The following is a 72,089-nucleotide window of genomic DNA, read 5'->3' as shown; positions in this document are numbered from 1 at the left end:
ATTTCAGTTGAACTAATGCGGAAGTCTGAAAGTGACTTTGGAGAAACTGAAAGTCCTTTTTAATGTGTCTAGACAGAGAAAAGGAGCACTTAACTGCTGAGAGAATGTTGTAATAGAGACAGTGGTGGAATATGAGCTATAATCACTACTTACCACCATCATGCTAGTCTCCACTAACAGAGCCTTACAGGTACAAACCACTTCTTCATATACCTCTGAATGATTTTTATGTTCAGTTTGGTTATTATAACTATATATTCATTCACACTATCTGCTGAATTAATGTGATAAAGTGCCAACCTAATACAGTGCATCCTTTTAATATAATTGAAAGTACTAACATTAAAAATTTATAACATGTGCATGTTTCATTTTCTTAAATGTTTTTCAGAACTCATTAAGATACTTTAAAATTACTGAGTCCTTATTGTAATATGCCCATAAGAAAATATTATATTTTAGCCCTAACTTCCTTCAGAAATAAAACTTCACCTTTAAGGATGAAGCTGGAAGTTGACAAATGTTAAAAAGTCTTTTCCTTGGAAAGCAAACAAAAAAGGCACATTGAAGTATAAGAGATTATAATCCTGGGTTGTTGTTTTTTCTTTTGAGCACATTTATAACTTCTTTGAGCTTCAATTTCATCATCCATAGAGTGAACAAGTGGGACAGATGATCTCTAAGGGCCATCCAAGAAATAAATTCAGTGAAGATTTCAGTCTTCTTGCATATCTGTATAGTGTAATGCTTTTTTTTTTTTTTCTAAACATTTTATTTATTTGACAGACAGAGATCACAAGCAGGCTCTTGATCCCAGGACACTGGGATCATGACCTGAGCCGAAGGCAGAGGCTTTAACCCACTGAGCCACCCAGGGGCCCCTGTAATGCTTTTTATTTACTCGCACACTATGGGGGGAAAAATCTTTCTGAATGGACGTTAACCTAAAGCTGTAGTCCTGTTGTTTTGTATCATCCCCATTATTCAAGCATTAAAATTCATGTAAATGAAGATTCTAGAGACTCCGTTTTTTTTTAATATGAAAATGATGAGTTGAGGTTTTTGTGGGTTTGGGGGGGTGTTTTTTGGGGGGTTGCTTTTAGGAGAAAACTACAATCAGCATATGGTTGTAATACATTTAATTTTTATCTGATAATATTTTTTATTACTGTTTAATGGAGGGTCTCTTGCTTTAAAATAACTTTTTAGTTTCTTGTTTCGTTCTAGTGTTTATAAGCAATATAGAGAACTTTTTTTATTGATTAACAAGTGACAGATTTACTCTGACCATGTAGGTGCTGCTGGAGAATAAAGTATATGTTTTAAAAGTAAAGGAAGCATAGCATGTGATGCCTCTTCCATTCTATCCTGTCTCTGAGCCAGCCCTGTTCCTACAAGTGGATATATATAGGACTCCAGGAGGGTGAGTTTCCAATTCTTCTCATTACATGTTTTCCTGTGCAGCAGTGTTGACTAATTAGGAGGACAAGTATGGCCATATGGATATGTAAAATCTGATTTTTCAACCGTACTAGTAGGCTGATGTCAGTGGAGAAGATCTGTGGATCCCAAAAGTCTCAAAAGCTTTTGCCTAAACTTACAAATGTGCACAAAATAGACCTTCCCCTTTTTTGTTTCCTCTTTTACTCCTACCATATATTGACTCATCTTCCTCTGGGATAGTGAAGGTTTAAATTCCACCAGCAGACCCCCACCAACTACAAAATTCTGTCCACTTGAACATTAACTTTTCACATTTTTAGGATGTTGTTTCCTGGACAGTAGGAGTAGCTTCTTAAGTTATCCTGATTCTTACCTGGATATTTCTTTTTTAGAGATAAAGCCCTAATGCTTATTGACTCTTCTCACAGCTATGCACAAAAAAAAAAAAAAAAAAAGTTTCTGTGATTAAACTTCCATAAAGAACCAGAGAATTACTTTCTTTTTATCTATTTGTTCATAACTTAGTATGAAACACTTTTACTTTTGTGTCAATATTTTTCTGAAATTTCTACTTATTAAATATTATTTGTTCTTGAACATACTTATATATTTTTGTCACTCTTCTACCCTGTAAATTGAATTGCAAAAGTATAGTTTGAAGTGAATCATAAAAGAATAAGTTTTGACTTGTTAAAACCACAGGTAGAATAACCCAGGTAGTGGAGGAAGCATGCTCAAAAGCAAAGAGGCTTGAGGAGGCTTCAAATAATTAGAAACTTCAAAGTATCATTCCAGATAAGCTCACCTTCCCCAAATGGCTGTTATTATGTAATATATGATCCAAAGTCAGAACATTAGCCAAATAATTATAATGGCATGCCCTTAAAAAGCATCTCATTTAATGAAGGACATGGAACCATGTGATATCCATTTTATAAGCATCAGTCCCAACTTGGACCAAATTCTTTCTTCTTGGCTAATATGTTAAAACCTGACCCCATCACTTCAAGTCTGAAAAAAATTCTCATCTTTGTATTTATTAGTCTACAGGAGACTTACCCTTCTTCAACAATAGAATTATACTGCCTCAGACACAGAAATATATACTCTCCTGCAAGCCACAGGACAATCAATAGAAAACTCCACTGAGTGTTTCACTGGCTCTTTGCCAGTCTCTTAGAGGAAAAAAAAATTGTAACTGATGTGCAGTGTGATATCAGTTTCCTCTCTTAAGGAATATGAGAAGCTCTCCTCCAACCAACATTGACAAAAGACTCAGATTTCCCACAATCTAACTTTATAATATACTCTCTCCTGGGATATCAGGAGACTTTATCATACAAACATTTGAGAACAGATAATTAATGGTAAATAAAAAATCAAAGTAGGAATACACTGAGTGCTGAAAGGAACAATGAAACTTAAAAAATGACAAAACAGAAGAGTTTTTCATACAAAATAACTCCAATGTAGACACACTGGTTAATATAAGTTAGAAAATGTAAAGATTGGGCAGAAACCATATATGTTTAGTTTGTTGCCAAGATACATACAAAGAGAGTAATTTATTGTTTTCCAAAAGTCCTGCAATAACACATACCAACAAATGAGGCAAATTAAGGAGGAGTATTCTGTGCATTCTGACTGTTGTTCATTTGTTTTCTTTAGTCTGGGGAATGGGATGGACAGACACATGCTAGCAGTGAAAAAACCTAATGCCATCTTGTCACTTACCTACATGTCCCATTTTATTTAATTAAGCAGATACTAGATATGTTCCTTCTTTATCACTCAGTGGTCATTTGAGAAATCATGCTCATTTAGTTTGATCTGGGCCTGACATTTTCTATATTCTGAAATAAAATATGAGTTGTTATTAAAAATTATCTCCTACAAAGTACCTTATTTTTAAGACATATTGTACTGCATGGCCTTTTAGGTGTTTATACTGAAACAAATAAAAGCAAGAGAAAGGAAAAAGAAGGGAAGAAAAGGAAGGGAGAAGGAAGGAGGAAAAGAAGGAAGAAAGGAAGGAAGGAAGGTTCTTTGAGGTGTTTAGGAAGTAGGTTTCCCACATTTTCCATACAGCTAAAAACACTCATATAATTCATTATTTGCAACTTGATTTGTTTTATGATATACCACAGGATGCCAAGACATAGAACAGTCCATTTCAATTTGTATAAATTATGTATCACCAGGAGTCTTTAAAAAAAAAAAAACCTCACTCTAAGTAAAAACTGGCTAAAACTATGGTAGGTCATGGACTCCACATTTCACAAATTTCCTAAGAGACTTAATTCCTCAAAGCCATCTTTTTGACCATAGTCCATTGGATGACAGACCCTTGGAATGATGAGAACTGAAAGGATCAATCACTATAATGACAGAGTTGGCATTTATATATGTTCATGACTTGTTTGGTCCTTTACAGGCATGCTTTTATTAATTTGTTTCAGAAACTCTATGAGACGATTACTATTATCTTCACTCAGCATGTGAGGAAATTGAAGTATTGACAATTTAGAATTCAACAATACCAGAATTTTCAACCATATTTTCTGAGTTTCCATCCCAGAGTCTAAAACATTGGGTTGTAATGCTTATTTCAACAAAGATAAGACAAAAAAGTTCTATGAAGAAGTTGAAAGAACATTGGCAGCTAGCTTTTTTGATTGTTAGCAGTAGCTTCCTAGAACAGGATGTACACGTTTACTCTGGACCTTGGAAGGTAAATAGTTACAGTGAAAAGACGGGACACATTTTATTATTTTCAACATTTTAACATCTGCCATAATGCGGCCTCATGTTAGGTCTTAAAAATAATAAATTGCTCACATTTACTTAGTACTTACTATGTACCAGGAAATTTTATAATTGTTTTACATGGTTGTTCATTAATCCTATAAGATAAATACTGTTATCCCTGATATACAGATGAAGAAATTGAGCAATAGAAGTTAAGTAATTTTGAAAAAGACACATAGCTAAGGATTTGTAGACACAATCTACTCTAGATTCTCATATGTAACTATGGATTTAAGAGAAAAAATTAACAATGTGCAAAGCACCCTGCATCTGGAAGATGCGCTATTAACTGTACTGGAAATTACAAAGAGTTAAAAAAGGCCTCATGCAACTGAAAAATACAGGAAGTAAATGTGAATTACAAAGAAACTTGTTTTTATACAAGTATTGTGTAAGTTATAGTAGTAATTTGTATGCCTTGGTGGATATGGGAATACCATAATATCTGTATACATACATGTAAAAATAAATGTTATTAATAGTCATCACATAAATTATGGGTGATAGAAATCGTTAAATTTCTTACAAAGGAAGTATTTTTGATGTGCTTTTAAATTACTATTAATATGCAGTAATATGAATAAGGTGTGTGTATGTGTGTGTGTATGTGTCTTATTACATTCTGCAAGAATATGAGAGGAAGAGAAAATAAACAGATGGTGATGAAAGTGAAAAAAGAGCTAAGTTAATTTCTCTTGCTGTCTCTCTATGAGGGTTAATTGGACATTTCTTCCAAGGTAACAAGCATAGAACTCAATTATGTCAGAGGCCATAGGACTAAGCTTGGCTTTGCAGCAGATGCGATGGAATGTACAACTATATTTGAAATAACCTGAAGGTGAGGGTCACATCATTTTTTCACTAATGTGTTCCTAAAACCTGAAACAGTGCTTAGCACTCAAATAAACACAAGAATTAATGCAATCAAGAACTAAAAGAAGTTTGAAATTCAGAAATATATTTTCAGCTACTGTGCTCTAGAATAATTACACTGGAAAACGGGTGAATCTGTGTCATTCTTTAGTCAAAATAACTGAACAGAACAATCACAAGATTCAATGCTGTTGGTATAGTCATCTGCTTCCGAGCTTTCTTCTGACATAATGTTACACAAAAGACACACACAGGTATAACATTTATATGTAATTAAATTATTTTAAAATGTGAATGCTTAAAAATATATATAATTTTGGTAGAAACATTTTGGCAGGCGAGAATTCTACCACTGAACCACCCATGTTAATAGAAACATTTTGTACAGAATAAAACATAATATAAATGAAGGGTGATTGTAATAAAACAATTCAGAGGGAATGGTGTGTAAATTAGCTTGCTTATATTATTGTATGAATAACATATCAAAAATTAAAATTCAAAGAGGAAAGGAGAAGTAATCATCGATAGAAATATAAAAGGTAATAGATTGATACTCAGCTTTTTCAATTTCTTATGTTTTCATTGTGTTATTCATTGTGACTGTTTTCCATCTATGTTTCCTTCCTACTCATTACACGTTTAAGAATAAAATATCTATTTTCACTCCTTTCTCACCCCTAATAATTGGTGAAAATTCAAAAAAAAAAAAAAGAAAAAGAAAAAACCTAATTCCCACAGTTGATAATCCTTACTGATTTCTTTTGTCTTTGCTTATGTCATGCTTCTTCCTGAGGCTGAATTGTGTAAAGAGGGATCAATTACAGAGAAAAGCTGGAATGACAGTTTTAAGTCTTCTGTGGCTTGATTATATCTAACGTTTCTTAGTTAAGTCAGTGAGACACTCCCTCCAGGCATGGATCATTGTATCATGAGCATCACTGGAAGAGAGATAAAGACAGGAGGGAGAGAGAGACAGAGGAGAAGGAGAAATAACACTTGCACTTACTGTATAATTTGGTATTTCTACAAATGATGGACACCTGATAGCTTTTAAATAGCTCACACATGTTTGTTTCTGCTTGACAGCATTGCTTAGAAAGAAAACATGTATGAAGAGATATTCAGTATGTAAACAATGTTGAAATCATGCTCCCTTTTTGAGGGTACTAACTGAGAGATAAAGAAAAATTATGTGTATAATGATGCAACCAAATATATATATTTGGTTATATATATTCCAGAGGTTTTAAATAATTTCTCTATATTCTAAATTAAGAGATAAATAATAAATAATTTGGATCTTAGATTTTACTGTTGTTTCTATTATTCAAATATTGTTTAATTTAGCTTTATTGAAGTCTACATGTTTTAAGAATTATTGAAAACATTTTATACTGTGTTATATGAAGTAACTTAGAGTCATATAAGGTCATTTTCAGCACTAAAGCATTTTATTACTGACATTTTCTAAAAATAAAATAAGTGAAGCATAAGCAAAAACACAGAAATTATCATACATGGACATTAATTTAAATGACTGAATTGATTATCGAGGGCAAAAATGAAAAAAAGAAAACTGATATCAGGAGAACCTGTTGGTTTCTATTTCTTTGCATTATAAGAAGCTTCGAGCAAAGTACCTTTCTGAACCTGCCAAAAACCTTATTGAGAAAATGGGAAACTACAGTTAGCAGCTTATGTCAGTCAGAATAAAAATAAGAGAAAGAAAAATTCCAGCTGTCATGTATATTATATTTGTAATGAGATAATTTGTTATGGCTTATTCTTTACCACAGCAGTCATCTAATTCAGACAATGGCTAATGGATGTCAGAATTCTGGTAAGAGAGTCAGACTCAAGTAACATGGAAATTGAATTCTGTTAGTTTATTAGACTCTGAAACAATAAAAAATATTTTAAAAGGCTTATGAATGATTGAGATTATCCAAACAGTGTAAGCCTATTAATGCTGCAAGTATTCTATAACAAAAACCTTTGGATCTGTAATACTGTATTTGATGCCCCTGGGATCTAAAATCTGCATAAAGAATTGTATCTAAAAATTCCAAATGCAATTGACTTTGGTGATTGAACCTAAAATGAACTTGAAATCATAGGTAACTGAATAATTTGTTCCACTTCCTTTACTCTAAAAAAATGCAGTATTTTAAAAATACATTAGGAAGTCTTTAAAGCTCAATTTAAAAACTGTTTTCCCACAACTAAGGTAACATTCTAGAGGATTCAATATGAAGTTGAGCTATTTGAGTATAACGTAACAGTCATTTTTTTTTATGTTCTTCTGTGTTGAAATAAAGTAAAAGTAATTGACCTGTGAAGCCCAATTCAATTAAGACAGAAATACCTATAAACTATAGATTTGATATAAAAAATTGATGGATGTTAATTATGAAAATAATGTTAATGTTAATAAAATAGTTTGATTAGTGTACCAACAAGAGCTTCTCTATGCTCTTAGGTTAATTTTATTGGTTAATTTTGTTGGTTTAAAAACACCAAACATACAAAAAAGTTTTTTGAAGGCAGCTATCATATTAAAATACTTTTAATAACAAAGCTTTATTCCTAGTTGTATCTGATTAATCATAGCATATGAAGGACATATGAATACTCTCTTTCAGTCATGGAGCTCTTTCCAGAGGCTTACAAAATATTGAATAAGTCTGATCTTTTGCAAGATTTTTTGTTATGTTTTCTTTTGGTTAAGGATAATGGTTTTATTACCATTTGGATATATACCCTGAAATGGAATTGCTAGATATTATAGTAGTTCTATCTTTAATTTTTTGAGGAACCTCCATAATGTTTTTCATAGTGGCTATAGCACTACATTCCCACCAACAGTACACAAACTTTCTTTTCTTCACATCTTTGCCAGCATTTGTTATCTCCTGTCTTTTTTTTTTTTTTTTTTTAGATTTTATTTATTTATTTTAGACAGAGAGAAAGAGAGATTGCGTGGACAAACAGGGTGGAGGGAGGCCAGAGGAAGAGGGAGAAGCAGACTCCACACTGAATGTGGAGCCCAATATGGGGCTCAAACCCAGGACCCTGGGATCATGACCTGAGCTGACATCAGACAGTTAATCAACTGAGCAATCCAGGGGCCCCTTCTTTTGTCTGTTTGATGATAGCCATGTTAACAGATGTGAGATATCTCATTGTGGATTTGATTTGTAATTTCCTGATTATCTAGGTCATTTACAGAGGAATTGTTGATAGATATGAATGTAATGTCATTGTAGTACCTGTAAAGTCACTGCTCCTATAAATTTTCTCTGTTCCTTTCTAGTCTTTATTGCTTTTGGTCTCTCTTTCCTGCTCAGAGGGTGCCCTTTAATATTTCTTGCAGAACTGGATTAGTGGTCACAAATTCCTATAGTTTTTGCTTGTCCTGGAAACTCTTCATCTCTCCTTCTATTCTGAATGAAAATCTTATCGGATAAAGTATTCTTGGCTGCATATTTTTCCCATTTAGCACAGTCAGTATTTCCTGTCACTCTCTTCTGGGCTGCCAATTTTCAGTGAATAGATCTGCTGCTCTCTTGACTGTCTACCATTGTAGGTTAAGGACCTTTTGTTCCTGGTTGTTTTCAGAATTCTCTTTATCTTTGTATTTTGCAAGTTTCACTATGATAGGTCATGGTGTTGACCTATTTTTGTTGAATTTGAAGGGAGTTCTCTGTGCCTCTTGGATTTGAATGCCAGTTTGCTTCCCCAGATTAATAAAGTTATCAGCTATAATTTGTTCAAATAAACCTTCTGCCACTCTTCTTCTGGGACTCCTATGATATGGAAATTATTCTACCTTATGGAATCACTGAGTTTCCTAAGTCTACCTTTGTGATCTAATAGTACTTTTTCCCTCTTCAGCTTTGTTTTTTTCCATAGTTTTATCTTCTCTGTCAATGACCAATTCATTCCTTTCCCAACAAATATACAATCAAAAAACTAAACTTGATTCCAAAGATCAAATAAATAAATAAATAATTGATTAAATAAGAATGAGAGAGAGAGAAAGGAAGGGGGGGTGGGAACGGATTAGAAAACAAAAAACAAAAAACAACCAAAGCATGGTCTTATTTTCATGGCCAACTGCAGGTGACACTTTTAAGCACTCCATGGTAAATAGACTTGGTGCATAGAGTCCCACTGCTATGCTGAATCAGAGTCAGACCTGCCCTAGTAAATACATACTTTGCCAGGTACAGGGAGGCAGCATTTGGTCTAAGGGACTCCTGCCTCCACTGGGGACCTCTGTGTTGCTTTCTGCAGTCCCACCATGTTGGTGGTGAGGGAGAAAATGGTGCCACCCCATTCTCATCCTTAGACAGGGGATCTCACACCCCTGCTGTGAGGGCCATCAGCATGCCCTGTGCCACACATCTCCTGCATCTTATCTTTGGTGTGTGCTGGGATTAAAAACTCCAAATCTTAAAGGACCCTGCACTGTGGGGAAATGCTCCCTCCTCTGGAATGGAGTTTCCCCACCAGCTGTGTCTGGTGTTCTTTGTCCCAGAAAAACAGCCCCACACCTGTACAGTGACTGTAATTTATGTTATAGCTTGGCAAAAAGCAACAATCAGATTATCCATCCTGTGCACGTGCCTCTGTCCCCTGCCAAAGAAAGGATGTTTGCAGGGTCTTTAGTCCTTGGAAAGGCAATATGCCACCTTCCAAATGTACTTCAAGAAGGGGAACATTCTCCCTTAGTGCTATCCAGGAGATCCCTACACCACTTTGTGTGCTCCTGTGTCAATACCCTCTTTCCAGGAACACTCGCCAGACCTTCTTTCTTGCAAAAGTTGCATACTTCCAGAACCTCCGAATTTGAGCTCTACATGATATCTGCATCAAAAGTTTGTGATATTCAGTACCCCTTTTTTCTCAGTCTATGGTCCAAAGATTTTTTTTTTTTTTTTCCTGCGAGCCTGCAAGTGTACTCTCTCAACCCCTAACTCTCTCTTTTTCCCTCTTCCTCTCCAAAAAGAAAGGGCTTCCTCCCCTCATGGTATCACAAATTTTTCTCTCCCCCAGTTCACTTCCATGTACCTCCCATCTTCCATGCTGTCTCCTTCCAATTATGGAGATCCTTCTCCCAGTCTTCAGATCAGTTTCCTGAATGTTCTAAGTGATCTGACCTCAATACATCTGTGTTCAGGTACAAGGAAAGCCACGGGTCCCCCTTCTTCTCTGCTATCTTAACTCCTCCCCTAAGTTTTTTTTTTTAATATCATATTCTTCTACATGCAGGAATATCCTGAAGATAAGACAAAATTAAAATTGTTCATACAAGTTCTGGTTTTGTCAGAATATTGTATGAGAGCTAATAGCCAAACATTTGTTTGTCTTAAATATTACTAGAACTTGGATATGAAGTACTATAATTGTAACTAGATACCAAGACTATATGTTTATCTATAGAAGGGAGAGATCAGGTCTTCTGAAGGCCATAGCACAGGAAACAGACCCCAGAAACCATAAACATGAGCTGAGCATGCCCCCTTTGGAAAGCCAATTGTATGAAGTAATATATTGAAATGCAACTCAATAAATATTTGTTGGATGAATGAATAAAAAAAAACCTATAATGTTGAAAGTGGAGTCACAATTACTTCTTCTCATATGTCCTCTAATGTTTGATACAGGCATTTCTGCTACAACTCAATGTACAACAAAATTACTGGAAAATTTTGTGTTCTGCAAATTTATAGTCTGAAAACATCAAGGCTAATGCCTAAAATGGTTTTTGAATAGTTCACTCAAAAACCATGTGATTATATAACCATAACATTAAGAAAAACAATAATTATCCTAAAAGAAATACTAGCATAGGTAAAACATATTAACTTTCTAGTGGATACAAAAATACTCAGTAAACATTAAATTTACACATTTAAGAAGATAAGTGGCTATCATGAAGAATGTAAGCTGCTGAGTTGTGGAAACCAAGGCAAAATATTCAAAAGAAGAGACAGATCTTCAGAATAAACATTCTGAAGTCCAAGGAGGCCAAACAGAGCTTCCAGGAAGAACATGGCATGAATGCCCTTTTTGTATGTGGTATGGTCTTCTTCATTTCTTCATTGCTACTTGATGGTGGAAATTATTAATGAATGGGGACAAACAGTATGTGAACCAAAATGAAATTTGCATTACTTTAACTTAGTTCCTTGTGAACCATTTATATACAAGGTAATCAGCATTGTGTAAATACTCATCATAGCAGTACATAATCTGCTTTGTCCTTAAAGTATATCAATGTGTATTTGTTGATTTTCTCCCTGAAAGAGAGACTAGCATATTTTTAGACATTAAATGGAGGTAACTTTGTTTCACCAAAGAAAACAATATGAATTTTATTTTGTTGATACCAATTTTATTTATTTATTTATTCATTCATTCATTCATTTACAAAGATAATATTTATTTTTTTTTTAAATTTTTTTTATTTATTTATTTGACAGACAGAGATCACAAGTAGGCAGAGAGGCAGGTAGAGAGAGAGAGAGGAGGAAGCAGGCTCTCCGCAGAGCAGACAGCCCGATGCGGGGCTCGATCCCAGGACCCTGGATTCATGACCTGAGCCGAAAGCAGAGGCTTTAACCCACTGAGCCACCCAGGCGCCCCGATAATATTTATTTATTTATTTATTTGAGAATGAGAGAGAACATGAGTGGGGAAAGGGGCAGAGTGAGAGGGAGAAGCAGACTCCGTGCTGATAGTCGAGCCCAATATAGAGCTTAATCCCAGGACCCTGAGGTCATGAGCTAAACCAAAGTCAGTAACTTAACTGACTGAGTGACCTAGGTTCCACAATACTGTGTATATATATATATATATATATATATATAATTTTTTTTAAGATTTTATTTATTTGACAGAGAGAGAGATCACAAGTAGACAGAGAGGCAGGCAGAGAGAGAGAGGGAAGCAGGCTCCCCGCTGAGCAGAGACCCCAATGTGGGGCTCAATCCCAGGACCCTGAGACCATGATCTAAGCTGAAGGCAGAGGCTTAACCCACTGAGCCACTCAGGCACCCTCCAATACTATATTAATTTCAATATTCAAATAAAACCAATTTTTTATATGTCCAGCCTTAGAAAAGACTTCCAGAAACCTGAACTGAAAGGAATGAAAATTATAATTTTTAATATATGCTTAGGCTACCATATGTTATTTTTCTATTAAAAATCACTGACAAATAAAATCGATATTTCTAGGATAATGACTTACTTTTTTTTTTTTTTTAATTTATTTTTTATTTTCAGCATAACAGTATTCATTATTTTTCACCACACCCAGTGCTCCATGCAATTCGTGCCCTTTATAATACCCACCACCTAGTACCCCAACCTCCCACCCCCCACCCCTTCAAAACCCTCAGATTGTTTTTCAGAGTCCATAGTCTCTCATGGTTCACCTCCCCTTCCAATTTCCCCCAACTCCCTTCTCCTCTCTAACTCCCCATGTCCTCCATGCTATTTGTTATGCTCCACAAATAAGTGAAACCATATGATAATTGACTCTCTCTGCTTGACTTATTTCACTCAGCATAATAATCTCTTCCAGTCCCGTCCATGTTGCTACAAAAGTTGGGTATTTGTCCTTGATTCACAGACCTGTACCCCTGGGGATAAAAATATATGTTTATAAAAAAAAAAAAAAAAAAAAAAAAGAAAGGACTTACTTTTTAAGGACATTTCATATTCATCTAACAAGGTACTAGAATAAAGAATGATATAAGCAGAGGTTCCAATGACAGATACATATCTAACTGTAAATAGAAAAGTTTCTTTAAAAAATTGACTTTTTGGGGATTTTACCATATCAGCTTATTTTTTTAACATCTTTATTGGTAGCATAGAAATACTTCTGATTTCCATTACATATTCATTTTTTCTAAGTATTCTCTTTTCTAGTGCTCCCTCTCTGTCATTTTCAGCTTATAAATTAATTGCTGTAACCACTGAATCTATATCTGCTGAGTAGGTCTAGCAACACATTTTCAGTTAAGGTTGAATGGTAGAAGAAAAACAAACAAAAAGGAAAAACTTTTCTCAGTTTTAAAATAATGAGCTTAAATTATTAATTGGCCAAAATTGTTAAAGCTCATTCTCATTTTAAACAAATTTTTGCCATATGCATTTTATATAAAATCATTTTCATTTACTATGGAAACTCTATTATGTAATATTTTATTTATTTATAATTATTAATAATTTTAGTACTGCTAACTAATAAATGTTCCATACATAAATTCTTCACATGATTTAGCAAATATATGGGTGGGAAAATTAGATTTACCAGGTAGCTCTACAGTAAGTTTTTTCATATACTTCATGCTACAACAAGGCTTTAGTGCTTTTCTTCCATTATTTTGCCACCCCAGCTTTACCAATGTTTTATTATAGTTGCTAAACATTTATAAATGTAGCATAGCTAAATCATTTTCTAAATACATATGAGTATTTTCATATGCATCCACTTTAATATATTCAGAATACTTTTTACATGTCTACTTACATATCAGTAAGTAGCACCAGTAGCTGATTTTATATCTATATTGGGAATTTGTACTAAAAGACTAAATATGTAAACAAAAGTCATGGTACAATTTGTATTTCTCTTCATCAAGAACAAAATATGGATTAGGGTTGGATAAAGGTATTGAGAACAATTCAGTCTGTAAGATCAGAGAAGATATGGAAAACCACATTTATACTTTCTCAAATTAAGTAAGTCAATTTCAAGGAATTTTGGTACAGTGGCCTTAGTTCAATTTCTTTGAAAAAGACAAGTTTTATTGATTAGGCATCATAGTCAGGGCCAAAGCCAAAAAAAGTGCCAATTGATTTTGTAAGAAATACTATGGAGAGTAAGTCACAGCTTCAGTTGAAGGTTAGTCAATACAGATGAAGCAAATGTTTGGAGGTACAAAGTTTCTTATATGAAGACAGTGAAGGAACTAAAACTTTAATTTGTGTTATGAAAGTCTCTCAGATTTTTTAATTCTGTTTCATAAATATTTAAAGTAAAAAAAATACATTAAATATATTTTTCTCAAATTTCTTCCTGTGAAATGTGTTAACTTCTATACCAAAAGGTAATTTGACCAAATGTATAAATGAATCCCAATAGTGAATAGCAAGTGACAGGGATCATTTTGTAGCTTAAATTCATTAACATAGACTTTAGATCCCAATATTCTGGTTTCAAACTTGGGCTTTACATTATATGACTGTTTAAATTTAGATCAGATACTTCATGTCCCTGATACTCAGTTTTCTTATTGTAACCACAAGTAATAACAATAACAGCAACAAAATGGTACTAAAAATAATTGCCATGTATGTTTTGAGAATAAAATAACTCAGTAATAATATTAATACTTTCATAATGCTGAATATTTTCCAGAAACTGATTTGTGTGTATTGTATGTTTATGTAGGTGTATGTCTGTTTAATTTTCATAACAACCCTATAGGTAGGTACTATGATTTTCTCCAATGTGAAAATATTGTAATTAATAAGCAGAACTGTCCCAGTCTCAACCCATCAGTATTTAGAGAAGTGGAATAGAAGGCTTGCTCCAGGGTCTGTCAAGTTTCCCACCAGAAAACTAATTTTTTTAAGGAATTTGCCTATGCCAGAAAAATTTTAAGTGCTTAGTAACTGTTTGTTCAAAGATCAGGATTAGACAGAAGAATTCTGAGAACACAAGAGCACTCCGTTTTTCTTTCCTGATTCAGAGGACTCCAAGGGTCCGTAGGCAGACTCATGCATGGGGAGACTTGGGTTCTGAGGGATTTTATGCCAAACGTAATGGTATATTCAGTGTGCTGATGCAAGAGTTAAACGATGGAAGGCAGCAGATCCTGGAAGCGCTGACCATCAGAGATCTGTACCCTCCCAGATTGATATCATTGTTGTTATTGTTGTTGTTTCTGTTACTTTATTTCAAAGTTTTGTGTGTGGGTGTTAGTCCCAGTTTTCTTTTACTGGGTTTGTTTTTATTCTAATCATGAGAGGCCCAGCATTTGTAATTTTCCTTAGTTGGCTCATTGGGGCTCACATAGGTCTGATGAATGGCATTGGTAAAACAGATGGTCCAAGGAAAACCTTTTCTATATCTGTCTTACTTCCAACATGTATGCACACACACACACACACACACACACACACACAGACAGACACACACACGACTTGAAGTAATAGAGTAACTGAATAAATGGAATATAAGTGCCAAATTAGATATCTTGACATGGAAGGCAAATAGTATATGGTAAATTCTAATACTGTAATTTTTTAAAATCAAAGCTAAGAAGTACTTAGTTTAAGACACATTATTATTTTATGTAATTAATCCTAAGAAAGAATAACTCTCTCCATTTAAACTGTGACATGTCATCAATTGTAAGATTCATTCCAATTTCAAAGAGGTTAAAATGCAAAACAATGTCTAAGAGCAAATAACATGTGGTAACGTGTTAGCATTATCTTTTATAATTGAATGTAGAGTAACATAGGTATTTATGGATAAGAATGAAGAAAGGAAGGCAATGTTTTTCAAAAGTTTCAGTTGAGAAGACAGATTTAAGGAGGAAAGTATTAGTATTTTAAAAGTTTCAATTTGAGGTAACTAGAATATCTTAATGGTGAAAACTGTATTTGGACAGCAGAAAGAGTTGTAATCTTATTCTGAAGTAATAGTAGACCATTTGTGTAATTAATAGATATAGAAAAAGAGAAATAACCTTAAGGGAGAAACTATAGTAAATCTATAAAATCATACATGGAAAAATTGAAAGTACAGCAATGTCCTAATTGGCATCTGTTTTTTTTAAAGGGAGAAAAATAATATAAAAGGAGGTTATATAAGCATAAATACGTTTAATCACACATAAATATATGCTAAAAAGTATAATTTGAAATAAGTGTAGATAAACTAGATTTTATCATTCATATAGACATAAATGAGTGATTACCGTAAAATAAAACCAAACAAATCCATACTATTATTCCTTTTACAAAGAAAACATGTGAAAGCCATAATCCAAAAATTTGATCTTACTACAGAAGCGTTAAGATGGCAGAGTAATAGGAGGACCTTATGCTTGCCTCAGCCCTCCAGCACAGCTAGATAAATATAAAATCATTCTAAATATACAGGAAATTGATCTGAGGACTGAGAGAACAAACAGCACAACTAGAGGGAGAAAAGATGCCACATCCTGGAAGGTAGGAGACAGAAGTGATTATAGGGAGAAAAAAGAACCATCTGTGCTGCACAGAGGCGGGAGCCCTGATCAGGAGAGAGAAGAGGCCTGAGGCAGACATCATGGCCTGAGAATCACCTGGGTCACACTGGGAGATACAATTCCCCTTCTTGGAGTGTACCTGGGAGAGGTGGCATTGCCTTTTTGAGGACAAGAGAGCCAATGGGCACCATTGGGCTACCCCACTTATTAGCAGAAAAGCAGAGACAACAGCTGAGGGCAGCTAACTTGGACGAGGACTTTTTGCTGTACTTTAACATAAACTCCAAGCCCCTGTACCGTAGTGCAACTGCCCTTCTGAGACAAACCAGCACAGCCACAGTATGGTGAGACTGTGCTCCAGAAGATCAGCATGATTCTGTGCCATTCCATGTCTCTAAAATTTGGAGTTTTGAAACCCAGCCAGTGCACCTGAGATAAAATACAGGAACATTGTACCACTAGATGGGCAGACAGATCTGACACAAATAAGGTGAAGGGAGAGAGCTAACAGAAACTTGAGACACAAGAGGGGAGACTGTTTGCTCTTCTGTAAGAACATCCTAAATAGCAGCAATCATGACTCCCCTCTTTGGGAAGAGAGATCTGGCTGATGTCATTTTCCCCCCATCCATCAGCATGGGTGGACTTTAATGAGCATCACAGCCCCCCACAGTGAAGGTATGAGATGCTTACAACAACACCCTCCACAGCCTTCACTCTGCAGGTGCTTCTGAGCTAGGGCAAGTATGCCTGAGAGTATGTGCCTGAGAGCAACAATGGCCCTCTCCGCCAGAAGACCTGCACAAACCACCAGCACATACCAAGTCTACTGACCATAGAGTGCTATAAAGCCTAAGCTGTAGTGGAAATAGGATCTACCTTCTTCCCACCACCCTTAAGATTTTATTTATTTATTTATTTGAGAGGGAAAGAAAAGGGGGAGGAGTAGAGGGAAAGGGACAAGCAGAATCTTTGCTCAGTGCAGAGCCCAACTTGGGGCTCGATACCACGATCCTGAGATCATGACCTGAACTGAAATTAGGATGCAAATGCTTGACTGACTAAACCACCAGGTACCCCAGGACATAGCCTCTTTTAACAAACAGACCAAAATGCACCTAATAAAACTGTGCAACAAAATGGATAAAGGTCCAAATTTCCCCTGCATCCAAGGGCAAACTCTTCAGCTAATTTACATGAGGGAACGAGCAGGAAAAACACAGCAGCAGAATCCACACAGCATATACCAGAAACACTTTCTGTTGCACCAGGACCTGAACAGTAGAGTATTGCTTCTTAGTATAACCATTGTTCTCAGGAGCAGAGAACATAACAGGCTTTCCTAACACAGAGAAGAAGGATATATACAAAATGCCAAGAAGGAGAAATTCCTACCAAAAGAAAGAACAAAAAAGGTCAGAGTCATGGGACTACTCTAAACAGGTATAAATAATATGTCTGAACCATAATTTAAAATAACAACCATAAGGATACTAGCTGGGCTTGAGAAAATTATGGAAGACATCAGGGATTCCCTTAAGACAGAGATAAAAGACCTAGAAACTAGTCAGACCAAAATAAAAAATGGTATAACTGAGATGCAAAACTGATGGATATAATGAACGTAAGGATAGAAGCAGAGGAATAAATGAATAGTAAAGAAGCTAAAATTATGAAAAATAATGAAACTGATAATAAGAGGGAAAGAAAAATATTGGATCACCAATATAGATTTAGGTAACTCAGCAACTCCATAAAGTGTAATAACGTTAATTCATATCCTAGAGTCCCAGAAGAAGAAAGGGAAAAGGGGACAGAAGATTAATATGAGCAAGTTATAGCTGACAATTTCCCTAATCTGAAATTAAGAAAGTTCCTTAATCCAAAACTATGAGGCACAAAGAACTCCCATCAAAATTAACAAAAGCAGACCAACATCAAGACATACTGTAGTAACGTTTGCAAAATACAGAGATAAGGAAAGAATCCTGAAAGCAGCAAGGGAAAAGAAACCCCTAACCTACAGGGGAAGATACGTAAGGTTAGCAGTAGATCTCTCCACAGAAACTTGGCAAGCCAGAGGGAGTTTATTATATCATAATAAAGGGGTCTAGAAGACCTAACAATTGTAAATAGTTATGCCCCAAACCCGAGAGCACCTGATATATAAATCACTTAATAACAAAATTAAAGAAACTCATTGGAAAATACAGTAAAAATAGGGGACTTTAATATCCCACTCACAAAAATGGACAGATCATCTATGCAAAAGATCAACAAGAAAACAAGGGCTTTGACTGACACACTACACTAGATGGACTTAATAGATATATTCCAAATATTTCATCCTAAACCAGCAGAGTACACACTCTTTTCAAATACACATGAAACATTCTCCAGAACAGGTCATATACTGGGTCACAAATTAGGCCTCAGGTTCTTACAAAAAGATTGAAATTATACCATGCATATTTTCCAACCACAAGGCTTTGAAACTTGAAGTCAGCCACAAGAAAAACTTTGGAAAAACCACAAATACATGCAGGTTAAAGAACATCCTACTGAAGTATGAATAGGTTAACCAGGAAATTAAAGGAGAAATTTAAGAAAATGCATGGAAACATATGAAAACGAATACAAGACAGTCCAAAACCTTTGGGATGCAGCAAAGGAGGGAATAGATATAGGAACACAGGCCTACCTCAAAATCCAGAAAATTCTTAAATAAGCAACCTAGTATTACACCTAAAGGAGCTAGTAAAGGAACAGCAAATAAAGCCTAAATCCATCAGGAGAAGGGAAACAATAGAAATTAGAGCAGAAATAAATAATGTAGAAACAAAATAACCCTAGCAGAACAGATCAGTGACACCAGGAGCTGGTTCATTGAAAGAATTAATAAAATTGATAAATCCCTAGCCAGACTTATCAAAAAGATGGGAGAAAGGATCCAAATAAATACATTCAGGAATGCAAGAGGAGAGATCTCAACACTACAGAAATAAAAGCAATTATAAGAAAATACTATGAAAAATGATATTCAAATGAATTAGGCAATCTGAAAGAAATGGATATATTCCCTTAAACATATAAACTACCAAAATTGAAACACGAAGAAATAGAAAATTTGAACCAACCCATAGCCAGATAAGAAATCGAATCAGTAAACAAAAATCTCCCAATAACCAAGTCCAGGGAGAGATAGCTTCCCAGGGGAATTCTACTAGATATTTAAAGAGGAGTTAGTACCTATTCTTCTCATACCATTCCAAAAAAATAGAAATGATAGAAAAACTCTGAACTCTATCTACAATTTCAGTATTGCCTTGATTTGAAAACAAGACAAAGACCCCACTGAAAAGCAGAATTACATGCCCATATCCCAGATAAACATAGATGCAAATTTTCTCAACAAAATGTTAGCAAAGATCTGACAGTACATTAAAAGAATTGTTCCCCACAGTCAACTGTGATTTATTCCTGGGCTTCAATGATGTTTCAGTATTCCAAAATCAACCAACATGATACGCCACATTAATAAATGATAAGAAGCATATGATATCAATAGATGCCAAAAACCCCCCAAAACCCACAGCCATTCTTGATAAAGTACAGGAACCATTCTTGATAAAACCCTCAGCAAAGTAGGGATAAAAGGAACATACTTCAACATGATGAAGGCCATATATGAAACACTTACAGCTAGTATTATCCTCAATGGGGAAAAACTGAGAGCTTTTCTTCCACAGTCAGGAATAAGACAGGGACATACATTCTCACTGTTGTTATTTAACATAGTGCTGGGTGTCCTTGCCTCAGCAATCAGACAAAAAAAAAGAGATCAAAGGTATTCAAACTGTCAAAGAAGGAGTCAAACTTGCACTGTCTGCAGATAACATGATACTCTATGTAGAAAACCCTTTATGTAGAAAACCCAAAAGAATCCACCAAAAAATTGCTAGAATTCATACAGTAATTCAGCAAAGGGGCAGGATATAAAATCAATTGTACAGAAGTCTGCTTCATTTCTATACACTAATAATGAAAAAGGAATCAAGGAATTGATCCCATTTACAAGTGCAACAAAAAACATAAAATACCTAGGAATAAACCTAATCAAAGAGGTAAAAGATCTGTCCTCTGAAAACTATGGAATGTATATGAAAGAAAGAGAAGAGGGGACAAGGAAATGGGGAAAATATCCATACGTATGGATTGGAAGAAAAAACACTCTTAAAATGTCTATACTACCCAAAAGAATCTGCACATTTAATGCAATCCCTGTCAAAATACCACCAGCAGATTTCCCAGAGCTAGAACAAATAATCCTAACACTTGTCTGGAGCCACAAAAGACCCAAATAGCCAGAGGGCTGTTGAAAAAGAAAACCAAAGCTGGTGGCATCAAAATTCCTGACTTTAAATTTCATTACAAAGCTTTAATCATCAAGGCAGTATGGTACTGGCACAAAAATGGACAAATAGATCCATGGAACAGAATAGAAAACCCAGAAACAGACCTACAACTATATGGTCAACTGATCTTCAACAAAGCAGGAAAGAATATCCAATGTAAAAAGATAGCCTTTTCAACAAATGGTACAACTTCCTTATGCCATCCACAAAAATATACTCAAAATGGAAGAAAACCTAAATGTGAGACTGGAAATCATGAAAATACTAGATATTAGAGGATACAAAAATTCTGATTTGAAGGGACACAGCCCCCTCAATGTTTATAGCAGCAATATAAACAATAGTCAAATTATGGAAAGAGCACATACATCCATTAATGAATGGATAAAGAAGAGGTGGTATATAGAGACAATGGAATATTACTCAATCATCAAAAAGAATGAAATCTTTCCATTTGCAAAGATGGAGCTAGAATGTATTATGCTAAGGAAATCCAGTCAGAGAAAGAAAAATACCATATGCTCTCACGCTTGTAGAATTTAAGAAACAAAACAGACAAATATAAGGGAAAGAAATAAGAAAAGGGAGATAAGGCAAACCATAAGAAACAATAGAGAACAACAACAAAAAAAGCAATAGAGAACAAACAAACAAAAAAGTTGGTGGAAGAGGAAATGGGTGGGGGATGGGTTAAATGGGTGATGGGTATTAAGGAGGGCACTTGTAATGAACACTTGATGTTATATGTAAGTGATGAATCACTAAATTCTACTCCTGAAGCCAATATTACACTGTATGTTATCTAAACTGGGATTTAAATAAAAAGTTTTAAAAAATTAAAAAATAAATCACACAAAAAATTTTATCTTATTGAGGGAATATATGATTTTACACCTTTTTACTTTATAATTTTTGTTTTTAAATTTAAAAGTTATACATAGGATTTGAAAATAAAATTATGGCCTTAGTCTGGAAATTACCAAAGAGATTGGTGGATCTGAATATTTAATTCAGGAATAAATTCTATAATATATATGTTATTTAATAAATTAAAATTTGAAAGTCCGTTTCAATAAGGAAAAGATCAACCATTGAATAATTGTGTTGATACATTTGGTTGTCTATCTGAAAGAAGAAAATTATATGCCAATATGTCATGTAACATAAGATATAGTACTGAAGAGTAAAACTAAAATGTTAAAAAAATATAAGAACATCTTATCAGGAAATGAAAGAGATTCCTTTTACAATATAGGAGCAGAGGAAACCTTCTCCACCAAGACTATAATCTCAGATATTATCAGAGAAAAACAGTTTTATTAAAATATGTGATATTTAAATGTTTGCATCATAAAATATACCTTAAGGAAAGTCATTAGACTTACCAGAGAATTTAAGAAAAATATTTATAATGTGTGTTAAACACTTAACATATAAGATATATTAAATGCACAATGAAAACACAAATAGTTCAATATAGAGTCGTGCAAAGAATATGAATTTAAAAATTACAGAAATTTTCAGTGAACGCAAGAGAAGATGTTCAACTTCACCAATTGTTAGCACATTGAATAAACAAAATTAGCAAAAATTTAGAAAAACATTAGATTCTAATTCTGCCAGGAATTTTTATCAGTGACACAAATATTTAAAAAGAAAAGATAAAGGTATGTAACAATATCTATAAATAATTAAAACATATATGCATTTTTCTTATTTATTTTTTATTTAATATTTTTAGTTGAGTATACTTGATACAATGCTAATTTAGTTTCAGGTGTAAAATATAGTGGTTTAACAAGTTTATACATTATGCTATGCTAATCACAAGTGTAGCTACCATCTGTCACCATACAGACATATTCTTTGACCAAGAAATCTCTTTTGATGAATCTGTGCCTACAAATAAACCACGTATATATATTATTATATACACACACATATTTATTATAGCACTGTTTATACTGGAAAATATAAGATATACTATATATATATATCTATATATATATCAATATCAGTATAGGAGCATATGAATCACAGAAAAACACATTTATTGAAAGAAGATATTCTAGATATTTAACATGGATTATGTTGGGCTGGACATCCAGAGGTCTGGATGGAGGTGGTAGAAGCTAAGATGGGGTGGTCTATATTCTGTTTTCTTCTCAACATTTCATTTTTCAATTTAGTAGCTGAAACTGCTGTATGCTAACTTTCTCACTAACCATTATGGCTCAGGTAGAAGCACATGACCCAATCTCAGATAATAAATCAAAGGAGAATTTAAGATGTTAGATTTTGTGTTTTGTTTTTTGTTTTAAGGTTTTATTCACTTGCCATAGAGAGAGAGAGAGCACAAGGAGAAGGAGCATCAGGCACAGGGAGAGGGAGAAGCAGACTCCCTGCTAAGCAAGGAGCCCTATGCTGGACTCAATCCCAGGAGCCTGGGATCATGACCTGAACTGAAGCTAGACGTTTAACCAACTGAGCAGTCAAGCATTCCTAAAGTGACAGATTTTGAAATTATTTTCTTCATTACTAAGAAAAGCTTCATAGGAGAAATTGCTAATCTTTTCTCAGGAGTTGTTGATGTGACACCAGAAACTAAGGCAGATAATGTTGATGTTGTAACCATTAGGGGAGAAAGTGACATCACTGTGAAATAAGAGCAGAGGAGGAAGACAGGGAGATAATATCAACAAAACAGTGAAGTTAACCCTGGAACCTGCTCTGTCTCTGGTGTTCCTGTTATGTGACATGACAAATACTATTATTATTTAAATATCTTTCAGATGATTGCATATAAAACACAGTAAATGTTTCAGCAGGAATAAAATATAAAGGAAAAGAAAAGGGAAATACATGAAATGATTATATTTAGACATTATTTTTACATTATAAATATGCATGCATGTATAAATACAAAATTAAAATGGTATTATTTAGTTTAATAGAACTAGAGTACTAAAATAACTGATACCAATAGCAAGATAAATCAGAAGATAATTTCAAATAATATATTCAGTTTAATGATTGTATAAATGATTTTCTAGAAAATACTGGCTAGTGATCTGCTTCTTTTTTTTAATCTCAAATGTTTTTACTTCCCTTCCTTGGTGCTATAGGAAACTACATTTCTCAAGCCCCTTGCACTCTGTTTTCCAGATAGTCTGAGTCATTAGGTTCCACTGGTGGAATATTTGAGGATGGAAGGAAGGGGAAAAGCCAGAGTATTCGAATCTCTTTATATTTTTGCCTCTTGTGGGGCTTTCAGTAGTGGATCCATCTTCTTCATGGCCCCAGTTCCCATTCACTAGCCCCCTTCTAGTTTGAACTCTTTTTGTGGTTTCTGGGCTATGGAAAATCTTTCTGCCCTTGTTGGCTTTAATCCATTGGCTGACTACACTGATTGCACACTTTATTTTAAAATTCCAATGGCTAGACCACATTAAGAATGTATCAGAATTTCTGGGGCAAACTCTAGGCATCTGATTTTAATATGCCTCATAATGCTGTAGCTCTAGAGGAAGTTGTAGTTGTTGTTTTTTTTTTTTCCTTACAAATTTTTACTTAAATTCTGGTTAGTTAACATCTAGAGTAATATTGATTTCAGGAGTAGGATTTATTGATTCATCACTTACATATAACATTGAGCGCTCATTACAATAAGTGCGTTCCTTAATACCCATCACTCATTTAGCGCACCCCCACCCATTTCCCTTACAGCAACTTTTGTTTATTTTTTGTTCTCTATTGTCTTTGTTTTTTGAGGTTTTTGTTGTTGTTGTTGTTCTCTATTGTTAGGAGTTTCTTATGGTTTGCCTCCATCTCTCTTTTTTTATTTTGTTCCCCTACATTCATCTGTTTTGTTTCTTAAATTCCATGAGAGTGAAATCATATGGTACTTATCTTTCTCTGACTGACTTATTTCACTTAGCATAATGCACTCCAGTTCTATTCATGTCATTGCAAATGGCAAGATTTCTTTCTTTTTTTTTTTTTTTTGGTATGGCTGAGTTTGTTCCCTTGTGTATATTTACCACCTCTTCTTTCCCTATTCACCAGCTGATAGACAAAGGTTCTTTCCATAGTTTGGCTATTACTGATATTGCTGCCATAAACCCCAGCATGCATGCATCCCTTCAAATCTGCATTTTTTGTATCCTATGGGTAAATACATAGTAGTGCAATTGCTGGGTCATAAGGCAGTTGTTTTTAACTTTTTGAGAAACCTCCATCCTGTTTTTCAGAGCAGCTGCACCAGTTTGCATTCCCACCAACAATGCAAGTTCATTCTCCTTTCTCTATATCCTTACCAACACCTGTTGTTTCCTATGTTGCTAATTTTAGCCATTTTGATGGGTATGTGGTGGCATCTCATCGTGGTTTTGATTTGTATTTCCCTGATGATGAGTGATGTTGAGCATCTTTTCATGTGTCCATTAGCCGTCTGGATATCTTCTTTGGAAATATGTCCGTTCGTGTTTACTTCACATTTCTTAACTAGATTATTTGTTTTTTGGATGTTGAATTTATAAGTTCTTTATAGATTTTTGGTACAAACACTTAATCAGATATGTCATATGCGAATATCTTCTCTCATTTCATATATTGCCTTATACTTTTGTTGATTGTTTCCTTAACTGTGCAAAAGTTTTTGGGTTTTTTGTTTTGTTTTGTTTTTTTTGTTTTGTTTCGTTTTTCCTAAAGGTTTTATTTATTTATTTTATGGAGAAAGAGAGACAACAAGAGAGGGAATTCAAGCAGGAGGAGTGGGAGAGGGAGTAGCAGGCTTCCCATGGAGCAAGGAGCAGGCTTCCCGATGATCTCAGGACCCCGGGATCTTGAGAGCTGAAGACAGAAGCTTAATGACTGAGCCACCCAGGTGCCCCTCAGAGGCTTTTAACCTTGATGAAGTCCCCATAGTTCATTTTTGCTTTTGTTTCCCTTGCTTCTGGCAATGCATCTAGCAGGAAGTTACTGTGGCCAAGTTCAAAGAGGTTGCTGCCTTTGTCCTCCTCTATGATTTTTATGGTTTCCAGTCTCACATTTAGGTTTTTCATCCATTTTGAGTATATTTTTGTGGATGGCATAAGGAAGTGGTCCAGTTTCATTCTTTTGCAGGTAGCTGTCCAGTTTCTCCAGTACCATTTGTTGAAAAGGCTATCTTTTTCCATTGGATATTCTTTCCTGCTTTGTTGAAGATTAGGTGGCCATATAGTTGTGGGTCTGTTTCTGGGTTTTCTATTCTTTTGCCATTTCATGACATGAGCTGTCAAAAGAAAAACTAAAGAAAAGTAGAAAACATAAGCTTGAATTCATGTGTTTGCAATCTATTTATATATATAACAAAACTTGATATGTTGCTGTATAACTTGACAGTACCTTGTAAGGTGGCTAAAGAAAGAAAGAAAGTTCAAAGACGTGGGTGCTAATCTTAGCTTCTCTGAAGGTTAGGTAACATGCTTGTGTTGGAATATTTGCCTCTTAAGAATGATAATGATCATATCCACCTGCTTTATTTCCATGTGAAGAAATGCCTGGGAAAAGATAAGACAAAATAGAACTTGGTGAAATAGTCTAGTATTGCAATAGGCTATTTTTAGTGATGACAGTAATGGGATGATAGATAAGTATTGCATAAAATATAGGAAAGTTGTATTAAAATAAAAATGAATCATGACTTATCAGTTTAACCAAAAGTAATTATAAACAAAAATAACTGCTTTGATGGACTTGTTGATTAGAAAGTTTTAGATAGAATAGTCTTTTCAAAAATACTACATCCATATGAAATAAAGACTACTGATGGATTACTCTGATTTTTTTAACATAAATAATTTGATGACTATTATTTTAAGGGATAATTAACATCTGCAAGCTTTATTGCCAGATCAATTGGGAAATATACTTTTTATTTTTATTTTATCTTCTTTATTTTTCTTTATTTCTTCTAAAATACCTTAATAATCTACTTAAAATAATAGTAACCATTGCCATCTTCTTCTGAACGTTCTCATTTTTAATTGTTGGAAACAAAATTGGAAACTCTTCCCTGTTTTAGAAGAGAAAGAAGTACAGTAAGTACAGTTTCATCTGCAATCAAGCTTAGTAGAAATGACAGTCACTATGTTGTTGTTATTGTTGTTTTCCCAAAGTGACCTGCCTTCTTTTGTATCCTATCTGAATGACAATGAAAACACTGAACTATACTTTTTTTTTCTCTTTTGGAATACTGAGGAGATGACTTACTCTACCTGCTAACAGAAATACTACAAAATAGGGGTGGCCTAGGTGGCTCAGTCAGTTAAGCATCTGCCTTTGTATCAGGTCATGTTCCAGGAGTCCTGGGATTCAGTCCTGCATCGGGCTTCCTGCTCAGCAGGGAGTCTGCTTTTCCCTCTGCTCCACATCCCGCTTGTGCTCTTTCTTCCTCTTACTCTTTCTCAAATAAATAATAAAATCTGAAAAAAAAAAAAGGAAAGAAATACTACAAAATTGAAAAATGCAAAATTATCAAGATATATTGTAACATAAAAAATATGAAGAAGCTCACAGGTTTGTGGTTCCCTTGCTATAATTATAAAAAAAAAAAATGATTGCATGGGAAGAAAACAGTCTCCGCCTTACTAAGCCATGCTTTCAGAGTAAAGGTCTATTAAGCCCTTATGTTCAGACGAAGGAAGGATTTTTCTAATGGCAACATCTAAGAAGCCTTCTTGACCTAGTATGGCAAGGTTCTTTGAAGTTCCTTGGGCTCTTAGTTTTATCTCTAATTTGTTTCCCCAACACTTTCAGATCAAGATTCTATTACATAAACACTGAAAATCTTAGAAAATGTCAGAGAAATGCCTTATGACTATTCATAAAAGATAAACATAGTTGTCCATATTTGGCTCTTTCATCATATGTCTCTGTCCCAAGATGGCCTTTTTTCTCTTTTGCCTCACTGAAATAACTCAGGGGCAATTGCACAGTGCTTTCTTTAAGCACAATGACAACACACTGTAATGTAGTAGTTTCCAAATCTTTTCCCTGGAGCCTGAGATCCCACCAAAATGACTCAAGATTCCAAAACATTGCTTATAAAAACTAATATTTGTGGTAATTTAAAAAAATACTCAATTTAAAAATACTCAAATGTGCTGTCAAATTTTAACACATTGGAGACCACTAATGTGTAACTTAAACTGCAAGGTTAATTTGCTTTTGTGCATTCCTCATAAAAAGTTCCCCTACTATCTCTGTGAATATATTTGAAGGTCTTAGAATGTATACTGATAGTGAAGTTGAAGCTCTACCCTAATCTTTTAATGTTTTTAATGTGAGCATATTAACAGCTTTAAAACCAGCAAGTCTTTTACTGAAGTATTCACTTAGTACACTCAATTAAATAGTAAATAAAGCTGAGGCATAAGCTTGTTGCTTATTCTTTTCAGTGAGTAATGGTCAGTTTTACATTTACCAGATATACACAAGGTAGTCTATAAAAATTATAGAAGTAGTTTTAGCTTTTCTCATTAATTGACATTATTAGAAAAATGATACAAATTTGAATGTACAAAATAAATTTGTTTTAAATTATTGTTTTCATAAAGTTTTTATATTAATGCCTTCATAAGAGTTTTGCTTGCAAAATTGGGCATCAATCTTCAGATGGGAGCATGGGGGACTGTGGCATAGTGGGGGAAAAAAAAAAAACAACAGAAGAACTGGAGTTGAAATGCTTTGATCTAACTCTGCCTATGGTGTCAACTGATTTTGTGGGCTTGGGAAGTCACTTTTTTAGAATAGGCATAGTTAAAATAAGAGACATACTGTGACCTTGCTGCTTAAGCTTTAGTGGTCTGAAGTTATAGCTGTTCCAGGATCAGGCTATTTATTCTGAATGAGGCAATATTATAAACAATTTCTTTTCTCCTAAATTGGATTACCAAGAAATAACTGCAAGTTTTTCGTCTTTGAATGATTCCCAAATTTCTTTATGTAGATTTAATAAAATTTTAGTACTTATATAGCTATAGAGGACAAACTTCAAGATTCCTAGTAAAACCCAAAGTTTTCGTAGCTGACAGATATATAAGACTACAGTTTGGACAAGATCTGAGTATGAGATAGGAGGATACCGACTGGGCGCGGGAGAAAGGCTGTGATTGCAGCCACAGTTATTGAGATTGTTTTTGGCCTTTTTGGCAACTTTGCCACATCTCTTTACCCTCATTTAAGATAAAATGATTATTTGATAAAGAGCTAATTTGGAAGAATATTATGTAATATTGTGTGAAAAAGCCATATAATTCTTGATAAGATTATTGCACATTTTTGAGGCAGGCTTTTGAGACAACCATCTAGGGTCATATTTACTGTCTGTCTCCTGTGCAGCCTATAGACAGCGAAGTGATGACAAAATATTCTGTTATTCCCAGTTACTGACCTTAAGGTAGCCCCAAGATGTAAAGACTAAGAACTTTTCATTAGGTAATACTAGCTCTCATAGAAACTTCTTTCTTTCCAAGTAGTCAGTTCCCTAATGCACGTTTGTTTGTTTGTTTGTTTGTTTTCCTCAGTTAAGAAAGAGAGAAGGAGGAGGGAGGGAGGAAGAATGGACAGAAGGAAAGAAAACTCATCCTGAATAAAATAATATATATGTATCCAGGGACATTTAAGAACTTGAGCTTTTTACTGTAAGCCCACATTTCAATTAAATATAATTTAGTCTTTCACAATAGAACATTCAAAAAATATGTTTTCTTATGCATTTTACTTAAAGTAGCATATCAACAATTTCACAAATGGACAGGATAGATCAGTATTAAAATGTACTTAATAGGTTGTTGTCTGGCTTGCTTATTTTGAGGGTTTCTTTCTTCCTCAGTGCTAAACTATGAATATTTATTATTCATTCCTAGCAGTCCCACTTCCTACTCCCTTCCTCTTTAAATCCCTAGACTAGGGAAGAAATTCTTACAATCAAAGTTGTTGGCATAGACAAAATACACAGTGAAAATGCTGGGAGTAAATGCCTGAGGACTTATTAGTAAGGTCCACAGAATTAAAAATATCTATGATGAGATTTATTTGAAATTGTTATTGTTTATTCAAAAATATTTTCCAAGTAATTGGAACTAATTGTAACTCTAACACAGTGTAAGGGAATTATCTAAATGCCCAACATGACCTTTCTCTCATTCACTGACTAGTATTTTTTTCTCCACCTCCATGTTTCTAACTGTAATTCTGACTGCCAGAGTCAGAGGGAGGAGTAAAGGGTGAGAAAAGATTTTGCTCTGCTGTCAAGATGGCAAGTGTTTAAAACAGACTCACACTCATGATATTTTAATAAATTTTGCATTTTCTCTAAATGCTAGTGATGCATTTCACTCTAGATGAGATCTGTCCATACCAATTCTGTTTGGATTCCAACCCCTAAGTGGTTCCTTCGTAAGATTTAAAATAACCAAGCTGAATTTTCTCCCATGTAGTATCTCTCTTTATTTTCTTATACTCACCTTTCATCCAGTAATCTTTAGGAGAGAAAGCTAATTCCCAAACAGCAATATTTCCCTTAGCTCCATTTCTAAAATATCTAGCCAGCTGTTTTCTTATTCTCTAGAACAGAAGTCAGAAAAGCAGGGTTCAGCATCCAAGTGCAGTCTACTACCTGTTAGTGTAAATAAAATTTTATTGGTACACATAGCACTTTAATATCTAATATTTAGTAATTTAATACTTCAGTAGAAACCTCCAGATTGACCTCTTATCAAAAGAAGAAAGTATTTAGTAAAATAAATCCTCTTACCTCTTACTTTGTACATGCTTAACCCTATTAAAGTGCAGCTTTTTGTGAAGAGTGAACTGCTCTCTGTTATTTTTTTCTAAAATTTTCCAAATAGAATTCCAAACTTTCCAAATTCTCTTTCACATGAAATGAAGAATGACTTGCCTATTTGGGAAATTGGAGAAAATAACAAAGCACAGATGTCTCAACTAATTTTTTTTTTTTTTTTTTTGTATTTTGTCTGCATATTCAAAGATTGTTATGGTGTTCTCAGGTCTTGTTTCATTTTTAAGGTTGTGTAGTCAGATCTAGGGATCAATTCTCTAATCTTCCCCATGAGGAAAATATGTGTGAGGGACCATTTGGGAAGTTGTAGTCATAAGCATTCCATCAGGTGCTCCATCTAAGAATCAGGATTTGAGAGGAATGTTAGGGATCTTGGTTGTGTCACTGTAGCTAGTCCGGGTTCTCTAATATGTTCTTATCAGTAAAAAGTTGCTATTTTTGAAAAGGTTTTATTTGTTTGTTTGTCAGAGAGAGAGCACAAGCAGGGGGAGCAGCAGGAAGAGCCGGCAGAGGGAGAAGCAGGCTCCCCCTGAGCAAGGAGCCCAGTGTAGGACTGGATCCCCGGATGCTGGGATTATGACCTGAACCAAAGGCAGATGCTCAACTAACTGAGCCACCCAGGCATCCCTCTGTTTGCTATTTTGTTTCTTATTTTGGTCAGTACTCTAAAGGTTTGTGAGTCATTTTGTGTTCCTAATTCAACACAACCTTATTAGTAACTAGTAGGAACTCAAAGTCAGTTCTTACTTTCATTACTACAAGCCATAGGTTTCGATTTCATACTTTAGAAGTTGTAATTAACAAAGGGAAATATTATTCAAAATGTACTTAAATCAATTCTTCCTCTACCTTTCCTCTCCTTTGCTCTTAGCTTAATATTTTAAAAGTAATTTCAGAAGGTTTTTAGGTTTTCTAGACTGAATAGTTCCTAACTAGCTTTCACCTGAAACTTCTAAGATCACCAAAGGCTATAATTTGAATATTATAAATGAATATGTTACACAAGCACACACACACACATGATTGTTCAAAAGAGAGAAAGAATCCTTATTAATACTTACTGTATATGTATAGAGTGTGTGACCCTGAAACAAACAGATATCAGCTCCATATGTTCCTGGTGGACATGAATTTCATTATTACTACAAATACTATCTCACAGAACATAGGGTATTTTTTACAGTTTGGCGCATTACAAGTTGCTGTTTCCAAAGAAAGAAACATTATATATATATATATATATATATATATATATATATATATATATATTTATATATATATTATTTAAAGTTAAATAATATATACATTATATATAATTATATAAAGTTATATATAACTTTTATATTATATATATATATTATATATATTATTTAAAGTTAAAGACAGATAAGATATTAAGGTTTTGGAAAGTTACCAGTGCATTCTTATTAATGGCTGACCTTTTTTGTGCATATCTGAAATAAAATAGATCTGATAATCTTTTGATTGCTTGTAACTCTCTAAATCTAGTCACTGCAGAAAAAGAAGTATACAGTGGTTCAATCAATATTTTATCCCAATATGACTGCCAATAACATTAACTTTTATCTAGTAGAAAAAATTAAAATAATTAATGTATTTGAGTTGAAATAACATCTTAACTACTTTATTCACAGCTAGCATCTCTCTTTTGAGATGCTTTATATCTTACCAAATTGCCCGAAATACTTTCTAGAACAAGATAACACACACACACACACACACACACACACAATCACATTTATTTCCACAAGAAATGAATAAAATAGGCATTAAAAGAATGCCTCTAACAGCAGTGTTAGTTCACACAAGGAAGACCCTTCAAAGAAAAATATAATAAAAAGCATCAGCATTCCATGTCCTAGATTTGAAATTTCATCTTGCTATCTTAAGATTCATTTAAAAAATTCTCTTTTACTATCACTTGGACATTTTTGAAAATAAGGAAAGAGTTACATAATGATATAACAAAACAAAAATACATTGAATTTTATCTCAGATCTGAAGGTTTTCGTAAAAGATACAGTGTTAACACTTCTAGAAACAAATTCAGTGTTGACTTGACCAAAGCTGGAGACCCAGTCTTGCTGACTTTTGAAACTCTGTTCTCCACTACCTTATTCTCACAAAAAGTCAGCAAATATAATGGGTAACTGGTGATATTTATGTCAATCATATCATTATTCCCAGATTTTCTTCATTAGCATTACCAAATGTTTCATTCAGCTATTATCCTTCCATCCTTTCCTTCAAACACAACAATTTCCTTTCCCTTGGCTAATTAAGCATCCATAAGTACACTTGGGTCTCCACTGGAGTTTCTGGCAATTGGCATTTTAAGATAAGCATACAAAATAAAGGGTTACGGATTCAGAGGAAGATGTCTTAACAACATTCAGTTTTTATTTCATATAAAGGAACATGGCTTCCTCTCAAGAAGCTCCACTACAATACAAAAATTATAGCAGTTATGAAAGCCTTCTTTTTAGTCATTATAAGAGATACTTAAATATTGTTCTATATTTTTTCCTTTACATAGCTATACAAAACTTTGGTTTGGGACAACTTGTGGAAAAAATAGCCACAAAATAGCACCAAATGTGTAGAGACGGTTTAACAAAATATTACTCATTAAGAAAGTCTAATATAACAATTGTATAATAATTTTTATTTTTTATTTTTTAAAATATTTTATTTATGTATTTGAGAGAGAGAGCAAGCACAGCAGGGGAGGGGCAGAGGGACAAGAAATCTCCCTGCTGAGTGGAGAAGCCAATGCGGGGCTCAATCCCAGGACCCTGAAATCATGACCTGAGCCAAAGTCAGAGGCTTAACTGACTGAGCTACCCAGGTGCCCCTATAAGAATAATTTTTAAGTGCAGGCCAAAGCATTATCTAAATAATGGTAAATATTGGATGCATTCTCAGTTTAAACAATAGATGCCACTAAAGTGTCTAACAAAATATCTTTCTTTCTTTCTTTTGAGAAAATAATCTTTTTAAAAATTAATGTAAATTTCTAGAATCTGAATATAACTTCCCATCATGTTGTCTCCTCAGATGACAGTGATAAAATAGAATGAAATTGGTGATGTTGAAGATTTGCAAAGAAAACAGTTTAACTTCATATCCAAATGTTTCATGACATGTTAAATAAAATATGAATAGTTTCTTCCTTACCAATAATGGAAATTGATTGGAACTTGACTTAGCTAGAACTGCTCCAGATAGATTACTCTTTTTGAAGCTGAAAGAAAACAGCAATTCAAATTCGTATTTTTTTTTCTATCCCTAACCTTTTCCTTTCATTCACCATTCCCAAATCGCTAACTTCAAAGAACAGATTCCTGAATAGATAATTTTATGAGGACAGAAACAGTACTATATCTAGTTTTCAGAGAGATATTGATATGCCAAAAACATGAATTTAATCACAATTACAACATTGACTTCTAGTTGAAACTGGGGAAAGATCAGACATTGTTTAGCTCATTTAGTACTTCCAGTTTACTACCTTGGGACAATGATTAATCCTAACAGTGAAAGTACTGGGATCTCTCTTGTCTTCCACCCAATCAGTGAGTGGATTATAATGAAAGCCAAAGAAGAGAAATATGTTTCAGGATTTATAGTTCAGTCAGATTATAAGGAAATATAAATTAAAAAATAATTTCCTATTTGTTAATCTGTTCTTCCCTAAATAGTGTAGTTTTTTTTTTTTAAGGCAAAATAATACTTAGACTTAACCAGTAATTTTTGTTTAGACAAAAACTTTCTTTAGCATCTTTATATAATTTACCCTGATTTTTTAAATGAATCCTGCAGAATTCTTTTATTTTCAGAGTTCTGGCCCCACCTGGTGTAGCTCCTAACCAAGATGGTAACTGGCTGGCTGTTTTGTAGATGTGTATCTAACAAGTCTTGGTGTAGAGCAAAAGAAATGAGGTGTACAAATCCATGTCTTCTGGATATTCTTTCTGCTTCAAAATGTTACATGTGGCTCTTGGCATGAAAAAATATGCTTTTATTGAAAGCTGGCATCTGTGGTCCTAGGAATCTGGGTCAGTTCTTCATTTTCCCACATAGAGTAGTCTCTTCACCATGACCACGAACACTTCTCTACTCTGTATTCCTTTATGTCATACTAGGAAATTTAGGATCCCTGCATACCACATGCTGGCCATGAAGAACAAAGGTCACCTAAACTTCTTTCTCCTGACAAAACCACAGTACTGTTTTCTTGCACACTACTGAAAATGAACTTTTTTGAAATTTTTCCTGAAAGCTTACAGCCAGTATTATCACTAGCCAGTATCATCAGGAGTTTCATGCCCTGGCCTTTCTCATGCTAAGATAATAAAAAATGGATTTGTCATTTTCATTCCTTTACATTCATGTCTTCTTTATTTCTTTCCTAGGCAAATAGTAAAATTGTTAATGCCATTTGGCCAGGGTAGATACAGAAATTGAAAATCGTTTGTTTTCCAATAAAGTCTGACTTTGAAATTTCTAGTCTATTATTTGTGAAGTCAGAAACTGAATATTCAGTCTTTTTTGTGTTTGACTTTCTGGCCTAGCACTCCTTTTAACTTCCCTCTATTCATCAGGCCCCTCTGTACTCAAAGGTTAATAAGAGGGCATAAACACCAAAAGGCAGAAAGGAAATAGAGGAGGGGTACGTGGATGGCTTAGTCAGTTAAGTGACAGACTCTTAGTTTTGGCTTAGGTAATAATTTCATGGGTCATGGGATGGAGCCTATGTCAAGCTGCCAGCTCAGTGAGGAGTCCTCTAGAAGATTCTCTCCCTTTGCCCCTTCCCCTGCTCTCTCTCTCTAAAAGAAATAATATTAAAAAAGAGAAAAATATAGGAATATATTTAAATTCATTCTCCTACTTTATATTTCACTACTAAATGCATTAATTTTATTAAAGATTAATATTATATATAAAGGTTAATATTTTATATTTGTTAATGTTTATATGAGGTTTATTGCTTAGAGTATTACAGATCATAGGGTATGAACTATTTCAAATCTAAATGAAAGCTTAACACGTGAAGAATGTAAATCAATGAAATGTAGTGGAGAAACAGTTGGGAAATTAGAACTAAGAAAACGTGAAGCAGAATATAGGCCATACAGATATAGTTAAGTACATTAGCTTTTAACTGCATTCCTATATTGAACAACCTGACTCACATCTCTCTTTTGTTTTTCATACACTACTGCACTAGAGTAGCCCTCCATTGTTGCTTCCCTGTACTTAAACATGTTTTCCATCCTAAATTCCTGTCTTTATTTCCATCACCCTTTCTTTTACCTTGGTCATGTGCAAGCTTGATTTTCCCTAAACTCAATTCTATGTTCAAATTAAAATCACACCAGTATTTTCTCAAATTCTGTGTTTCTGTAGCATTAAAGTCTGTTTGGACCTCAAAATTGGCCATATCTTCATTGCAATAACTTTTCCTTCATGTTGCTTTTTTAAAATATTCTCTTCTACTACCTAGCCATCAGTCTGTTTTTCCCAGAGGGCTACAGTGTTTTTCCTCTTCTCTTTCCATTTTCTTACCATTATAATCATCTTTTTACTAACAACTCTTTTTTTCCACTTTATTTTATTTTATTTTATTTCATTTCAGTGTTCCAAAATTCATCGTTTATGCACCACACCCAGTGCTCCATGCAGTACATGCCCTCCATAATACCCACCACCAGGCTCACCCAGGCCCCCACCCTTTCCTCTCCAAAACCCTTAGTTTGTTTTTCAGTGTCCACAGTCTCTCATGGTTTGTCTCCCCTTCTGATTTGCCCCCACTCACTTCTCCTCTCGATCTCCCAATGTCCTCTATGTTATTCCTTATGCTCTACAAGTAAGTGAAGCCATATGATATTTGACTCTCTCTGCCTGACTTATTTGATTCAGCATAATCTCTTCCTATCCAGTCCATATTGATACAAATGTTGGATATTCATCCTTTCTGATGGAGGCATAATACTCCACTGTATATATGGACCATATCTTCTTTTTTTATTTTTTTAAGATTTTTATTTATTTATTTGACAGAGATCACAAGTAGGCAGGCAGTCAGACAGAGAGAGAGGCAGAAGCAGGCTCCCTGCTGAGCAGAGAGCCCGATGTGGGGCTCAATCCCTGGACCCTGGGATCATGACCTGAGCCAAAGGCAGAGGCTTTAACCCACAGAGACACCCAGGTGCCTCAAGGACCATATCTTCTTTAACTATTCATCCATTGAAGGGCATCTTGGTTCTTTCCACAGTTTGGCAACTGTGACCATTGCTGCTATTAACACTGGGGTACATATGGTTCTTCTTTTCACTACATCTGATTTTTGAGGTAAATATACAGTAGTGCAATTGCAGAGTCATAGGGTAGCTCTACTTTTATTTTATTTTTTCTTTTAGGAATCTCCACACTGTTTTCCAAAGTGGCTGCACCAACTTGCATTCCAAACAACAGTGTAAGAGGGTTCCCCTTTCTTCACATCCTCTCTGGCACATGTTGTTTACTGTCTTGTTAATTTTGGTCATTCTAACTGGTGTAAGGTGGTATCTCAATGTGGTTTTGATTTGAATCTCTCTGATGGCTAATGATGATGAACATTTTTTGATGTGTCTGTTAGCCATTTGTATGCCTTCTTTGGAGAAGAGTCTATTCATATCTTCTGCCCATTTTTGACATGATTATCTGTTTTGTGTGTGTTGAGTTTGAGGAGTTCTTTACAGATCTTGGATATCAGCCCTTTGTCTGTACTGTCATTCGTGAATATCTTCTCCCATTTCGTGGGTTGCCTCTTTGTTTTGTTGACTGTTTCCTTTGCTGTACAAAAGCTTTTGATCTTGATGAAGTCCCAAAAGTTCATTTTCACTTTTGTTTTCTTTGCCTTTGGAGATGTGTCTTAAAAGAAGTTGTTGTGGTCAATGTTGAAGAGGTTACTGCCTATGTTCTCCTCTAGGATTTTGATAGATCTGAAACTAGAACTCAACCACAAGAAAAAGTTCGGAAGCAATTCAAACACTTGGAAGCTAAAGACCACCCTGCTTAAGAATGTTTGGATCAACCAGGAAATCAAAGAGGAACTTATACAATTCATGAAAACCAATGAGAATGAAGACACTTTGGTCCAAAACCTATGGGATACAGCAAAAGCTGTACATAACCATCCAAGCCTACCTCAAAAAAATTGAAAAATCCAGAATACACCAGCTCTCTTTACACCTTAAAGAACTGGAGAATCAACAATAAATTAAGCCAGTCCCACACACAAGAAGGGAAATAAGATTAGAGCAGAGATCGATGAGATAGAAACTAGAGACTAGTAGAACACATCAATGAAACTAGAAGCTGGTTTTTTGAAAGAATCAATAAGATTGATAAACTGTTCGCCAAACTAATCCAAAAGAAAAGAGAGGACCCAAATTAATGAAATTATGAATGAAAAGGGAGAGATCACAACTAACACCAAGGAAATAGAAACAATCATCAGAAATTATTATCAACAGTTATACGCCAATAAGTTAAGCAACCTAGATGAAATGGATGCATTCCTGGAACCTATAAACTTCCAAAACTGAATCAGGAAGAGATTTATTTATTTATTTTTTAAGATTTTATTTATTTATTTGGCAGACAGATCACAAGTAGGCAGAGAGGCAGGCAGAGAGAGAGAGAGGAGGAAGCAGGCTCCCCGCTGAGCAGAGAGCCCGATGCGGGGCTCGATCCCAGGACCCTGAGACCATGACCTGAGCCGAAAGCAGAGGCTTTAACCCACTGAGCCACCCAGGCGCCCCTGAATCAGGAAGAGATTGACAACCTAAATAGACTAATATCTAGTAATGAGATTGAAGCAGTGATCAAAAACCTCCCAAAAAACAAGAGCCCAGGACCTGATGCATTCCCTGGAGAATTCTACCAAACTTTCAAAGAAGAAATGATACCTATTCTCCTGAAGCTGTCTCAAAAAATAGAAACAGAATGAAACTTCCAGACTCTTTTTTATGAAGCCAGCATTACCCTGATCCCCAAACCAGACAAAGACCCCACCAAAAAGGAGAAGTTCAGACCAATATCCCTGATGAATATGGATGCTAAGATTCTCAACAAGATCCTAGCTAATAGGATCCAACAGTACATTAAAAAGATTATCCACCATGACCAGGTGGGATTTATCCCTGGAATGCGAGAGTGGTTCAACATTTACTGACAACTCTTCACTTGCTCTCTCTCACCCAGTCCACTGGACAGCCTCAATCATGTAACCAACTGCATGCAGTATATATATTCCAAAGCCTAAAATCTCAAAAGTGAAAGAATCTTCCTACAACATTTCGTATTCTTCAAATTACTTTACTTTTATTAATGGTATCACTCTCCACCTTTTTTCAGTCAATAGGGCTTTATATCAGCTATAATTCAGCTATGTCTTTATATCAGCTGTAATTCTAAGCTAGAATTTAATGAAATTTCCCTTTTTTAAAGTTTTATTGAGAGGTATAATTAACAAAATTGTCATATATATGTAAAGGGTACAACATGATGTTTTGATATGTGTAAACATTGTAAAAAGATTTCCCCATCAAATTAATCAACACACCCATCAAATATCTACTGTTTTGTGTATTTATAAGAAAACCTAAGCCCTGGGGAACCTGAATGGCTCAGTGAGTTAAAGCCTCTGCCTTCAGCTCAGGTCATGATCCCAGGATCCTGAGATCGAGCCCCGCATCGGGCTCTCTGCTCAGCAGGGAGCCTGCTTCCACCTTTCTTTCTGACTGCCTCTCTGGCTACTTGTGATCTCTGTCTGTCAAATAAATAAAAAATAAAATCTTTAAAAAAAAGTCAGAACATTAAAAAAAAATAAAGAATGCCTAAGCTCTACTGTCATAGCAAATTTCAATTTTATGATACAATAATATTAAGTATAGTCACCATGTTATACACTGGATCCTCAGACCTTATTCATCTTATAGCTGAAAGTTTTTACCTTTAAGGCAAGTGATTATCTGGCCTCAAGGAATTTCTCTGTCTTCTCTTTATGATCTGAATCACACTATAAAGAATTTGTCTGCATTTTCTGGGCTCTTTACAAAGTGTGAAACAAAGAGTTGAAGACAATCCAGAATTATTTTTTTTGTTAGTTTTGGGGTCACAGGTCAAGAGCTAGTTTTCTTCTTGAATTAGGTTATCAAATAATCTCTGTGTCCCCTCCCTTTTCTTTTGATGGGAGAAATCAGAATGCAGAATGGACCCTGGGTCCATTTGGATATAAGACTATCAGGAAAACAGGCTGCAGTCCACCAAGATAAGCCCTTGCCTAGTTTGCCTCCAGAAAAATAGGCTTTGATGCTATATATCAAAGATCAGCTGTTGAGGGCTTCCTAACTCTGGGTTTTAGCAAAAATAACATTATAAGTAGCTGATTAGTATTGTACATTTTCAATGTCATTCAACAAAGCAGTCAGGTACCAGACAGTAAGAGATCATCTGTTAAAGATCTGAGTCAGAAAACTTACCTAAAGAGTGAACCTTCTGGGGCGCCTGGGTGGCTCAGTGGGTTAAGCCTCTGCCTTCTACTCTGCTCGGGTCATGATCTAAGGGTCCTGGGATCGAGTCCCGCATCAAGGTCTCTGCTCAGCAGTGAGCCTGCTTCACCCTTTCTCTCTGCCTGCCTCTCTACCTATTTGTGATCTCTGTCAAATAAATAACTAAAATCCTTAAAAAAAAAAAAAAAAGAGTGAACCTACCTATTAAAGTCTATGAAAATAAGAGAGTATCAGTCCTGTTAGTGTCTTCCCAAGCTCTACACTTAAAAAAGTTTGGTTACAAAAATGAGCTCCTACAAAAGTTCCTGTGTGTGATGTTAGAGAATTTTATGTGTTTAGCTGTTGTGATGTTTGCTTCTAAAATTGTGTATTGAATTTGAAGTTATTTATTTCATTATAATGGAGCTGGATGGCACCCAGAGGAATTAATATTTATTTATTTATTTATTTATTTATTTACATGTATAATGGTATGGAATATTACATATTCCATATATACAGAACAAAACTTTGCTTGGGTTTTGGATTTTGGCCAAATCATGGGCAAACTCTAGCTAGACACTGGACTTACACTAGGGAGTAACTAGGGATGACAAACAATATTAAGGAAAAGGGCATCATGGGCATCAAAGTTAAGAGCTAGTAAGTTTCCATTGAAACCAAAATCTTAAGCCAGGAAAAAGAAAATAAAATAGTTATAAAAATAAGGAATATTCACATTTGTTTAAGCATGATACTCTGCTGTATCAGTCATCAGGATCTTTTTCTTTGGGTCTTCGACAAAAATTTCAGTTTTACACAGTGACTTATATGAGCCTGAAGGTGTCAGTTTCTTGAAGATTTCCAAGAATTTACAGTTTAAAGTTTCCAGCCAGAACATCCTTTTACTGGTATGAGGATGGGCTTGTGTCCCTTAAATAAACAGTTGTGAATCTGAAGACCAGCCTGTTTTGAGTTTTGCTCAGATACTGGCAGTGTTCTTTCCTTAGGAGTTTACAGGCTCTTTCTCTAATTTCTCTTCCATGGTATCAAGTCATTAGTGCTAATTAAGTTTCAGAATTACATTTCTTCTTTCTAACTTTTCGGAAGACTGAGTATAATTTGAACAGTAAGATTTCTAAGTAGCAAGGCTTTGTTATTCTCTATATCATTAGTCAATCTAAATTGGTGTTCTTTTTACTGGAGAGATATACTGAAAACCTCCAGATTGGGAATGAAACAATATTTTTGCCAAAATTAAATCAGTGACCTTATATAAAGTAAAATTATGAAAGTAATCAAACAGTGAAGAAGACATATTTAAAATTCTTTGCAGGTATTACTTTATGAAACTCTTTTGAATGTGTTCAACTTCTTGTCCATACCCCATTTTATAGGTATACCAGTATAATGGTGATGACAGATGAGACACAAAGTAGATATTCGTCAACAATTTTAGTAAAGCCCCTACTCCAAAAGTAGTTTATTATAATATCCCAATTGTCCTGCTGATAGAAAGTTCAGTGTAAAATTATTGCAAGTTTTTTGGGGACAGCAAGGGGTTATCGACAGATTTTTTTTTTTTTTCATTTTGGTCAAGAGATAATTAGAAGATCCCTTGGTCTCATTCACCAGTGCAAGCCATAGATTATTTTCATGTAATATAATGGCAGATTTCTCCCAGTGTATCTTTTTTGTTGTTGTTGTTTAATTGTGGTACCTGTCACTGGTATTCCACAATAATTTCTTTAAACTTCTTTAAAGAATTGACTTTTTGTAGTATTAAAGGGACCAAGATCTTAATTAAAGCTTCTCTCTTTCATAATGATTACCTAAAAAATTCCCCTTCCCTTCAAGTTATCCTTTTGTGTGCAGACTTCTAACTTATAATGACTATAAACTTCAAAAGTATCAGGGCAGAAAGTATTCTTTAATCTATTAGCTATTCTGAATTGGAATTCCCGGTGATTTTAAGAACACTTGCTGTGTCCGAAGCATAACAAAAATCACATACTATATGTAAAACATGTCTGCTTCTACAATAAATGTTAGCTCTCTTATCTCTACCCATTTGCCAAGATCTAGGGTATGCAATGTGTTCTGCCATCTGGGTGGATTTGGTCTCTAGTAAAAAGGGTCATATACTATAGATAAGTTGGATACTGAAATCCTGAAAATTTCCTGTCTGATCCTAAGATAATATTTATAAAACAATTTTATATCTAAGTTTTCTTTAGGAATTTTAAAAATAAATATTTTTGGAGCATGGATAATAATTCTCGGCATAGTCCAGCATTTGTTCGTTTTTCCTTATTCTGATTATGAAAATAAGGATACATGACGTTAAGAGTCACATAAATGGTTGGAAATGTGTGAAGAAGTAACAATTTTATTTTAAAGATTTTATTTATTTGTCAGATAGAGAGAGAGGGGGAGAGAGAGCGAGCACAGGCAGAGGCGGAGGAAGAAGCAGGCTCCCTGCCAAGCAAGGAGCCCGATGTGGGACTCGATCCCAGGACGCTGGGATCACAACCTGAGCTGAAGGCAGCTGCTTAACCAACTGAGCCAAACAGGCGTCCCAAGAAGTAACAATTTGATAGGAGGTACACCTACTTGTTTAAAAATATTGATTTTTAAAATATTCAGTTTTTAAATGAACAACAAAGATTGCTCTGCATGAGGAACCATCAAGTTTAAAGGCAAATCTAAGTACAAATTTATAGAAGTTTCCATTATTTGAACTGAAGATGTTACTGATGTGAAACAGAGTGGAGAGTTTTTTGCCACAGAATAAAAAGAAATGTTATCATCAGCTGTTGGTGTGTGATGATTCTCATGAAGTTGAGTCAGAATACCACTGACTTCTTTGGATCTTATTCACGAATAGATGGGAAATTACATTATCCAAGACCTCATTTTAAATCATAAAATGTTGCTTCTGCATAGGGATTCAATCACTGAAAACCTGTTTAAATTATACATATACATAGTGATTTGAGAAAAGGAATGAACGCTTTGCTTGCACTGGTGAGTGAGACCAAGGGATCTTCTAATTATCTCTTGACCAGAATGAAAAAAAAAGAAAAATTAACAGTGTGAAGTCTGTCATAATTGAAAGATTTGCATTCTTGAAATATGCCCTGAGATAAGTCATGTCCTTTGTTTTGATAAAGTGCAGCTTTTCTTTAAAAACATTATGTTCTTTTTTTTTTTGCTTTTTAAATTTTTTAATTTTTTTTTATAAACATATAATATATTTTTATCCCCAGGGGTACAGGTCTGTGAATCACCAGGTTTACACACTTCACAGCACTCACCATAGCACATACCCTCCCCAATGTCCATAACCCCACCCCCCTTCTCCCAACCCCCCTCCCCGCAGCAACCCTCAGTTTGTTTTGTGAGATTAAGAGTCACTTATGGTTTGTCTCCCTCCCAATCCCATCTTGTTTCATTGAGTCTTCTTCTACCCCCTTAACCCCCCATGTTGTATCTCCACTTCCTCATATCAGGGAGATCATATGACAGTTGTCTTTCTCTGCTTGACTTATTTCGCTAAGCGTGATACCCTCTAGTTCCATCCACGTCATCACAAATGGCAATATTTCATTTCTTTTGATGGCTGCATAGTAATCCATTGTGTATATATACCACATCTTCTTGATCCATTCATCTGTTGATGGACATCTAGGTTCTTTCCATAGTTTGGCTCTTGTAGACATTGCTGCTATAAACATTCGGGTGCATGTGCCCCTTTAGATCACTACGTTTGTATCTTTAGGGTAAATACCCAGTAGTGCAATTGCTGGGTCATGGGGTAGTTCTATTTTCAACATTTTGAGGAACCTCCAAGCTGTTTTCCAGAGTGGTTGCACCAGCTTGCATTCCCACCAACAGTGTAGGAGGGTTCCTCTTTCTCCGCATCCTCGCCAGCATCTGTCATTTCCTGACTTGTTAATTTTAGCCATTCTGACTGGTAGAGGTGATATCGCATTGTGGTTTTGATTTGTATTTCCCTGATGTCGAGTGATATGGAGCACTTTTTCATGTGTCTGTTGGCCATCTGGATGTCTTCTTTGCAGAAATGTCTGTTCATATCTTCTGCCCATTTCTTGATTGCATTATTTGTTCTTTGGGTGTTGAGTTTGCTAAGTTCTTTATAGATTTTAGACACTAGCCCTTTATCTGATATGTCGTTTGCAAATATCTTCTCCCATTCTGTCAGTTGTCTTTTGGTTTTGTTAACTGTTTCCTTTGCTGTGCAAAAGCTTTTGATCTTGATGAAATCCCAATAGTTCATTTTTGCCCTTGCTTCCCTTGCCTTTGGTGACGTTCCTAGGAAGATGTTGCTGCGGCCGAGGTCAAAGAGGTTGCTGCCTGTGTTCTCCTCAAGGATTTTGATGGATTCCTTTCTCACATTGAGGTCCTTCATCCATTTTGAGTCTATTTTCATGTGTGGTGTAAGGAAATAGTCCAATTTCATTTTTCTGCATGGGGATATTTAAGATGGTTAAGGTTTTGGTTAGAGACTTGTGAAAAATGGTGAGTGCCTTAGTAAACCTCTAAGGCATAACACTGCAGGTATATTTTAGACCTTCCCAGGAAAAGCCCTGCTAGTACTTAACTTAATGAGGAGGGCACTAAAAAAGTAAAAGTAAAGTGCAGATATATAGTTGTAAAATGTGTAGGCTTATGTGGCACTGAAGATAAAATATTACTTGGGTTCAATATAATGGAAAATAAGAGATTACTGTTTTCCTTTTATGGCCCTGGAGTACTAAACAAATCAATATCTTTTTCTGTGTGTTTTGTGACTTAGAGAATAAAAGTATTATAATGACTGGTACAAGTATGATTTTTTTTTTTTTTAACATGGCTTTCTCTCAGTGATTGGTTGGGTCCTTCTTTGCCTTCTCATTTTAGGGGAAAAATGTGTGAATTGGATAGAATTATTTATGAGGCAATCTATATTCAATATATTCAGCACCAATAAGTCTGTTAATATCAGCAGAATATTTGCACCCTATAGAGCCCATGAATTCCTGAAGATTTTCAGTTGGAGCTTCATTCAGGACAAGCAAACTAGTAGGCCAATATTTGAATTACCTATGACTTATTATGAATTACAGAATCTTTGGTTTGTCTCAAGAAAGAGGTTTCCATATAAACAGATAATTTCATTTACAAAATAAAGTCATGTCTATTAAGTTATCAGGTGTGATTTCACAGGAGAAAAAAAATAGTATTCTTTGGTTAGAAACAACTGGTAAGATTTATTGGCTAATGAATGGGAAATATCTGAAGTTTGTTTTAAAAATTTCTATTTTCTGAGTAGTTATTCTTTCCTCAGGTGATATTGTGTGATAGTGGCAGAATTTAAGGTAAATATATTATAGCACATGATATCAATAAAAACTTTGCTATGATTCTACTTTAATATTTAGAGAAAGTTGTTCTGAGGAATGCAGCTTCCTGACAGTGCATGGGAGAAGAATGAGGCACAAACAAGTCAGCTGCAAGAGAAAGGGAACAGGGGACAACAGTAGAAAAGACTGTTGCCCTGAACAACTCCTCAGTCCCGTATTTATTAGATAAGGACAGTAATCAACAAAGGAGCCAAAGAAGGCTAAACATTAATCATATGCCTTGTAGATAAACAAGAAGGAAGGCAAAATATATCTGGTCAAGCAGTATAAAGTTTATAGTTGAGCAAGCACATTCAAAGGGCTCATCCAGTTAGCCACAGGTGCTCTCAGGGGGAAGGGGAAATTATAGAAAAATGAAGCAGGGGGCATTCCGCCCTGAGTGGCCCGGGTGTTCCCAGCTACTCTGCTTCAAGGATGTATATTGTCCTCTCCCCCAGAGGCCTGTTGCCAGTATATGTTTTTCTTAAGGCTATATCTAAATGTGCTTGGTAACTAGTATATTTTCTCATGGGTTTTATTTTAAGCAATACATTGTTCTGAGGGACAGTTACAGAAGAATTCAAGAGAAAACTAGATTAAGTGCTTGGTTCTCTTTTGGAATACCTGCATAATTTACCCACGTTATTTTTTTGTCTTTCAACTTCCTAGCCAGCATAGAACAACTGGAGATTATGGGGCTCTGCATCCGACAAAGTTCTCCAGAGAACCAGCACCAAAAGTGTGTGTGTATGTGTGTGTGTATAGAGGGAGAGAAAGAAGGATTTTTTAAGTGAGTTAGTTCATGTGATTATGGAGGCTGACAAGTCCAAAATCTGCAGTGGCTAGCAGGCTGGAAGCCCAGGGAAGAGCCACTGTCACAGTTCTGTACAAACATGTCTGTTGAAGAATTTATTCTTGCTCACAGGAAATCAATCTTTTGGTTTTGTTCAGACCTTCAACTGATAGAAGGAAGCCCATTCATACTATGCAAAACTATCTATTTTGCTTTAAATCCATCAATTTAAAATGTTTTTCTCATCCGAATACACCTTAGCAGAAACATCCAGAACAATGTTTGACCACATACCTGGGTACCATGGCCCAGCCAAGTTGACACATAAAATTAACCATCACAGGATCTAAAAGAATAAGAATATTAAATTTCATACTTTAAAAAAAAAAACCCTTGTCAAAAATACCCTTTAAAAAGTATATTTGTAAAATAATTTTAACTTTTTTTTTTAAGATTTATTTATTTATTTGAGAGAGAGAGAGAGAAAGCGCACGAGTGGGGTCAGGAGCAGAGATAGAAGCAGGGAGTCCGATGCAGTGTTTGATACATGGATTCCAGGATCATGATGTGAGCCAAAACCAGACACTTAACCAACTAAGCCACCTAGTGCCTCATGTAATTTCAATTTCTTTTGGAAGTTTCCTTAAAAAATTTTTAGAAGACAAGCATTTTGATATTTTAAATTTTGTCCATTTTTTTGGGTTGTTGTTCTGAGACACTTCTCAAATGAATAATTGTGCTGACATCAAAAATTTTCCCAACTGGCCACTGTAATTTTAAAATTTGAAATTTAGAAAGATAGCTGACCAAAGGCAAAGCTTGTCCTATAAAGATGCCAGTCTGACAAGACTTTTGGGACTTGTTGGCCCTTGGTACTGAGTCAAGAGACAGATTTATTGTGTCTATTTTTATCTTCTTGTCTATGAACTTTCTCTTATAAACTCACAACAGAAAATGAAAAGGACAGTCCAAGAGATAAATGATGATGCTGTGGTAAAAGGACAGATTTTAACTGACCTAAGTCTAAGGAAAAGATTTTGAAAACTGATGAGATATAAGAGGAAGATTACTTTAAAAATGTTTCTTTTATTTCTAGGAGAGAAAGTTACCTCAGAATTTGGGAACTTGAGGAAAGAAATAGGGGCTCAGACTCACAAAGTGGGACCCTACTTCTCCCTCCTGGTCAGAAAAACACTTCAAGCAGGTGACTCATGAGGCCTTAAGTGCAGTTTTCTGTAAGAGTGTTGTCTTTTTTTTTTTTTTTTTTTTGACAGAGAGACAGACAGTGAGAGAGGGAACACAAGCAGGGGGAGTGGGAGAGGGAGAAGCAGGCCTCCCAAGGAACTGACCTGAACTGAAGGCAGATGCTTAATGACTGAGCCACCCAGATGCCCCTAGTGCTAAACATTAATAGTCATTTTAGCAAGACCTCCAGGTTGTCTACTGTTGAGTGCTCCATAGTAGCTAAATTAGGAAAACAACATCAACAAAAACCCTACAATCAAAAGGTGCTGGAAATATTAATTTGTGGTAGGAGAACTACACTTTGGCAGGGTCTTAATGATTCAAAATAGGGAAGTTAGGAGAAAATATTAATGGGGTTTTGGGGTATGAGTTAAATGGATTTAACATAAGTCATCGAAGGCAGGGGACTGGCTGGTGAAGTTTGTAACAGTAAGTTAATAATGGTTGACAAGGAAAGATGCAGGTATTAAGCCAAAGTTTGATAAAACAAACAAAAATAAAAATAAAAACAAAGCTGTGTCAGGGCATCTGGGTGGCTCAGTAGATTAAATGTCTGCCTTCGGCTCACATCATGATCCCAGGGTCCTGGAATCAAGTCTCACATCAGGCTCCCTGCTCAGTGGGAAGTCTGCTTCTGCTTCTGCCTCCCCCAGCTTGTGCTTGTGCTCTCTCTTTCTCTCTTTCTTAAATCAATAAAATATTTTAAAACAATAACAAACAAACAAAAAAAGCTGTGTTCTGATAATTGAGCTTTTCATACAGGTGAAAAAGCTTATTTTGATAAGACAGCTTGCCCTAATGAGCAAATTTTTTGCCAAGATAAAGTGTTTGTAAGCATTTCCCAAAGCAAAAAATGAAAATAGTGACAAATTTGGCAGCCTGTTGTCCTGTGCAAGAATTTCCTGGAGCAGTTATTATGACAATATTGATCCCAGTTCTCAGTCAAAACAGTTATTATATTATTATATCACTATAAGTGGTCTCAGTTATTGCTATTTATTTGTGCTACATTACAAACTTATAATGCACTTTAGCCTGTCAATGATATATTATTGCATTTAATAGATATTTTGTCTTATATGCCTTTGTATCCTGTGGGAACCTAGAATAATTTTGTTTTTAAATAAATATTTGATAAGTCTAATCTTATTTTTGGTTCAAATTGACCAATTACTAAAATAGGTTAGTTCAGTTACATTTCATATTTTAAAAATATTTTCATGAACAATTATTGCAATAAGTTGGTAACTTTATTTATTAAAATCATACAACTCATTCATTAGGACATTGACATTTTCTTCGGTCAAGATCTAGTAAAATAATTAAAGTAAGAATATAATAAAAGGATAGGTTTGACATTGTTTATAGAAACTGAAGAGTAAAGTTATCCTACCTCAAAGCACTTTATGGCTTATTATTTCATACAAAAAAATACTTGGGAAAGAGGCAACCCACAAGTAATATCTAAGCTGGACTGAGACTGTGAATCATGTTACCTATTACCTCAGTAGTGAAATAATGTGGATTTGAGGTAAATACTTTTTGTTATCTTTTATATCAAAATTATTCTCACAATTAAATTTCTTTCTGGAGTTTAATTGAGGGTAACAGGACAAATAAACTTGAATTTAGTACTAAGACTAAAACAATGAGACTAAAAATGGTACAGTAAGATACTGAGGTTTGAAAGTAATCATAGGATATTTGAGTCATGATGAGATTAATTATATCTCAAGACAGATGTGAGGAGAATGAAACATCTTGGAGTTTTTGAGAAAGAATTTAAATAAAATATTTAATAGTCTGTTTGTTTATATTTTTGTTAGTCTTAAAAAATCTTAAAAAATGAAAAGGACTCTACTGAGTTTTTTTCAAAAGATTTTATTTATTTATTTGATAGAGAGAGATCACAAGTAAACAGAGAGCAGGGGGGGAAGCGGGCTCCCTGCTGAGCAGAGAGCTAGATGGGGGGCTCAATCCCAGGAACCTGAGATCATGACCTGAGCCAAAGGCAGAGGCTTAACCCACTGAGCCACCCAGGCACCCAGGTTTCTACTGAATTTTAAAAGTTAGCTTTCCCAGTGAGCAATAAAAAATGTGTAGTTCTCCAGGATTCATAAAGAGATTCTTTTCATATTTACTGATTTATTAATGGAAACTTATTATCTGAGTTCTATTTCACTCATTTGGAGAATATTAAAATAATTTAAAAGTTATTTTATTGTCTTGATTTGAGTTTTCCTGTTTTTTTATGAATAGTCATTGAAGTGAAAATGTTTTCTTAATCTAATTTTTTTTTAAGATTTTATTTATTTATTTGACAGAAAGGGAGAGATCCCAAGTAGGCAGAGAGGGAGGCAGAGAGAGAGAGAGAGAGAAAGAGGAGGAAGCAGGCTCCCCACCAAGCAGAGAGCCCGATGGGGGAATCGATCCCAGGACACTGAGATCATGACCTGAGCTGAAGGCAGAGGCCTTAACACACTGAGCCATCCAGGCACCCCTCTTAATCTAATTTTTAAATAAAACATTAGATCTGTTTATCACATATTCTTTTTCTTCATAAGGTCCTTTTCTTTCCCATTCTCTTACAAAAATAATGATGTTCATTTCTCAGCTAGAAAGTGTGAAAGCTACTTATCTGTAGAGAACAATAATAAAACTGCTTAGCAAAATGTGATAAAATTTAATTAAAGATTTTTAAAAATTCCATAGTGGATAAAGAAATACAGCATTATTTCTAATATACAGTTATTAAATGATGTATTAATGCTACATTTTATTTTACTTTAGTTCAACCATTCAACTTCATGATTCTCTGAAACTTTGCAAAAACAAAATATGATAAAATCCATTCATGCAATTTAACTCTAGTATATATCTTTCATAATAAGAAAACATCTGTTATGCAATCCAAAAATTTACTCTTATCAGCTTGATAATCATAATGAATTTCTACTGAAATTCTCTATTTCAATATCAGCCAACAAGACTTAATTTTTGTATTCTTTTTTTATGACATTTTCAGTGGAACAGAATAGCTGTCGCTTCTTAATAAGCTCTGACATTCTCCATCTTTCTTCTAATTTATTTTAAAGGACACCTAAATATAGTTCTCTATTTCTTGTATTCAAAATGGAAATGCACTATAATACACATGCTAACTTTTAGGTTTTATATTATCAAAAATACATCTGACTTCTTGTCTGATTTAATAATTCTTGGTTAGTCAATATCTGTGAAAGGACCCAAATAATATTTGAATAAATTACACTGTGTCCTGTCCTTGTGACCCACATCTCTGTAATGATTCAAATATTGATATGATTCTTTTGACTGTCATACTGTTGACATTTCAGATTTCCATAAGACCAATATGTCAAAAGATATTTAGGGTGAATGAAAAGTTGAATATCCACAGCAAATATCTAGAATAATTTATCCATATTACAATGTCACATTATTGCATTTCTGAAGGCATCAAACTCTCTAGTATTTTTTATAGTAAGTTTAATTATTTTCAACTGTTTATTTTCTTTGAAACATAATTAACATATTTTTAATTCCTTAGAACATAAAAGTTTGCATTTTTTTTTAATATTTAAGGGGCCTTCTATTTTTTATCTCAATGATAAAAATGGATAAGGAAGGTGAGATTTAAGTTTTGTTTGCTGTCTGGTTTATAATGGTTTTAAAGATATGTGATAACATTATTCAGCTGCTATATTTATTATGAACAATGGTTACAAGTGACATAATTTTCATATTTTAGGTGTTAATAACTGAATATTTAATTTTTTAAAGATTTTATTTATTTATTTGATGCAGAGAGAGACAGCAATAGAGGGAACAGAAGCAGGGAGAGTGGGAGAGGGAGAAGCAGGCTTCCCCCTGAGCAGGGACCACAATTCAGGGCCTGATCCCAGGACTCTGGGATCATGACCTGAGCCAAAGGCAGACTCTTAAAGACTGAGCCCCCCAAATACCACAATAATTGAATATTAAAAGAAAATTTCAATGCATGCATCAAGGCAAATATAATTTTATTTGTTTTATAAGATTATTCTTCCAATAAAATAGAACCTTCCAGCTGAGGCAAAAGGAAAAAAAAAATCTTTCCAGAAATACTTCTTTTTGCTGTTTATTTGGTTCATGCTTGTAATCCCATAGCTTCTTAAAAGTGAAAGTGATAAATTACTATCAGTCTATGACAGCTTTTTGATGTGTCCCTTTGTACATGAGAAACTAAGTTGAGACCACCTGAACTCATTTCTCCTGGGATTTTGAACAACTATAAAAAATGGTTTTGTTTTGGACTTGGTAGGGCTCAGAAATGAAAATGCCATTATGTCGAGGACAGCACATCAATCTAATTTGCTACCTGGATCCCCAATCTCATCCTTTCCCAGTTAAGACTATTTACAATATGCAAGATAATATGTCTTACTTCACACTTTAGTAATATTTTCTCAATGACTTTTATATTAACAAGTTTGGAACATTAAGAGAGATTTAGTAATTCAAAGTGCTGTTAATGAATTTATCTAAAGTTGTAGAAATAGGAGGATGGTAGTATGTGGTTGTTTTGGGTTTTTTGTGAGTACAGTTGATATACTAGCCAAGATTACACCAAGGACATCCCCCCCCCAAAGCAAAGAATAGATGGGAACTGAAAGGTACTATTATGTTTTATTTAAAAACATAAAAGAAAGGGGCGCCTGGGTAGCTTAATTGGATAAGCAGCCAACTCTAATTTCGGCTCAGATCATGATCTCAGCATGATGAGATCAACCCCTAAGTCAAAAGGCTCTGTGCTCAGTAGGGATTGTGCTAGATATTCTCTCCCTGTTGCTCCCTCTGCCCTTCACCCCCTGTTCTCCCACTCTTTCTCTCTCAAATAAATAAATCTATAAGAGAAATATTCTTTTGGTTTCTGCTATATTATTATGATAAAATATAGATTTGGTAGTTTGGATGAAAGAGGAACCATCTATACAGTGTACTCTTGCATTGAGAAAAACAAACCCTCATGCAATGTTGGTAGGAATACAAACTGGTGCAACCACTGTGGAAGACAATATGGAGGTTCCTCAAAAAATTAAATGTAACTATGATCTGGTAATCACACTACTGGTATTTACCCAAAGAAGACAAAACCAGTAATTCACAGGGATACATACACCCCTTATGGAAGAAACCTCAGTGTCCATTGATAGAACAACGGATAAAGAAGAGGTGGTATACACACACACACACACACACACACACACACAGAAATATTACTCAGCCATAAAAAAGAATGAAATCTTTGGCATTTGCAACAGCATAGTTGCATTTAGAGAGTACCATATGATTTCACTCATGTGGAATTTAAGAGATAAAACAAACAAAAGGGAAAAAAGAGAGACAAACCAGAAAATAGACTCTTAACTATAGAGAACAAATAGTTAACAAAGGGGAGGTGAGTGGGGGATGGGTTAAATAAGTGAAGGGGATTAAGAGTACATTTATCTTGATGAACACTGAGTAATATATTACTACAGGGAAAAGTAAAATACTCCCCTCATATGCATCTTAACTTTATCTGTTTTAAATTTTTTGAATATTGATGACATTGGCAGTACAGTGGCCAAACGCTTTTGGCTTCCAGACTTCTCTCCCCTGCCTTATGCCAGATGGAGAGACCCCCTGACGGGCACTTGGAAGGGTCCTGATCCTGTCCTCTGTTTTTGCTCAAGCTTTTACGAAACCCATTTCCCAAGCACTGGTAGCAGATCTTCTGATGCTAGTAACTTTTGTCTATTTAGCTAATCTTTAATTAGCAATTCACGAGCTTACAATGGTGCAATTTATAATCCCTGCAAGTAGAGGGTAATCTTGTAACAGTTAAATGCGCAACCCAGTTTTGCCTCTAATACATGCAGGCAGTCACGTCAGTGAGTCTTAGGGTCCATAGCTCAGGCTCTTTATCAAGCGCAACTCAACTGATATTCAGGAGGCACGAGTCAGGGCCTGGTTTGATCCCTCGCCTCTAGCTGGGTCCGTGGATGCCTACAATATATGGAATTGTTAAATCACTATATTGTATACCTGAAACGAATATAACACTGTATGGTAACTGTACTGGAATTAAAATTTAGAAAAATAAAAAATAAAAATAAATAAACTCCTGTATCTTTATTACCTTGAAATAGGAACTTGAGAAATATAATCATATTAATGTAATTAGAATTGTAACTATGAGGAATTGACACATAAAATTTTTTTTTTCTTTTTTAAGATTTTATTTATTTATTTATTTATTTGTCAGAGAGAGAGAGAGAGCACGTGAGCACGCACAAGCAGGCAGAGTGGCAGGCAGAGGCAGAGAGAGAAGCAGGCTCCCTGTCAAGTAAGGAGCCCAGTGCAGGACTCAATTCCAGGACCCTGGGATCATGACCTAAGCCGAAAGCAGTGGCTTAACTGACTGAGCCATCCAGGCATCGCCACATAAAATTCTTACTAGAAAAGGAATCTCAGATTTGATAAGAAGTGTACCATGATCTCTTTTTCAATTTACCTAGACATTTCTTAGGTGCTCATTATGCATGGATATAAACATTTGTTTAATATATTTATATAAATGTATTTAATGAATCTGATATTATTAAAGTTTACACACATACAAATGACTCTAAAGTTGTATTACTCTGACAAATTTTTTTTTTTTTCCTGCTGGGCTGAATTCTTATATTCTAAGCAAGAGTTCTGTTTAATCTGAGATACCTAGTCTTCAGACAGTCACACAAAATTCTGTGTGTGTGTGTGTGTGTGTGTAGTGTAAAATATATATGATTAGCATCTTATAAAAGATAATAAACCAAAAATAGTTTTAGAACCAGTAATCTCTAAAGCAATTTCATTATTCTAAAGCTGCCACTATTAAGTTTACCTGGCTATCCAGTCTAGCATACTGATAGGAGAAGGAAGAACTCTTTAAATTGGCTGAATTATACAGAGGTATCTTAGTGCATTGTTCCTAGGAGATGCAAGGGTCAGCTGAATCTCAATTCTTTGTATCAGTCATGGTTCGCTCAAAAGGTGACACACTCAATCTTTATTTTAAAGGCCTTAATTGAAATAACTATTTATAATGTTGTAGATGGAATTAAGTGGTTCCATAAGAAGTTTCCAGCCACTCAAGGACTAGTAACAGCCAGAAACCATTTCCAACACTAAATCCCAGTGTGAATTTGGTCACCTGTCAGAAGTTATAGTTGTAGAGTGATAGGGATATTTTTATAACCACATGCTAAATAAATATATATACTTAACATATTTCAGCAACATGAATGAATCTAGAAGACATACTAGGTGGAAAAAGTCAGACATAGAAAGACAAATACTATATGATTTTACTTACATATGGAATCTTAAAAACTAAATAAATAACAACAAAAACAGTAACAGCAAAACAAACTGGTGGATACCAGAGGAGAAGGGTGTATCAGGATGAGTGAAATAGGTGAAGGGGATAAAAAGGTACCAATTTCCACTTATAAAAAGTCACCAAGATGGGGGTGCCTGGGTGGCTCAGTGGGTTAAAGCCTCTGCCTTCAGCTCAGGTCATGATCTCAGCATCCTGGGATCGAGCCCCCATTGGGCTCTCTGCTCAGTAGGGAGCCTGCTTCTTCCTCTGTCTCTGCCTGCTTCTCTGCCTGCTTGTGATCTCTGTCAAATAAATAAATAAAATCTTAAAAAAAAAGTCACCAAGATGAAAAGTACAGTATGGGAAAGATAATCAATAATACTGTAATAATGCTTTATGATAACAAGTGGTGACTACACTTAACATGGTGAACATTGAGTAATGCAGAGAGTTATCAAATTACTATGCTATATACCTGAAACTAATATAATTTTGTATGGCAACTATACTTAAAAAAAAGAAAGGAAATATATGACCATATGGTTACGGCCTGAAAAAAGTGACCATGCCTACATGAGGAAACAACCATAAAATTCTAACAGTTTGGGGTTCAAAGAGCTTTCAGGTATATGAACACATCTGTGCACTGGGAGAGAGAGGCACCTAAAATGCTATGCAGACAGAAGCTCCTGGGCTTTCAAGACCTCACCCCTTTTATCTTTTCATGTGACTGTTCATTAGCCCTTAATAAACTGGTAAATGTAAGCAAGTGTTTTCCTCAGTTCGGTGAGCCATTCTAACAAGTAATCAAATCCAAAGGGGGGAGGTCTTGGGAACCTTCAATTTGTAGCAAAGTTAGAAGTTGTGAGTAACCTCAAGACCTACTACTTATGATTGGTGTCTTGAAGTAGGGAGCAGTTTTGTGAGACTGAGCCCTTGTCTCCAGGTGGATAGTGTTAGAATTGGGTTAGGCACCCTGGTAAGATTGCAGGGAATTGACTGTTGAGGAAGAAAACAAACAAACAAACAAACAACAACAACAACAAAAAAACCCAGAAGTGACTGAAGTGAAATATTTTATGTGAAAACAGAGGAAATATATGGGAAGAGAGCTGTAGGTTTTTCCAATACATAACCCAAGAATTTGCATTTTACAAAAAATACCAAGCTGAATATTTTCACTAAAAGTTTGAAGGAACACCTTGGCTCAATCAGTTAAGTGTCTGACTCTTGATTTGTGCTGAAGTCATGATCTCGGGATCATGAACTCGAGCCCTAGGTCAGACTCCATGCTCAGCATGGAGTTGGCTTGAGATTCTCTCTCTTCCTCTGCCTCTGCCCTCCCCCCAGCTCATGTTCTCTCTCTCAAAATAAATAAAGAAAATCTCCTAAAAATTAAAAAAAAAAAAATAAAAGCTTGAAAAACTTAAAAGAAGCCCCTGAAACACTTCCAGTAAAAGAACTATACCTTGTCTATCCTTGTTTAATCAAAAGATTTTAACAAAGCTTTCCCAACAATGAGCTCTTTACTCCCTAAGATGAATTGCACAATTTTCTTAGGGACCTGTCTCATACTGCTGGAAATTTTTATATAGCAGGATTTTCTTTCTCTTATTCTTACAACTTGCATGAGGAAAGTATCTTTAATACGATTGTTAAATTAGGTTACTGCTCAGTCTGTATATTATCTTGCTTATAAAATAATTGTAAACTTTGATAAAACACTAGTATCCATTAAAACTGTCCTAATTTCATCCCATAATTTTCAAAAAGTTAATATTGTGACTTTCATTCAAGTGTATAAAATAAAGATATATCAGTATTTTATTTAACTCATTAATTAACAAAGGAACCAATAAGATGTGAAAACTAGTCCAAAGAACATTTAAAAGCTTAGTCAATTTAATAAAGAAATATTAGGAAAATGTTTTTTGACTATTTATAAAACTCATTAATATCCAATAGATCCTATAAATTATAATCTTTATTGTTATTGGTCCCAATGGATAAAAAAATACTTCCATCTCTGTTGGCCAACAATATGGAGTTAACTTTTTTCCCTATATAGTTGTGTAAGAGACAATTAATCCTTCAACCCCAACACTGCTGACAATACACCCAACATTCTCTTTTGTCTACTTAAGAACTTTGAATAATTTTTCTGACACTGATAACCACCCCTAGCATAAATGTCAAGTCAAGAGCACCTATAATAATATTTGGTAGCATAGGCACTTTATAATTATCTGGATATTGTAACTGAGTTAAAACTCTACTAGATGAAATTTATTTAGAGATATGTTTAATTAAAATACATATATTCAACTGTTCTTTTTTTTTAAAGATTTTATTTATTTATTTGACATAGAGAGACACAGTGAGAGAGGGAACACAAGCAGGGGGAGTGGGAGAGGAAGAAGCAGACTTCCTGCTGAGCAGGAAGCCCAACGCAGGGCTCGATCTCAGGACTCTGGGATCATGACCGGAGCTGAAGGCAGACGCTTAAGGACTGAGCCACCCAGGTGCCCCTCAACTGTGCTTATATGAGAAGTTGTAATGGAGAAAATCACAGGCTGGAAATGAAGATGAAATATCAGTAATTACATTTTAAAAAATAATATTTAGATTTCTGTGATTATAAAAGATCTTGAAAAACTGAGTGGAGACGGAAGCTGCATTGGCTATAAAGGTGAAGAAGTGTGAAAGACAACATTGATCTCAACAGTCTCCTAATACAGATAATAGTTTAAATAAATGCCATACACCCAAGCATAGTGACACAAAAAAGAAAAATTCATGTGGTAAATTAATGCCACAGGGTGTAGCAGAAGAATAAAGGAAATTCTGAATGTGGAAGCCAGAAAAACTTTCTAATCAAGTAGACTCTGAAACTTGTACAATAAAATTTGGGTTATAAGAGAAAACCAGGGAGGCAGTATAATGAAATAAACAAAAATAACATGCCTGCATTTATTCCCAAGTATTATTCTACTGTCAATACTATCCCAAGTAGGTTTATCTATCTATCTACCTATTATCAATCATCTATCCATCTGTCCATCTGTCTAGGAGGGGATGTTGTGTCATAGATATTAATGGTTTCTGTATGTGCATATATACACACTATATGAACACACACACACACATATACACTCTTGTGTATAATACACATCCAGTTGTCCAATATTCTGATTACATTCTACCATGTTTATTAAATAGCGTCTTAAAAACACTCCAGAAGAAGCCACAGTCTTTTCATTCAGCTATATTTATTTCTGATACACACAAGGTATTTATTTTATTGATGAATATAATCAATGTTAGAAATTAATTATTGTCAATAACTAAGCAGTGTTCAAAATAAGCCTTTAAGTTAAAAGTGTTTTATAGATATATCTATACTTACCCAAAAAGTAATATTGGGATTTGATGAGCCCAATTATTTATATTCTTTGAGATGATGTTTAGCACTTAAACCTGAAATGGTAATGCATTTGCCACTAAATCGAGGATTATTGATAATTACCTTTAATTGTATGGCTAATTGGCCATCACAAATAGTATATTTTTTAATTTGATTCTAGTGCACCTTATGTGCAATGAGCTGATAGAAGTACCTAATGCTAAATTATTTTGGAGTTTATTTGTTTGGGTTTTGCTAACTAATTATAGGTAAATGACAGAATTTGACTTGAGGTTTATTTTCATTGTACACAGGAAGTTGGAATAAAGATAGATAAAATATTTATATATGTACTTATATTATATATATATTTTTCCATGTGTATATATATCCTCCAGTGTATATATATCCTTCATTCCCTTTAATCGATAAAGGATACAGATATTTATAAAAAACAGTAATAAAAGTACCTCTTTATTTTATGGCAGTTTACAATAGAATAAAACAATAAATTAACAGTGTTATAACCCATTGAGCAGAGGAAGTTATTAGGGTGATGAGTGAAGTTCTTTCTAAGAGTTCATATATAAGTTGAAGAATGAGAAGGATAACTGTATCACTATCAATATATTGGGTAAAATTGGGAACTATATTCTGTATTTCAGAGACAGCATGAGAAAGAGAGAAAAATTATTTTAAATATCTAAAAGCAGGAGGAAAATATGACATGATCCAGAGAATGTCAAAGGGCTTTTAAGACAAGAAAAATCAAGAGAATGGAGAGACCTCTAAGAGGCACCAGGTGAGTTTGAGAGACTGGAATTGACAGGTCTTACAAGGCTTGATTAAAATAAGGCACAAAGTTAAATATTGCTTTAGGTAGTATAAAGAAGATCCCTGTAAAAATTTTGAGAGGCATTTATATGATCCAATTTGGGTATAAAGGGAATACTCAGGATGATCTGTGAAGAATAGATGAACTAAAAAAGGGAAAATAAGGCAGTAGAAAATCTAATTTAATGACTAATAGTAGTAGTCACTTAGGCATCATGGTTGAACAGGAAGATGGATGCAAATATGTTTTGAGGGGCTTATTAACCTAGATGTTGAATTCACCAAGAATGATGATAGAAGCTTATAGGGAGACTACAAACCAAAAATATTCCTAAGAAGGGTGGCAGCTCTCATGCCTCTTCTCCCAAAAGTATGGTGTCAGAGAAGTAAATGTCTCCTGATTTTGTGTCACTGAGGAAGAGACATCATCAAAGGGTAGGCACATCAGTTAAACAGAGGGTTTAACTGATCAGTTAAACAGAGGATAACTTGTAATTTTCTAACCAGTTAGGGAGAATTCAGAGGAATGAACTGGAAGTTTGTATAGAGCTAAATACTAACAAGTTGTTCTCAGGTTAATGCCAATACCGAGTCACATGTGGATAACAACTGATCGCCAAGGAGACTTATAATTTAAGTAATTATTAAAATAAACAGGAATACAAGACCTAATGGAATTGGTCTTGGTGGAGATGTAGAGCACAGGTTTCCTTCAAGATGCTCTGAGTAAACTGTTAAAACTTACATGGAAGGTTCACATAGGAATGATTTGGGAAAAGATAATGGAATACCTTAAATGCTGGGGTAAAATACTTGCTTTAATAAAAATATGTAGCTATTGTGAGAGGAAACTTTTTTTGCCTACCTAATTTTCAGGAATTGCTGGATGTAAAACAGACTAGTACTTTTTACAAATTTTAGAAACAATAGAAAAAATGATGGAGAGAGACAGAAAGAGGCAGGAGGTAGAGGAAAATCCAGTATTGTATTTATGACACTTGTGAGCTTCTGATGGCCATATTCCACAAGGAGAGAAAAAAAACAAATAACAAAATTAAAAACAAACAAACAAAAAACCTTCCAAAGAAAGAATGATGAAGCAGACACACTTGAAAGAAGCAAAATGGAAAGAGATGACATCATCTCTTTATAGCAGATCTCTAATCTCTGAGCCTATTCCAGAGACCCCGCCCCATTGGTAGCCTTGCATTTGTGAGATATCACAATATACTTTCATTAAATTTCCTGTTTTTTTTTTTCCCTCTAAAAGTTGTTTAAATTGTCCTTCTTTAACTTGGAATCAGAAGAGTCCTAATTCCAAAAGAATCACACTGCACTTAGAATGAAATACAAAGCCCTTTTCATGGTCTCTCAACACCATCTAATCCTGTCTTCCTTTCCCATCTCATCTCTTCCCACTCTCCTCCTCACTCTTTATGGCAGAACAGATCATCTTTGCTCTGCAGAGCCTCAAATTTTGTTTTTGCTCTGGAGTCTTTACACGGTTTTGTTTGTTTGTTTGTTTGCTTTTTTACACTTTGTCTAGAATATTCTGCTTGTAGTCCTCTTCCTAGCTGACTCTTTCAGATAAGTTGTCTAGAATGTTAGTAGCTTAAAAGACTTTCTCTTGACCACCTTTGTAGAATAGCCTTTTATTTACACTATCACTCTATATCACATTACTCTCTGCTTTTTAAAATTAAAATTTAAAGTTTATAATTTTATGTATTGTTCCCATGTGACTAAGAGAAGGAAATAGACCATAATAAGCATCAAGTTTTTATTGCATGAATAAATGATATAAACAGAAGATATTAATTTTTATAAATATTTTAGCAAGAAAATTACATAATCATAGTACAATAATCAATTATTGTACGAAGTTACAAAAGTTTTAGTGTCAAAAACACATTAGAAAATAGAGGAATTAAAGTCAGACTCATTAAAAATTGTTGTAGTAGTTGGAGCCTCAAGTGATGATGATCCTATATGGAGAAAATCAGTAAGGCAGAAAAGAAAATAAAGTGATACATTCCCAAGAAACAGATGACTAGCTATGAAAAAAAAAAACACTTTTTTTCCTCTCTGTAGTTTTTTAAAAATAATTTTTAACTTTTTATTAGTAGATAAGAATTTTTACTTTGAACAGATTCTTTATATACTCCTTTGAAACAAGAGCTCCTATGTTCTGGGTGCCGGATGGAGAGAAGATAAGGAAAGCATATTATGTGTGCGTTAATGATGTAAAACAAAGGCATGCTGTGTTGTTCTTATAGAAAACCTATAGAGTTACGACAAAATTTCAAGTCTGCATGCTTTTGCTTTGAACTCTGCAGACACCAGATGTGCACTACATTTTAGAACAGCCACATTTTTATTTAAGAGGTAAACGAGATATCCTTGTAAGTAAAGTGTGTAGGCATGTAAGTAAAATGTGAAGGATGTAAAATTTACTTAAGTTAAGGAGTTCAAGGAATTACAAAGCCATTTTGCGGTACAGAGAACAGTGAGAAAACTGAAGTCAATGAGGAAGGTCAAAAAGGGAAGCGTTAACAAAAAGTTTTCATGAAAGGTTTTGTAGTGTCCTGGTAGTTCGTAAAAGAGATCAATCGAGAGAGTAGCATAAACAAGCACTTTTGCAATTTTAAGAGTAGAAGTAACTGATGATGTTTATTAATATCCAGGAATTTGTAGCAGCCAACCACTCATTCTTTTTCATTAGGGAAATATTGTGTCTCTGAAGAGTGAATACGGAATCCTTGGAGAAATTTTGGCACCTGTTTAGTTACAGAAATGGATGGGGATGTCCATAGAACGTGGAGGACTGAGGAGAGTAAATACTTCACAGGTCCCAAAGAATGTGATATCGGGATGCTGGGGTACAACGTCTGCGGCATTTTTTGAATATGAGTTCAGATCAGGGCTGAGGTCCCTCTGACTCTTTGCCCTCTGTGTACTTGTTTGTAGTCCATCCCTGGACTCATTTTATTTCTCTTTTAGTAATGTTTGACATAGCATCTCATGCTCTTACGGTCTTTTTTTTTTTCCACTTCTGAAAAAGTGCATAGATAAATTTGCTTAAGTTTAGCTATTTCATGAGTTTTTAGTTCTTTTTATTTTTCTGTTTTTGAATATGTTGCTCACCAGTTTTTGTCATACTCTCATCATTCCCTGTTAATTCTCCCACAACATAGAGGCATACATGCAGATTTAAACCCTTCTGACACCGTCTTAACTAAGCTTGTGAAATTATTTTCTGCAGTAATTTGCCTTTTTGAAAACTGAGGGCATAGTGCAGACAGAATAGTATGAAACATCTAATCTCAGATGGTTATTTTCCATGTTTTAGGATATCTTAACTTTATGCAGCCTTTATAAGGTATAGGATTAATAGTAGCTAACAATAAAGTTTTTAGTAAATGTGACACATTATAAAACATTCATTACATATATTTTCATTACATATATTTTTTTAATTTTGATAGCATCCCTGTCCATAGGTTGCTTCTTGGTTTTGTTGTTTCTTTACTGTGTAGAAGTTTTTTTATCTTGATGAAGTCCGAATAGTACATTTTTGCTTTGTTTCTCTTGCATCTGGAGATGTGTCTAGTAAGAAGTTGATAAGGCTGAGTTCAAAGAGGTTGCTGTCTGCCTTCTTGTTTAGGATTTTGATGGCTTCCAGTCTCACAGTTAGGTCTTTCATCCATTTTAACTTATTTTTGTGTATGGTGTAAGAAAGTGGTCCAGTTTCATTCTCCTGCATGTTGCTGTCCAGTTTTCCCAACACCATTTTTTAAAAAGACTGTCTGTTTTCCATTGGATATTCTTCCCTGCTTTGTGGAAAGTTAGTTGACCATATAGTTGTGGGTCCATTTCTGGGCTTTCTATTCTGTTCCATTCATCTATGTGTCTGTTTTTGTGCCAGTACCATACTATCTTGATTACTACAGTTTTGTGATGTTGTTTGAATTCCAGAATTGTGATGCTTCCAGCTTTGCTTTTCTTTTTCAGTATTACTTTGGCTATTTGGAATCTTTTGTGGTTCCATACAAATTTTAGGATCATTTGTTCTAGCTCTAGTGAAAAAATGCTATTGGTATTTTGATAGAGATTGCACTAAATGTGTACATTGCTGTGGGTAATATAGACATTTTAACAATACTTATTCTTCCAGTCCTGAATATTTGTCTATTTCTTTGTGTCTTCTTCAATTTCTTTCATATATGTTCTATAGTTTTCAGAAGCCAGATCTTTTACATCTTTGGTTATGTTTATTTCTAGATATCTTATGATTTTGGTACAACTTTAAATGGGATCAATTCCTTGGTTTCTCTTTCTGTTGCTTCATTTTTTTTTTTCTCTATAGAAATGCAACAGATTTATGTGTGTTGACTTTTTGTCCTGTGACTTTGTTGAATTTATGTATCAGTCTGGCAATTTTTGGTGGAGTCCTTCAGATTTTCTACATAGAGTAAGTGTCATGTTGTCTGAGAATAGTGAAAGTTTGACTTCATCCTTGACAGTTTGGATGCCTTTTTAGCTTGTGTTGTCTGATTCCTGAGGCTAGAATTTCCTGTACTGTTAAACAACTATGGTGAGAGTGCATATTCCTATCTTGTTCCTGACTTTAGATGAAAAGCTCTTCAGTTTTTCCCCATTGAAAATGATATTAGCCATATGGTTTCTATGATGTTCCTTCTATCCCTACTTTGTTTAGGTTTTTTTAAATCAAGAATAGATGCTGTAATTTATCAAGAATAGATGCTTTTGATGCACTTATTAAAAGGATCACATGGTTCTCATACTTTCCTTTATTATTGCAGTGTATCATGATGATTTATTTGTGGATATTGAACCACGCTGAAGCCTAAGAATAAGTCTCACTTTGTTGTGGTGAATAATTCTTTTAACGTACTGTTGGATTCAGTTTGCTAATATCTTGTAGAGAATTTTTGTATCCATTTCCATCAGGGATATGAGCCTGTAATTCTTTTTAGTCAGATCTTTGGTTTTGGAATCAAGGTAACGCTGGCCTCATAGGATGAATTTGGAAGTTTTCCTCCCATTGCTATATTTTAGAACAGGTTGAGAAGAATAAGTATTAACTTTTTCTTTAAATGTTTGGTAGAATCTCCCTGGGAATCTTTCTGGCCCTGGGCTTCTGTTTGTGGGGAGCTTTTCATGACTAACTAAATTTCTTTGCTGGATTTGGGTCCTTTAAAATTTTCTGTTTCTTCCTGTTTCGGTTTTTTGGTAGTTTATATGTTTCTAGGAATTTATCCATTTCTACCAGATTGCCCACTTCGTTGGCATATAATTGCTCATAACATTCTCTTATAATTGTACTGTGGTGTTAGTTGTGATCTGTCCTTTCATTTTATTTATTTGGATACTTTCTCTTCCAAAAGGTCTGGCTAGGAATTTTTCAATTTTATCAATTGTTTCAAAGAACTGTCTCTTAGCTTTGTTGCTCTGTTCTGTGTTTTGTTTTGTTTTTATATCATTTGTTTCTGCTCTAATCTTTAGTATTTCCCTTCTTCTGCTGGTTTTAGGCTGTATATACTGTTTGCTTTCTAACTCCATTAGGTATAAGATTAGGTTGTGTATTTGAGATTTTTCTTGCTTCTTGAAGGCATGTATTGCTTTATACTTCCTTCTTATGACTGCCTTTGCTGTATCCCAAAGGTTTTGGACTGTCATGTTTTCAATTTCATTTGGTTCCATATATATATATATATATATATATATATATATATATATTTTAAATTTCTCCTTTTTCCTGGTTAATCCATTCATTCTTTAGTAGGATGTTCTTCAACCTGGATGTATTTGTGGTCTGTCTGAAGTTTTTCTTGTGGTCAACTTCAAGTTTCATAGCCTTGTGGTCTGAAAATATGCATGTTTTGTAGCACTTGAAGCCTGATTTGTGACCCAGTATGTGATCTGTTCTGAAGAATATACCATGTGCATTCAAAAAGAATGTGTATTCTGTTGCTATAGGAGAAAATGTTTTAAATATATCTATTAAGCCCATCTGGTCCAGTGCATCATTCAAAGCCACTGTTTCCTTGTTGATCTTCTGCTTAGATGATCTGTCTGTTGTTGGAAGTGGGGTGTTAAAGTCCCCTACTGTTATTGTATTATTATCAGTGAGTTTCTTTATGTTTGTTATTAATTGATTTTTATATTTGGGTGCTCCCAATTTGGTGGCATAGATATTTATAATTGTTAGATCTTCTTATTGAATAGATCCCTTTCTTATGATATAGTGCCCTCCTTCATCTTTTATTACAGTCTTTGGTTAAAATCCAGTTTGTCTAATATAAATCTGGCTACTCTGGCTTTCTTTGATAAGCATTAGCATGATAGGTTGTTCTTCACACCATCACTTTCAATCTGGAGGTTTCTTTAGGTCTAAAATTAGTCTCTTGTAAGCAGCATATTGATGGGTCTTGGTTTTTTTTAATCCATTCTGATATCTGTGTCTTTTGATTGGAACATTAAGTCAGTTTACATTCAGAGTGATTATTGATAGATATGAATTTAGTGCCATTGTGTTACCTGTAAAGTTAGTGTTTCTGGAGATTTTCTCTGTTCCTTTCTACTCTTCATCATTTTTGGTCTTTCCTTCCCACTTAAAGGTTCCCCTTTAATATTTCTTACAGGTACAGTTTAGTGGTCACAAGCTCCTTTAATTTTTGTTTTCTGAGAAACTTTATCTCTCCTTCTATACTGAATGACAGCTTTGCTGGATAAAGTATTCTGGGGTGTATATTTTTCCCCTTCAGCATGTTGAATATATCATGTCACTCTCTTCTGGTCTGTCAAGTTTCTATGGATAGATCTGCTGATAACCTAATTTATCTTTCCTGGTAAGTTAAGGATTTCTTTTCTCCTGTAGCTATCAGGATTCTTGCCTTATCACTATATTTTGCAAATTTTGCTATGGTATGTCTTGGTGATGGCGACTTTTGTTGAATTTGATAGGAATTCTCGAAGCCTCTTGGATCTGGATGACTGATTTTTCGCCCCCCAGATTAGGGAATTTTCAGCTATAATTTGTTCAAATAAAACTTCTGCCTCTTTATCCCCCTTCTTTTTCTTCTGGGACTCCTATGATACAAAGGTTTTTATGTTTTATTTAGTCACTAAATTCCCTACATCTACCTTCATGATCCAATACTTTACTTCCCTCTTCTTTTCAGCTTCATTATTTCCATAATTTTATCTTCTATATTACTGATTCATTCCTTGGTTTCATCTATCCTTGTTGTCATTATATTCAGTCAATTTTCTATCTTGGTTTTAGCTTTTTTTTTTTTTCCCCCTTTTGGTCTGACTAGTTCTTAGATCCTTTATCTCTGCAGTAAGGTATTCTTTAGTGTCTTCACTAGTATCTTTATGATTGTTGTTTTAAATTTGTTGTCTTTAAATTTTGCCATAATTTAAAGGCATCTTACTTATAAGAATTCTTAATTCTTTTTTTTAAATGGTTTTAAAAGATTTTATTTATTTATTTGACAGAGAGAGATCACAAGTAGGCAGAGCATCAGGCAGAGAGAGAGAGGAGGAAGCAGCTCCCTGCTGAGCAGAGAGCCTGATATGGGACTCGATCCCAGGACCCTGAGATCATGACCCGACCTGAAGGCAGAGGCTTAACCCACTGAGACACCCAGAATTCTTAATTATAAATAAGAAATTCTTAAATAAGAATTTAAGCCATCTTACTTATATCTGTTTTGATATAAGTAACCTGTGATCTCTTCCTGTTCTTTCTTTTGGAGTGAATCCCTCCATCTTGTCAGTTTGTCTAGGTCATTGCGTGTGTGTGTGTGTATGTGTATATGTGTGTGTTAGGAAACCCTTTATATCCTGCTTCTGAGTAATAGTTATATTATGAAAAGGTCCTACCTTGGGCCTGGTGCTTCAGGAAGTTTTTCAGAGTGTGCACTCTGCTGTTGTGTATTGGCTGCTCTTTCCTTCAGGGCCATCCTCTACAGTTTCTCCTTGCATGCGGTGGGGTATGTTTGAAGTTTGCCCACTGTGTGGTAAGTTGTAGTGAGGTATGTTTTGGTCTGCTTGTTAAAAGAGGCTGGATCCTATTTCCCCTAGAGCTGAAGCTTTGCAACACTCTATGATCACTAGACCTGGTGTGTGGGAGTGGTTTGTGCTTGTCTTCTTGGGAAGGGGCATGCTTCACTGGTTCTCAGGTAGACTTGCAAAGTAAGGATACCCCTGCAGGGTGCAGGGGGTGGAGTTTGGTGTAAGCAGCTCTAGCCTCCACTAGTGGTACTGTAGTACTCAATGAAGCTGTTTAGTCAGATAGGGGGATGGTATCACCCCACTATTTCATCGCCAGACTGGCCACTCTTCAGGAAGCCCTCAGAGAAGAGTGAACAATCTCTTGTCTCATGTGTCCCTGGTTTCTATCAGATTCTTGCCCTTACCCTGTCTGTGTCCAAGCTGTCTGCCTGCCAGTCAACACAGTACTCTTGTTTTATCTCGGGTTCATGGCTGGGTATAAAAACTCAAATTTTAAGGACCCAGCATGGAGTGGACCACATTGATTCTCTGTAAGAGGATGGTTTGTGACAATTTGTCCCAGAAAAGCAATTACACATGATCATGCAGCAGTTCGGAGTTTTTGGTAAATTTACAACAAAAGGCAGGCACCAAGATTTGCTGCCCTCAGCAGGTATCATTGTTCCTATGCTAATAAACAAGACAGTATGTTGTCACCCACCAGCTATTTTGTCCCCAGAGAGGCCATGCCACCTCAAATGCACTCCAGGAAGGGAAATTGTTTCTCCCAGTGAGACCCAAGGGTTTCTCACACCATATTGTCTGCTCGTGGGCCTTCCATGATGTGGCTTCTTTTCTCCTTCTAGTTCTGCAATTAGTTCTCTCAGCATTCAAATCAATTGCTTGGGTATTCAGAATGATTTGATACTTATTTAGCTGTGTTTGAGATATGAAGGAAGCATAGAGTCTCCCTACTGCTCCACCATCTTAACTCCTCCGAAGGTCTCAGTGTTATTTCTCTGTAGGATATTACCAACAATTTTGTATGTAACCTAGTAATCTGATTTTAATATTTGTTTCTAAGTGTATATTATCCACTGCCTCAAAATGCTTTTGAATCCTTATTACTGAATTGAAAAACATATTTGGCTTATGTTTATTCTATATTCTTGTAAAAACCATGATTTTAACTTTTTGAGAACCATACTTAGGCAAGTCTGAAACTTCAGGACTTTTTCAATGATAAATACTTTAATTGAATATAATCTCTCTCTCTCTCTTTTTCTTTTTTTAGAATCAATTTGACTGAGGTGTTTAAGCATCCCCGGGGCTGCCAGACCCCCTAAATGAGTCAGAACTTTGTTTTTCAGGCTTTATAATCACCCAGGTAGACTATATGCCAGCTTCTCTTAAGACAATAGGCTAAACAAAAGAAAGAAACTGTTTTTATTTGCTTTAGAAATAACCACGTATTTTATCAAGACAAAACAACTAATATCTATGAACTGTATTTGTCTGCTGTTGTTGCTGTAATAAATTATTTAGTTGTTTAAAACAACAGAAATTCATTTTCTTGGTGGATCATTACTCCAACATGGGTCTCATTCAATTAAAATCAAGGTGTCAGTAGGGCTGTATTCCTTCTGGAGGTTCTAGAGTAGAATCCATTTCCTTATCTTTTCTAGCTTTCATAGGTCACACACATTCCTTGATTTCTGACTGCTGTCTTCTATCTTCAAAGCCAACAATAGTGGGTCATTTCTTACCACTTTGCATTACTTCTCAAATTCTAACTGACTCTTCTAACTTTAAAGAAATTTGTTTCCATAGTCCTATCTGGATAATCCAAGATAATCTCTTTATTTTAAACTCAGGTGATTAGTAATTTTACCTCCATCTGCATCCTTAATTCTTCTTTGAATGTAATCTCAAAGATTCTGAGACTTCAGACACAGATATCTTTGGTGGGGAGGAGAATTATTCTATCTACCATACTAACTAAAATAGAAGAAGGTTGAATAATTAATTCATACAAAATAAAGGTATTGTAGAAGTGTATTCCTTGGTAAGACAAGATTATAGATTGATTCATTTTTTTCATTTATTCACTCAGAAGCAATGTGTCATAGTAGAAAAGGCTAAAATTTAGTAGTCATGGAGAGGGGAAAAATAGAATTTGCATCTAATTTATTTCTTATAGGTTGTGTAATATTGGGTTTAATTGCTCTTATTATTTTTCTGATTAAAATTTTTAAAAAAAGAATCTGAAAAATAATAAGAGCAATTAAACCCACAATAATTAATATAAAGCACACACCAGGTAACAAAGAAAATTAGTCAACAAATGTCAACTGTAAGCAGTGTATCACAGTGCCTATCCTAAATACATTTTTAGTATGTGGTATTTGTTCATTAATTAAATAGTTTACTTAGTCCTTTATTCTTTCAGAAATTATTTTAAGCTCTTGCTATTACTATGCAGCACTAAAATATGCACAATATATAGCACATGTTACTTCTAAAATATTAAAAACATTGCTTGGTATGACTGAAAAAAAATTAAAGAATTCTAATTTTCAGACAACTGAATTGTTGTGAGGATAGTATTTTATTAGGTCTATTGTGAATTTTTTAAAAAATGAGTTGCCATGGCATCATGAGTCTCCAACTGCTTTATAGTCTTAACACCTCCTACCTTGTATCCATAAATTAGCCTCAGCAAGGACTTTGCAATTTTGTCAGTACTGTCTTTTAAAATCAAGCATTCTTATAACTACTGGTATTATGGATTTACTTGTGTAAAACTAGAACTTATTTTACATGATAGATAAATTACACTTTTTAACATATACTTAATGGTTTACAATGTATATATGTATAACATATATTAAGTTGCTCTAAGTTTTTAAGAGATATGAAACTTTATTTCTTTTCACAATTTATAACTTAAGTAATTTGTATTTCCAAAAGTTGACTCTCTGTCATAGTTGTTCTTTTTTTTTTTTTTTTTTAAAGATTTTATCCATTTATTTGACAGAGGAATCACAAGCAGGCAGAGGCAGGCAGAGAGATTGGGGGAAGCAGGCTTCCTGCTGAGCAGAGAGGCTGATGCGGGGCTCGATCCCAGGACCCTAAGACCATGACCTGAGCCGAAGGCAGAGGCTTAACCCACTGAGCCACCCAGGTGCCCCATAGTTGTTCATTTTTAACATTGAGTAAATGAAGTTTTCTTTTTTATCCTTGCTCAAAGAAAATCTTACAATCTATATGGAAGCTATTTCCCTAAAACTTGATTTCTAAATTTCAGAAAAAAGCCACAACATTTTAGTTTTAGCAATGTTTCTTATTTTATACAAAATGTTCTAAATAATATTATCTGCTTTAAACAGAATATACTTCAAAATTATTTTATCCTTCCTGATGAATGAACAATGGTTTCCTAGGTTTCACTATAGTGCAATATTATTTAGGGGGCCTCTTAAACTCTGCAGAGATATTTTCCTTTATTGAGAAGTTTCCAATTACTGTATCTCTATTGTCTCAAAACCTTTTTGATTTAGTTGAAATAGTGATAGGTTACTATTCAAATAAACAGGGCATCAAATGATCCAATAAGGATTGAGGGGACATAAAGAAATTTACCCAATATTTTGAAGTCCTAATCTGTTCACTTACTATATAAAAATTTTTAAAGATGTATTTATTTTATTTGAAGGAGAGAGAGAGGAAGAACAGGGAGGAACGAAGGGATAGGGAAAGAGAATCTCAAGTAGACTCACTGTTGAGCATGGAGCCCAATGCAAGCTCAATGGCACCACCCTGAAATCATGACCTGAACCAAAAGTCAGAGTTAAGTCAGAGGCTTAACTTTTACTGAGCCACCTAGGTGTCCCATGACATAAAATTTAAATTCAGTATTATCTATTGTTTATGTAAACCTGTCCTACCCTTTAGGAAAGGTATTTGAGATCAACATCAGCATTCCTTGTTGAAACTCTTTATATCTATAAACCATAATTTTTCAATGCATGAGGATCTCCTTAATGGGGCAGGGAATCATTAGGATTTTCATCCCAATGGGTGGGGACTAAGATTAATTGTATTTCCAGGGAACCAATACTAGATTGATTTGGGATTATCTACACAAGTTATATGTTTGGAACATTATGATAAGCAAAACATCCAGTTGTCCCTTTTCTCAAAGGCATTACCTTGCAATAAATGAGGAGGGAAAGGTAGTCATTTCTCTAATTGGCAAATGCCACCTCATTAAGAAGACTCATACATGCAATATTCAGGGATGTGAAATAACTATTCCTAATTGTCTGGAAGAGTGATTACTGATGAGGGGCAATTTTGCATGTAACAGGGAACATTTGACAATATCTGGAGATATATTTTTTGTTTTTTGAAACTGAGGGGGGTTGGCTGTGCTATTGATATTGAGCAGATAGAAACCAGGGATGCTGCTAAACATCTTACAATGGATAGGGTACATAAAGAATGATGATTTAGTCCCAAAAGTCAATAAAGCTGCTTTGGAGAAGCCTTGAGCAAAACAGATTCTAAAGGTTAACATTATTATATTTATGTTCTATTATACCACTCTGATTGTGATACTATGTTTGAATTGACATAGGCAAGACTATATTTAATGCTTCAGATAAGGAATCCAAACCAGAGACTTCAGTAGCCTGAACTAACGATGATGAAGACATGGACAATATTGAGAGATATTGGAGTATAGCACTTAA

The sequence above is a fragment of the Mustela nivalis genome, assembly GCF_964662115.1.
Source record: "Mustela nivalis genome assembly, chromosome: 15".
Taxonomy (NCBI): Eukaryota; Metazoa; Chordata; class Mammalia; order Carnivora; family Mustelidae; genus Mustela; species Mustela nivalis.
Note: the sequence above shows the minus strand (reverse complement) of the source record.